General features: G+C 54.5%; 6 protein-coding genes and 1 long non-coding RNA gene across 9 annotated transcripts in view; 6 read left to right on the top strand and 1 right to left on the bottom strand.

Moving 5' to 3' along the window:
- The first annotated feature begins 2849 nt into the window (after positions 1-2849).
- LOC135407937 (keratin, type II cytoskeletal 4-like) lies at positions 2850-7540 on the top strand. The gene is made up of 9 exons (XM_064643361.1): positions 2850-3479; positions 4230-4444; positions 4558-4618; positions 4794-4889; positions 5057-5221; positions 5333-5458; positions 5883-6103; positions 6818-6852; positions 6954-7540. The coding sequence occupies exons 1-9, from the start codon at positions 2919-2921 to the stop codon at positions 7262-7264; spliced, it is 1791 nt and encodes a 596-aa protein (XP_064499431.1). The 5' UTR covers positions 2850-2918; the 3' UTR covers positions 7265-7540.
- Positions 7541-11437: 3897 nt separating this feature from the next.
- Positions 11438-15288, top strand: LOC135407934 (keratin, type II cytoskeletal cochleal-like). The gene is given in 11 exon segments (XM_064643356.1): positions 11438-11996; positions 12898-13112; positions 13256-13316; positions 13456-13551; positions 13706-13870; positions 13981-14106; positions 14208-14428; positions 14716-14750; positions 14874-14926; positions 14928-15009; positions 15012-15288. Coding segments are annotated over 11 exon segments (1692 nt in total). The 5' UTR covers positions 11438-11498; the 3' UTR covers positions 15152-15288.
- A 4889-nt stretch (positions 15289-20177) lies between these two features.
- On the bottom strand, positions 20178-24212 carry LOC135407938 (uncharacterized). The gene is made up of 3 exons (XR_010427082.1): positions 24130-24212; positions 21153-21355; positions 20178-20723 (listed from the first exon to the last, which is right to left on the bottom strand). It is a non-coding gene; the product is annotated as an uncharacterized LOC135407938 (long non-coding RNA).
- A 6460-nt stretch (positions 24213-30672) lies between these two features.
- On the top strand, positions 30673-42864 carry LOC135407925 (keratin, type II cytoskeletal 1-like; the record flags this gene model as incomplete). The annotated part of the gene is made up of 9 exons (XM_064643345.1): positions 30673-31399; positions 33418-33635; positions 35382-35442; positions 36128-36223; positions 37551-37715; positions 38555-38680; positions 39642-39862; positions 41432-41460; positions 42803-42864. Coding segments are annotated over exons 1-9 (1479 nt in total), but the record flags the coding sequence as incomplete, so codon positions are not given.
- A 69-nt stretch (positions 42865-42933) lies between these two features.
- On the top strand, positions 42934-44954 carry LOC135407935 (retinitis pigmentosa 1-like 1 protein). 3 transcript variants are annotated; one of them, XM_064643357.1, is made up of 3 exons: positions 42934-43444; positions 43961-44389; positions 44447-44954. In XM_064643357.1, the coding sequence occupies exons 1-3, from the start codon at positions 42974-42976 to the stop codon at positions 44876-44878; spliced, it is 1332 nt and encodes a 443-aa protein (XP_064499427.1). In that variant the 5' UTR covers positions 42934-42973; the 3' UTR covers positions 44879-44954. The 3 variants fall into 3 exon arrangements, with proteins under 3 accessions (XP_064499427.1, XP_064499429.1, XP_064499428.1); XM_064643359.1 differs by lacking the exon at positions 42934-43444 and adding an exon at positions 43455-43930; XM_064643358.1 differs by lacking the exon at positions 42934-43444 and having other exon boundaries at positions 43455-44389.
- LOC135407924 (uncharacterized) lies at positions 44945-48283 on the top strand. The gene is made up of 3 exons (XM_064643344.1): positions 44945-45665; positions 46249-46435; positions 46526-48283. The coding sequence occupies exons 1-3, from the start codon at positions 44945-44947 to the stop codon at positions 48267-48269; spliced, it is 2652 nt and encodes an 883-aa protein (XP_064499414.1). The 3' UTR covers positions 48270-48283.
- A 13317-nt stretch (positions 48284-61600) lies between these two features.
- Positions 61601-67226, top strand: part of LOC135407936 (keratin, type II cytoskeletal 4-like) — an 11563-nt gene continuing 5937 nt past the window's right edge. Inside the window, exons 1-2 of the mRNA XM_064643360.1 lie at positions 61601-62528; positions 65073-65287. Coding sequence (XP_064499430.1) covers positions 62070-62528; positions 65073-65287 — 674 coding nt within the window. The 5' untranslated portion in view covers positions 61601-62069. The remainder of the gene's footprint in view (positions 62529-65072; positions 65288-67226) is intronic.

Here is a 67226-nt window from a genome sequence, read left to right as displayed (position 1 = left end):
GAACTGAACTCTGTTCCGGGGATGAGAACTGAGACACGGGACCCTCTGGATTCAGGCTCCTTTGGGAAGGGAGGGTGTCCCTTCCGCACTGTGGGGAGGCTGCTCATTGTCCGGCTGCAGGGACACACATCTGGAGAACCCTTGGCCAACTCTTGAGTCCATCGGGGTGGGATGACCCTTGGCCAACCACTGAGTGTTCAGTGGTGGGATGACCCTTGGCCAACCATTGAGTCCATTGGGGTGGGATGACCCTTGGCCAACCATCGAGTGTTCAGTGGTGGGATGGCCCTTGGCCAACCATTGAGTCCATTGGGGTGGGATGACCCTTGGCCAACCATCGAGTGTTCAGTGGTGGGATGGCCCTTGGCCAACCACTGAGTCCATCGGGGTGGGATGACCCTTGGCCAACCACTGAGTGTTCAGTGGTGGGATGGCCCTTGGCCAACCCTCAGGAGAGAGATGACCCTTGGCCAACTGTTGAGTCCATGGGGGTGGGATAACCCTTGGCCAGCTATGGAATCCCCCTCAAGGGTGGGATAACCCTTGGCCAGCCATGGAATCCCCCTCAAGGGTGGGATAACCCTTGGCCAGCCGTGGAATCCCCCTCAAGGTGGGATGACCCTTGTCCAACCAGGACTTGAGTCGCTCAAGGTTGGGATGACCCTTGGCCAACCATTGAGTCCATCGGGGTGGGATGACCCTTGGCCAAGTGTTTTTTGAGTCCCTCAAGGTTGGGATGACCCTCGGCCAAGTGTTTTTTGAGTCCTCCAAGGGTTGGATAACCCTTGGCCAACCCTCTCAGAGGTGAGATGACCTTTGGCCAACCACTGGATCCCCCTCAAGGGTGGGAAAAGCCTTGGTCAAACATGACCTGAGTCCCTCAAGGGTGGAGTAACCTTTGTTAGGTAGAATAACCTTGGTTATTGTGGAATAACCAAGTGGTTTTTGAGTTCCTCGGGAGTGGGAGAACCCTTGGCCAACGGGGACTTGAGTCCCTCCAGAGTGGGAGGACCCTTGGCCAACCGCTGAGTCCCTCCAGGGCGGGATAACCGTTGGCCAAGTCAAACCTGAATCCTTCAGGGGCGGAACAACCTTTGGCCAAGGCATTTTTGAGTCACTCAGGGGTGGGATAACCCTCAGTCAGTCATTACCTGAGTCTCCCAAGGCTGGGACAACCCCTGGCCAACCCTTGGCTGAGTCCCTCAGGACTGGGATAACCCTTGGCCAAGTGGTTTTGACTCCCTCAAGGGTGGGATAACCCCTGGCCAGCAGCTGAATCCCCTCCAGGGTAACGTCCTCCCCTCCCCTCTGCCCTGTTCTGCCCAAAACCCCCATCCCAGTGACAGGCAGGGACTCTGATGCCTCACGACACTTCCAAACCACGTGGAGCTTCCAAAATCTCCTTGAATGCTCTGAAAATCCCTTCTGAAGGTCCCTGTTCATTCAAGATCTTTTGAGTGGCCCTGAATTTCTGTCTTAAACCCAATGTGTATGTTCCGTTATTTTTCCTGACTGTTTTCTAGGAAAATATGCAAATGCATTGTCTGTTTAATCCATTAAATTAACCACGTGTTCAATTGGTGATATTCAGACAGATAAAACCTTCAGAATGTCCCTTAAATCATATTTACAGGCTCCTTTTCCTTCGAATTAGCACACAGAACCCACTTTGGTTTGGAACGCTGCCCACCGGAATCATTGTGCATTTTCTAAATTAACCAATTAATTAATTAAAAATTCATTGACATGCGACTCAAAAAAAACAAAAAAGGTTTTCTTTATTTCAGAGACATCCCACAAAACACATTTCTCGAGCTCATTCCTTACCCCTCAAGATATTTGGAAGCGAGAGGTTCCTACTGTGCCTCGGGGGTTGTGGCGGCTCCGGCTCTCAGTGGGTTTTCCCGTGTCAGTCGTCTCACTTTTTGGGAAAAAAACTGGTAAATCAGAGGTTGTGGAGTTCCCCAGAGCAGCAGGAGCCCCTCAGCACCTCGAGCTGTCCGTCTGTCCTTCCTCTCCCGCTGTGTGTGTCCGTCTGTCCCCGATGCCGTCACCGAAGGGTCCCCGACGTGTCCCTCGGTCCTTCCCGGGGTTGGGATTCCCTGTGGCCCTCAGAGCACCGAGAGGGGTGGGATGATCCCAGTCACCCCCTTCCCTCCGCTCCAGCATCCTCCGGAGCCCCGGTGGGTTATCCCAGATTTGGGAAGATGCAGGTGGAGGGACTTTAATCCCGGGGTGGACACTCCCACCGCGGTGACACCACCCGCTCCGGGGAGAGGTTCTTCCCCCCCAGCAGGAGAATCTGCTGAGTCTCCTCAAATTTCGGTGCCGTGAGTTCCCGTTCTGGATTGGGAAACGTCTCTCCCGAAACGCCAAAGGCAATTTAACATATAAAAAGCGGATTTAGGGTGTGTTGGAGCGGTTGTGAAAGCCATAATATGGTTTGGATTTCATCAAAACTTCGCCTTTCCGTGGCACTTTGATGGGGAGATCTTTATCTGGAGTTATTGGGAGTCACTCGTGACAGCTGGAAATCCAATGAGGGGCTGCAAAAATAGGGATTATGGACAAAGTGGCTTTCCAAGATGTCATAAAGATACGGGAGCCCACTTAGTCATGGAGACCTGCCTGGATGCTCTGGGTTTATTCACCTCTCGATTACAGGGCGTGTTTCTGGGCAGCCCCAAATATGGCAAAAGCTCACGGAGAATCTGTCAACAACCCCGTGCTGATGAAAATCCCAAATTGCTTTCCACCATCACGCCCAAGCCGTCCCGGCCCACCCCCAGCAGCGGATAAAAGGGAATGCCCGGAGCCGCCGGAGCCAGAGGAGACTCCGAGCACTTCCCTCTGCCCACACCAGCTCTGCTGCTCTTTGTGCTCCTCTGGATTTGGATTCCCCTCGGGAAAAGCCGGCCATGTCTCGTCAGTCCGTGTGCTTTGGGGTCGGAGGCAGGAAAGGGTTCAGCTCCTGCTCTGCTGTCGGAGGAGGATTTGGGGGCGGCGGCGGCGGCCGGAGCAGGATCAGCTACAGCTCCTACTCCTCGTCGCGGGGAGGAGGAGGAGGAGGAGGAGGAGGGTGCGGGGGCTTCAGCAGCAGGAGCCTGCACAGCGTGGGGGGCAGCAGGAGGGTGGCCATGGGGGGCTGCTACGGGGGCGGCTACGGCGGCAGGATGGGCGGCTTCGGCGGCGGGATGAGCTGCGGAGGGATGGGAATGGGAATGGGAATGGGGGGCTTTGGTGGCGGCGTGGGCGGCGCCGGAGGGATGGGGGGCTTTGGTGGCGGGATGGGAGGAGGGGGAATGGGCGGCTTTGGCGGCCCCGGGTTCCCCGGCCCCGGGATCCAGCCCGTGCAAGTCGACCCCAGCCTGCTCCGGCCCGTCCACGTGGAGATCGACCCCCAGATCCAGCAGGTGAAAACCCAGGAGAAGGAGCAGATCAAGACCCTCAACAACCAGTTCGCCTCCTTCATCGACAAGGTGAGACTTTAGAGCAGGGATTTTTTTGGAGGAGGCATCTCGAGCAGCTTCCCCGGGGTGTGGAACGGGGCACTGGAGTTCTCAGAGCGGCGCCTCGGCAGCAAGGTGTAATTACCCGGGTTTTAATGAGCAGCACCGAACAATAGAAGAGGTTTTGTGCTAATGGAAGATTAAAGAGAACATCTGCAGGACCTCCTGGGGCTCCTCGTGCCAAGTCAGCTCCACGGCCTCGTTTTGGGTGATTCAGGGCAAAGTCATCGCCGTAAATTGAATTGTCCTGAGAGTTCTCCTTGCTGGGCTTTGCTTTGAGCGAGACTTTCTCCTCAAAACCTGATTCCGGGGACTTCAGAGCATTAAACACCTCTTGGACACTCTGGGATTGTTTCCATCTCAAATAGAAACCAAAGGAATAGCAAATCCCTCCTGAGAGAATTTATGGGCAGTTAGGGAATAAAAAACCTCTTGGCCTCACTACTGGAAAGTTGACGGCAAAGCCCGACCCTGCTGGAAAACCGGGATGATGTTTCCTCTGCCAACATCTCTGTGTCCCAAAGGGAGAAGTTCAGAATGACTCAAAATTTAATTATTTAATGACTAATAAATTTAATAATGCTCCTCATGCACTTGAGGAGCTCAGATGCCTGAATGAGCCACAGCTGGGGGTTCGGGGAATGACTCCCTCGGGCTCCCAAAGCGCCCAGCAGTGGGATGTTCCCTCGGGAATGTCTCACACCCCCCTGTTGGGTTCAGGTCCGGTTCCTGGAGCAGCAGAACAAGGTCCTCTCCACCAAGTGGGAGCTGCTGCAGCAACAGGGGCCGGTGGGGCCGAGGAAGAACCTGGATGTGATCTTTGAGAGCTACATCCAGAACCTGAGGAGGCGGCTGGACAACCTGCTGGGGCAGCGGGGGCAGCTGGAGTCGGAGCTGCAGAGCATGCGGCAGTACGTGGAGGAGTACAAGTGCAAGTGAGTGTCTGGGGGACGGGGAGGGACCACCTGGGGAGCTGGGACAGCCCAGAGACCCCCCCGGGGTGAGGGACGAGGGGCCCGAGGTGCCACCCTGCCCTGTGCCCCCCCAGGTACGAGGAGGAGATCAACCGGCGCACGGCGGCCGAGAACGAGTTCGTGGTGCTGAAGAAGGTGAGTGCAGAGGCACCGGGGGGGACAGGAGGCATTGGGTGCCACCAGCTCCCTGAGGTGCCACCAGCTCCCTGGGGTGCCACCAGCACCTTGGGGTGCCACCAGCTCCCTGGGGTGCCACCAGCTTCCGAGGATGGGAGCAAGGTGCTGGTCATCAGTAGGATCTCTCCTGTAGGACGTGGACTGTGCCTACATGACCAAGGTGGAGCTGGAGGCCAAGGTGGGAGCTCTGACGGATGAAATCAACTTCCTGAGGTGCATCTATGAGGAGGTAGGAGCTCTCTCTAGGAGCTCTCTCTAGGAGCTCTCTCTGGGAGCTCTCCCTTCCCCTGGGCGAAGCTTTAATGAGGGTGTGGTGGCCGAGGACACCGAGGCCGGGCCGGGTGTCCGGGTGGATTTAGGCTCGAGGCTGAGCTGTGCTGCCTCTCTTGGTCCCAGGAGCTGGCCCAGATGCAGACCATCAGCCGGGACCTGTCCGTGGTGGTGTCCATGGACAACAACCGGCACCTGGACCTGGACAGCATCATCGAGGAGGTGCGGCGCCAGTACGAGCAGATCGCCCAGAGCAGCCGCGCCGAGGCCGAGGCCTGGTACCAGAGCAGGGTGAGCTCCTGGCAGGGAGTCGAGGCCCCTGGGACAGTCCCTGCTGTCCCAACCACCTGAGCCCTGGGTCAGTTCAGTCCCTGATGGGTCCTTTTGTCCCCGTGCCACCAGTACGAGGAGCTCCAGAACACTGCTGGGAAACACGGGGACAACCTGCGGAACACCAAGATCGAGATCCAGGAGCTGACCAGGAACATGCAGAGGCTGCGGGCGGAGCTCGAGAACGTGAAGAAGCAGGTACAGGACCCTCAGCAGCTCCCAGGGTTGGTTGGTGCCTCAGGGGAGAGACTGAGAAGGGCAGAGGCGGGTAAAGGACCCTCAGCAGCTCCCAGGGTTGGTTGGTGCCTCAGGGATGAGATTGAGAAGGGCAGGAGCAGGTAAGAGGTTGGTTGGTGTCTCAGGGATGAGTCTGAGAAGGGCAGGAGCAGGTACAGGACCCTCAGCACCTCCCCAGTGACGGCCCCGCGCTGGGTCAGAGCTGAGCCAGGGGTGGGGGAAAGGCGGTCGTGGAAATTCAGGTGCTCCGGAGGAGATGGATGGAGATGGATGGAGATGAGATGGATGGATCCTGCCTGTTTGCCCTCGGGTTCGTGCCCTGAGGCTGCTCAGAACAGACCTCCCGGCCAGAAGGGACCTCACAAACCGATTTTCTCCCCCCCAGAACCAGCAGCTCCAGTCGGCCATCGCCGAGGCCGAGGAGAGGGGCGAGCTGGCCCTCAAGGACGCCCGCAGGAAGCTGGAGGAGCTGGAATGTGCCCTGAGCAAGGACAAGGAGGAGCTGGCCCGGCTGCTGAAGGAGTACCAGGAGATGCTGAACGTGAAGATCGCGCTGGACGTGGAGATCGCCATGTACAGGAAGCTGCTGGAGGGGGAGGAGAACAGGTACCTCGCCTCATTTGCATTTATTTGACTAAATTAGTGACGCCACGTGCGGGTAAAATCACTGAGTGCACGCTAAAGGTCGGCTCAGCGTCACGTGTGCTCTAATTACCAAGTATAAATTAAGCGTGTTAATGATAAATTAATTTCGTTAATTTTATGAAGTTTGTTTTCCATCTCGTAAAAATGTGAGGTTCGAGGTTGCTCTTTTTTTTTTAAAGAATAACTGGGAAACTCTGAAAAAAAAATAGGAAATCGGCTGCTCAGTTCTTTATAGAATAACCAGGAAACTCCTAAAAAAGTAGGGAGTAGGTGGTTCATTTTTTTAAAGAATAACTGGGAAACTCCGAAAAAAACAGGGAATAGGTTGGTCATTTCTTTAAAGGATAATTGGGAAACTCTGAAAAAATAGGGAATAAGTCGTTCATTTCTTTAAAGAACAATTGGGAAGCTCCGAAAAAAATAGGAAATCGGTTGCTTATTTCTTCATAGAATAATTAGAAAACTTTGAAAAAAATAGGGAATAAATATCTTTTAAAAAAAAATAACTGGGAAGTTCTGGAAAAGTAGGGAATCGGTTGCTCAGTTTTTTTAAAGAATAACTGGAAAATTCTGAAAGAAAAAGAAAGGGAATATAAACACGTAGGGAAAGGGCAATTCCCAGCTGAAGGAGCGGGCGCTTCCCGGGGGATTCACCGCTCCCGTTTTCCCTCGCAGGCTCTGCAACGACAGCTCGTCCAACGTCAACGTGTGTGAGTGTCTGAGCCGGGGGCCCTGGGGAGGCCCGGAACGGGTTCCTTTGGGAGCGCAGGTGGGTAAAGGTGAGTAACCCGCCCTTCTGCTCCTCTTGCAGCCGTGGTCGGCAGGAGCAGCATCTCCGGAGGCAGAGGCGGCGGGATGGGAGGAGGATTCGGCGGCGGCAGCTGCGGGATGGGGGGAGGATTCGGCGGCAGCGGGATGGGAGGAGGGATGGCAGGAGGGATGTGCGGCGGCGGAGGAGGAGGAAGCGGCTTCGGCGGTGGCAGCTGCGGGCTGGTAGGAGGGGGGTACGGCGGGGGCTTCTCCTCCGGCAGCGGGAGGATTTGCGGCTCCGGCGGGGGCTCGTCCTCGGTGCGGAGATGCGTCACCACCACCTCGGTGAAGACCTCGGGGGTGCGGTTCTGAGCCCCGCCGAGCAGCAGCTTCTCCGTCCCGCCGGCAGCAGCCCCAGCCCCCCGACCCCCAGCTCGGCCGCCCCGCCGCGGGACGAGCCGCGTCCCCCCCGCCCGGCTCGGCCCCGCTCCCGGTGCCGCGCGGGGTCCGGGGGCGATGCCGGCGGGGTCCCGGCACGGGGAGCTGCCCCCCCTCGCCGGGTTGGACATTTCTCGTGGCAAACCTGTATAAAACTCCTCCTCCCCGCTCTGTCCCGTGCCTGTGGCCCACCCTCCGCGCGTGTCCCGCCCTCCTCCCCCGGGATGTTGCCGTTCCCAATAAACTGCAGAGAACATTCACCGGCTCCTTGTGTCGCTGCTTCGGGAGCTGCCCCAGGGCGGGGAAGGAGCTGGGTGGGGATTTGGGGGTCGTTCTGCTGCCCGACGTGTTGTGATTGTGCTCTGAGGGAACTCCAGAGGTCGGGGATGGAGCGGGGCAGTGCCCAAGCTCGGGTGATGCCTCTGGGCTCTCCCTGGAGCCACAAACCCGAGCTGGGGGGGCTGAACGCTCAGCTCACACAACGGTGACAGCAGGAGCCCGAACTGGAGGAATCCAGGAGGCTGCTCGATTTTGGGGCGTCTCCTGATTTAGGGAACCACCCAGCTCGCCCTTGGAACGCTGTGGAGTCGTTTCCACTGCAACTGTTGGGCCTGGAAACCTCCAGCACAGGGGGGTCCAGCACCTTCCCAGCCCTTGTGGGGGTCCAGGCTGCCCCAGCCCAGGTTTTAGGGCTCTGCCTCGAGACCCACCGAGGGGCTTCAGTGCCCACGTCCCATCTCACCAGACGTGGCAACACTCCCGTCCCCGGAGCTCCGGGAAAGGGATTTTCCCGACCTCCCTCAGACTTGTGATTTTTGGGAGGCTCTGCTGAAACCCCCGACAGCAGGTCCCGGGATCTGGGCGGGGACACTCCCAGTGCCTCGTGGCCAAACCAGCGGAGACCCGACGAGCTGCCTGCTGGTGGGAATCGGCCGCGGGAGGTGGGAGCAGCCACGGGATCAGTCTGTTGTCGGCTCATCTGAGTTTCCTGCCCCGGAGTGGACTTTGGGCAGCACAGGAGCCCCGTGGGAGGGGAACAGGGATAAGGACGTCGGCCCAGCACACTCTGGAGCACACCTGGGCTGTGGCCGGGTGGGATGTGAGCACCAGGAATGCCGGAGAGCCACGAGCCAGCCCCGATTCCGGCCGTGGGAACGCGGCGGGCTGGGAAGGGGTGATTCATCCCAAAGCCCGGAGCCCAGGCCCCAGCAGCACCTGGAAAGCCCAGGAACTCCCCCAGTGGCTCTTCCTCCCTCCTGGAGCAGGAGGCAGAGATTTGGAGCAGCTCCACAGGGGCTTTGGGAGGGGAGTGTTGGTGTGTTTGATCTGAGCTGTGCTGTGGTTCCTCCGCCACAGGGAGAGATCAAAGAGGCAGAAAACGCTGTCGGGGTGGATCAGGAGTCCCACAACAGCCCCCGGGAGCTGCCGGTGTCCCCAGAGCGGGTCAGGAAGCTGCAGACCGAGGGAGAGGTCCGGGACAGGCAGTGGGCTCTTGGAAGAGGGAATCCCCCCCCTTTGAAGGGCTTTGGAGCTCAGGAACGTCACTGGGTTCAACCCAAGCAAAGATGCTGAGCAGGCAATGCCTGTGAGAAGCTGGAGCTGAGCCAGGAGCACTTTGGTGTTTGGCTTGGGGCAGGAGTCACCTGTTTCGGTGCTTAATCACCTGTTTTGGTGCTTAATCACCTGTTTTGGTGCCTAATTTTAAAGAGCGCATTTCTTCCAAGCTTTACAGCCAACTTTACGCGGCGTTGGGGCTGCTCTGGGGAGCCCTTGCAACACCTCCCTGGCGGAGCCGGGGCCCGGCTCGTCCTCCATCCACGTTTTTCTGCCGAGTTCACACTTTCCCGGGTGCCTGGGATTCTGCTGCCGCAGCTCCTTGCGCAAGAGCTCCGAGGGCTCGGCCGGAGCCGGAGCCGGGGCTGCCGGTCGGGTTCTACCCGGAGGAGGCTGAGCCCGACTCCAGGTTGGGGATAATCTGCACATCTCGTCTGGAGACGTCAGAGTGACTCAATCTGGGGCGTCTGATCTGCGGGCGCTGAGCGTGGTCAGCACCCAGGCATGCGGCTGACGCGGCACATCGGCCCCCTCTCTTCATGGAGCCGCCACGTGGGACGTCCCAGGCGGCTCCCGGTGCCTCCCGAGGAAGGCAGGTGCCCTTTGGAAATCGGGAGCCCGGGAGAAGGGATGACCTGTTTCCTCCAACTAAACCAGAGCCATCCTGCACCTCCCCGGGGCTGCTCTGGGCTGCAGGATGATCCGGGGAACTTAAATCTCCACCTGGGATGTGACAGGAGAAAGGAGACCCTCTGAACTCAGACTGATGAATTCAGGCTCCTTTGGGAAGGGAGGAGGTTCCCTCCCCGCTGTGGGGGTGCTGCCCCTTCTCCAGCTGCAGGGACACACATCTGGAGAACCCTGGGCCAACCCCTGAGGCCATCGGGGTGGGATGACCCTTGGCCACGTGTTGAGTCCCCCTCAATGGTGGGATGACCCTTGGCCAACCATGACCTGAGTCCCTCAAGGGTGGGATGACCCTCGACCAAGTGGTTCTGAGCCCCTCAAGGGTGGGATAACCTTGGTCAAATGTCTTTGAGTCCCTCAGGGGTGGGATGACCCTTGACCAAGTGGTTTTAGGGTCCCTTAAGGGTGGGATAACCCTCAGCCAATGGTTCTGAGTCCCTCAGGGGTGGGATAACCCTTGGCCAACCATTACCTGAGTCCTTCAGGGGTGGGATGACTCTCTGCCAAGTGTTTTTAGGGTCCCTCAGGGGTGGGATAACCCTCGGCTAGCAGTCGAATCCCCCTCCAGGGTAACCTTCCCCCTCCCCCCGTTCTGCCCAGCCCGAGGGTCCAGCAGCCCCATCCCACTTCCAGCTGACAACATCCACGTTTCTCATTCCCCCAGTGGCTTTTGGAAGCGGTTCCCTGGGCTGGTTTTCCGAAGGGTTTGCAGAGTCTGTGGCCGCCGGCGGATTCCTGGGGATACCTTCAAACCACATTTACCTGCCCAAATCTCAGGTGTGAGTGTCAAAACTCCGGCACAGGCACATGTTCCCCTCAGGAAGGTGAAATCCGGGATATCCCTGGACTGCTGAAATGCCTGAAAATGTATGATTGACTTTTATTGATGATTTTCAGGAAACAAGAATGGTGGAAATATTGTGGGTTTTTTCCCCCCTAAATTCCATAAATTTAACTAAAATATTTAGTTGATTAACAACCCCCCAGGAGGCACCTGCAGGATGTCCTTCGGGTGAGCTCCCAACCCCGTCACCAGGCAGCCGGTGCACGAAATTAAACGTTCCTGTCAGTCCTCATTAGCACAGCGACTGCCCCGAGCGTCCTTTCCGTCCTCCCCGGGCTCCACAGTCCCTGTGGCCACTGGAAAAGCACTGGGAAGGAGCTGGACATCCTTGTTCTCTTGCTCATCCCCCTCCGGTGCTCGGAACCCCGGGCCCTGCTCGTCCCAAACCCCAGGGGACACATTCTGGAGGGAAGGCACCCCCCCGAGGCTCTGGGGAAGGGACCAAAGGGCTCCTTCCCGGGCGGGACAGAAACGCTGACGGCCGACAAATGTTCCTTACGCGGCGCTTTTCCCCCTTGGGAAGCCAGCGGGAATTTTCCGCTTGGGAAGGAGATTCGGGGTGTGCTTGAGGGGTGTGGAGGGGGGGATTGTGAAATGAGAACCTCATCCCAGCCGGGTTTCACCAAAATCCTGCCCGGCGTGGGGCGTCAGGAGAAAAAACCCCGAGTCAGGCGACGCGCGGAGTCGTTTGGAGCAGGGAGGGAGGTGGGAGGAGGAGGAGGGAAGAACATGACACCATCGCTGTAAAACATATTTTTTTAGATGCCGGAGAGATACGGGAGTCCACTTATCCAGGGAGAACCTGCTCCTGCCTCCCCATCCCCTTCTGCACGGCCAGGAGGATTTCTGGGTGGAGTCGCCGGTTTGGCAAAAGCCTGGAAACCGCACGGAGCTGATGGAGACAGTAAATGTGTTTCCTCTTCACGCCCAAGCCGCCCCGGCCCACCCCCAGCAGCGGATAAAAGGGAAGGCCCCGGGCCGGGGAGCCAGAGAAGACTCCGAGCACTTCTCTCTGCCCTCGGCACCAGCCCAGCTCCGCCGATCTCCTCGTCCTCCGCGCCTCTGGCTCTGTGGAGCGCTGGGATGTCCCGTCAGTCCGTGTGCAGGAGCTTCGGGATGGGCAGCAGGAAGGGATTCAGCTCCTGCTCCGCCGTGGGCGGCGGGTTCGGGGGCAGCGGCGGCCGGAGCCGGATCAGCTACAGCTCCTTCTCCACGTCCAGAGGGGTCGGAGGAGGGGGACGCTGCGGGGGCTTCAGCAGCCGGAGCCTCCACAACCTGGGGGGCAGCGCCAGGATGTCCGTGGGAGGCTCCTACGGATGTAGGATCCCGGGATTCAGCGGAGGATTCGTGGGAGGATTCGGCGGAATCCCAGGAGGGGTCATTGGAGGAGGGATCGGCGGCTTTGTGGGGCCCGTCCGGGGCGGCCCCGGGTTCCCCGGGGGGATCCAGCCCGTGCAGGTGGATCCCACCCTGCTCCGGCCCGTCCACGTGGACATCGACCCCCAGATCCAGCAGGTGAAGTGCCAGGAGAAGGAGCAGATCAAGACCCTCAACAACCAGTTCGCCTCCTTCATCGACAAGGTGAGCGGGTCTGCTTTGGGATGGGGGAATTCCGGGGGAATTCTGTGGAGACGGGAAGGTTGTCCTCCTCGGATAGGTGTTGGTCAGGGAGAGTTTCCCTCGGGTCCTCCCGAGGAAATGCCAGAATTTTGTGTCTGTGAAGAAACCAAGGGATATTTGTGGATCCCAAACCCTGATCCAGGTTCTCCCTTGGTTTTGCCTCCGGTGCCCTCTGGGCAGCCAGGCCAAAGGGATCGGGATACACTCCCTTATCCAAGTGTTCCCTTAAGTCTGTGCTTTCTCAGGGATAAGTTTATTTCAAGGAACTTAAAATCCAGGAATGAGCTTCCAAGTAAATCCCGGCCATTCCTCGTTTCAGCTCAAGTGCAGACGAGCTCTCTCTAAATTGTCTGAATGGGAGAATGTTGGGTATGAATGTGCCTTTTTTTAAAAAGTATGACTTATTTAGGGAATAATTTCCATAAATTGGAATTTGGAACTGGAATTAGGAAATTGGAATTGACTGATGAGAGGAATGTTGTCGGAAATGGAGACCAATGGGATTTCGTTCACTGGGAGGTCGAAAATGATCTGAGGCTCCTGAAAAATAATGTGGGTCAACGTTCCCAATTGGAAATGAAAATAGCTTGTAAAATTGGAATGGAATTGTTCCAATAGGTAAAAAAAATTAATAATATTAATTATAAAAAAAAGAGAGTGGAAATGTAGGAGGAGAAAAATGGAAGAATTTAAGGATAATGGAGGGGGGAAAAAAGGAGATAGAAGGGAGGAATTTTGCTCTTGGAAGCAATGTCCTGTTGGGGATTCAGGGAGTGATTCCCTGGGCCCCCCAGAGCTCCCAGGAGGTTTGGGCAGCGGGATGTTCCCTCGGGAATGTCTCACACCCCCCTGTTGGGTTCAGGTCCGGTTCCTGGAGCAGCAGAACAAGGTCCTCTCCACCAAGTGGGAGCTGCTGCAGCAGCAGGGGCCGGTGGGGCCGAGGAAGAACCTGGATGTGATCTTTGAGAACTACATCCAGAACCTGAGGAGGCAGCTGGAGAACCTGCTGGGGCAGCGGGGGCAGCTGGAGTCGGAGCTGCAGAGCATGCGGCAGTACGTGGAGGAGTACAAGTGCAAGTGAGTGCTCGGGGGGACGGGGAGGGACCACCCAGGACACCCCACAGGCAGGGACAGGGCTGAGGGTGCCCTGGAGAGAAGGGGGGTCCCACTGGGTGAGGGATGAGGGGCCCGAGGTGCCACCCTGCCCTGTGCCCCCCCAGGTACGAGGAGGAGATCAACCGGCGCACGGCGGCCGAGAACGAGTTCGTGGTGCTGAAGAAGGTGAGTGCAGAGGCACCGGGAGGGACGGGGGGGACGGGACAGGGTGCACAGACACTGCGAGGACTCGGCACTGGGAAGAGCCGGCAGCTCCTGCGGGATTAGAGGAAGGGGTTGGCCATCGGTGGGATCTCTCCTGTAGGACGTGGACTGTGCCTACATGACCAAGGTGGAGCTGGAGGCCAAGGTGGGAGCTCTGACGGATGAAATCAACTTCCTGAGGTGCATCTACGAGGAGGTAGGAGCTCTCTCTAGGAGCTCTCTCTAGGAGCTCTCCCTTCCCCTGGGCGAAGCTTTAATGAGGGTGTGGTGGCCGAGGACACCGAGGCCGGGCCGGGTGTCCGGGTGGATTTAGGCTCGAGGCTGAGCTGTGCTGCCTCTCTTGGTCCCAGGAGCTGGCCCAGATGCAGACCATCAGCCGGGACCTGTCCGTGGTGGTGTCCATGGACAACAACCGGCACCTGGACCTGGACAGCATCATCGAGGAGGTGCGGCGCCAGTACGAGCAGATCGCCCAGAGCAGCCGCGCCGAGGCCGAGGCCTGGTACCAGAGCAGGGTGAGCTCCTGGAGGGAGTCGGGGCCCCTGGGACAGTCCCTGCTGTCCCAACTACCCGAGCCCTGGGTCGGTTGTGTCACTGACGGGTCCTTTTGTCCCCGTGCCACCAGTACGAGGAGCTGCAGAGCACGGCCGGGCGCCACGGGGACAACCTGCGGAACACCAAGATCGAGATCCAGGAGCTGACCAGGAACGTGCAAAGGCTGCGGACGGAGATTGAGAACGTGAAGAAGCAGGTAAAGGGCTGGTTGGTGCCTCCTGGGGCGGTTCCTGCCTGTTCTCCCTCCAGTGAATCCCCGAGGATTCTCCAGGAACGAGAAACGTTTCCTTCCCATAGAACCACCACCTGCAGTCGGCCATCGCCGAGGCCGAGGAGAGGGGCGAGCTGGCCCTCAAGGACGCCCGCAGGAAGCTGGAGGAGCTGGAATGTGCCCTGAGCAAGGACAAGGAGGAGCTGGCCCGGCTGCTGAAGGAGTACCAGGAGCTGCTGAACATCAAGATCGCGCTGGACGTGGAGATCGCCATGTACAGGAAGCTGCTGGAGGGGGAGGAGAACAGGTGAGACCTCCCAGCCTCGCCCTGACCGAGCTCCTGCCCCTCCTTGGGTCGAATTAACCTCTCATCACCCTCTCACAGCGTGTTCGATGCTGAAATCTGATTTCCCTCCCTTTTTCTAACTCCGAATTCTGAAGCCCCAAATGGAAGCGTGGTCCCCAGGTGGAATGTTCCTCCGTGCTTTGACTGACCTTAAATGAAATGGGATATACAGGGAATATCGGGGGGATTTCGTGGAGTTTGGGGCTCACTTGTCTCAGTCTCACCCAGTGCTCCTCTCCCTTCGCAAGGCTCTGTGGAGACAACCCGTCAAACGTGAATGTCTGTGAGTATTTTTCCATCCTTTTCTCACGGGAATTACCTTTATCCTGGGGGGGGGGTGGTGTTTTTTTTGAGGATTCCCGGGATGTTCGAGGATGTTCAACCGGTCTCCCCCTCTCTCTTGCAGCCGTGGTGGGCAGGACCACCGTGTGCGGGGGCCGGGCCGGCGGCTTCGGGGCCGGACAACGGGCTGGCGGGAGGAGGAGTGTGCGTGGTCGGAGGAGGAGGAAGCATCGTCGGGGGCGGCTGCGGGGTGGGAGGGGGATCCTCAGCGGGGGCTTCTCCTCCGGCAGCGGGAGGGTGTGCAGCTCCTCGGCCGGGAACTTCGTGGCCGGGGGCGGCTCGTCCTCGGTGCGCAGATGTGTCACCACCACCACGGTCAAGTCCTCGGGGGTCAAGTACTGAACCCCCCCCCGGGGCCCCCCTAAAGAAAGCAGCTCCTTCCCCTTCCTCCCCCCCAGCAGCGCAGCCCCTCCCGCCCCGATCCAGCAGGGAAACGACCCGTTCCTAGGGAAAGTCATCCCTAAATGAGGTTGGAGTGAGACCCCCCGCCCTGCTGGCCCGGCCCGACCCCTCGCTGAGCCCCCCCAGGGGTGAAACATCTCCCTGGGACGCAGAGCTCCCTGTCCCGCCCCAGTCCAGCAGGAAACGACCCGTTCCCAGGGGAAATCATCCCTAAATGAGGTTGGAGTGAGACCCCGCCCTGCCGGCCCCTCGCTGAGCCCCCCGAGGGGTGAAACATCTCCCTGCGGGTACCCGGAACTCAGAGCTCCCTGAACTGCCCAAATCCAGCAGGAAACGACCCGTTCCCAGGGAAAATCACCCCTAAATGAGGTTTGCAGTGAGACTCCGCTCTACCGGCCCGGTCTGAGCCCTCGCTGAGCCCCCCCAGGGGTGAAACATCTCCCTGCGAGTACCCGGAACTCAGAGCTTCCCCTCCTGCCCAAATCCTGCAGGAAACAACCTGTTCCCAGGGAAAATCATCCCTAAATGAGGTTGGAGTGAGACCCCACCCTGCTGGCCCCTCGCTGAGCCCCCCCACGGGTGAAACATCTCCCTGGGCACTCAGAGCTCCCCCCTCGCTGCCCCCCGGGGCTGCCGCTCTGGCTGAGGAGGAATCCGTGTCCAACTGCTCTTTCCTGTCCCTTTGGAAGGTCCGTGTCCCCCCCCCGTGTCCCACCACCCATTTCAGCCCTGCCAGGACCCCACCCGAGCAGGAGGGAGGGGCCGAAGCCCCACGGTCAGTTCGAGGAGTGAGAAACGGGTCTCTGGAGTTGTCCACCTTCCCCCGGTGGAGTCATTTGGCAGCTTTAATGTTTGACGGATCCTTTTCCCTCCTCTCCTTCCCACCTGGCACGTGAGGGGCTCCGTCGCCCACCTTCTGTCCCGTGGACCTGCTGCTTCCCGACCCCGCCCCTGAGTTCTTTCATTCCCAATAAACTGCAGAGAGATGAAGATGTTCCTGTGTTTTGTCACCCCAAAGGTCCCCAGGGGAGGGGACACGGGGTTTGTCCCGGGTCGGGGTGATCCCAAACACACCCCGGGGCTGGGGGGGGAAGGAACAGGGAGAGACTTGAGAAGGACTCGGGGGTGTTGGAGGGTGGGAGGTTGGTGGGACGCGGCCACGAAATCCAGAGGTGCCTCCAGGGGGGATTCCAGGCACAGGGAGGAGGTGGAGCCGTTGGAATGAGCCCAGAGGAGACCACGGAGCTGCTCCAAGGGCTGGAGAACCTTTGGCATGGAGAGAGACTGGGAGAGCTGGGGGGGTTCCCCCGGAGAAGGGAAGGATCCAGGGAGACCTTGGAGCCCCTTCCAGGGCCTGAAGGGGGTCCGGGAGAGCTGGAGAGGGACTGGGGACAAGGGCTGGAGGGACAGACACAGGGAATGGCTTCCCAGTGCCGGAGGGCAGGGAGAGATGGGATATTGGGAAGGAATTCCTGGCTGGGAGGGCAGAGAGGCCCTGAAATGGATTTCCCAGAGAAGCTGTGGCTGCCCCGGATCCCTGGGAGTGTCCAAGGCCAGGCTGGATCCACCTGGGATGGTGGCAGGTGTCATTCCAGTGAAGATTCCAAAGTCATCTCCCTCTTCCTCATCCCAGTGAAGAATCTGAAATCATCTCCCTCTTCCTCATCCCAGTGAAGAATCTGAAATCATCTTCATATTCCTCATCCCAGCGAAGAATCCCAGGACAGGAACAGCCCTGGAACATCCCTGGGACACCCTCTGGAGGGAGGCAGAGGAGGAGGAGGATCCTGCAGGGTGTTGAAACCCGGGAAGTCCAAGCCCAAACCCACAGGCCTTTGATGAGCTGCCGGAGTTTTTCCTGGAGAGGGGCCAGGAGGGTTTTTATCTTTCCCATCTGCTGCGCTCAGGAAAAAAGGGAATTCACAGGAATTGCTCAAGGGCCTCACGCTCGGATGGGAGGGTTGGGCTCCCCTCGGCCGCTGGATCCCATCCAGGGGCACTTGTGGGGTCCCTGAGGAAGACGTGGAGCGGTCAGAGAGAGTCCAGAGCTGGGAAAGGGGCTGGAGAACTCCCGAGGGAGCTGGGGGGGCTCATCCCGGAGAAAAGGGGGATCGGGGGGACCTTTTCCATCCCTACAACCCCTGACAGGAGTGAGGAGCCTGGGGGGGGTCGGAGATCCGGGAGATTCCTCCCAAAGTCGGGATCAGGGCACGGGGGGGGGGCGCGGGTTCCTCACGCTGGGACACGGGAAGGGAGAACTCCGGAGGGAGCTGGGGGGGCTCATCCCGGAGAAAAGGGGGCTCAGGGGGGACCTTTTCCATCCCTACAACCCCTGGCAGGAGCAGGGAGCCCAGGGGGGTCAGAGATCCCGGAGATTCCTCCCAAACCTGGTATCAGGGCACGGGGGGCGCGGGTTCCTTGCACTGAGACACGGGAAGGGATGGGAGAATTCCCGAGGGAGCTGGGGGGGCTCATCCCGGAGAAAAGGAGGCTCGGGGGGGACCTTTTCCATCCCTACAACCCCTGACAGGAGCGGGGAGCCCAGAGGGGTTGGAGATCTGGGATATTCCTCCCAAAGCCGGGATCAGGGTGCGGGGGTCGCGGGTTCCTCGTGCTGGGACACGGGAAGGGACAGGAGAACTCCGGAGGGAGCTGAGGGGGCTCATCCCGGAGAAAAGGGGGGTTGGGGGGAGCTTTTCCATCCCTACAACCCCTGGCAGGAGCGGGGAGCCTGGGGGGGTCGGAGATCCCGGAGATTCCTCCCAAAGCCGGGATCAGGGAGCAGGTGGAGCCGGTTCTTGGCGCTGGGACACGGGAAGGGACGGGATCGGGGCGGGGTTTACGAGATTCCCGGGAATCCCAATTTATTGGCTCTAATTAGGGTTTTAATTGTCACTAATGACGCTGGTGACGGGAGGAGCCACCGGGATTTTGGGTTCCTTGTGTTGGACACGGGAAATACGGAGGAGATTCTCCCAGTTTGGGATGGGGGCAGCAGGAAATATCCACTTTTATGGAGCACGGCTTTGGTCAGGGCTGGGAATGTTCACCTGGCATGGAAAAAGGGCATCTCTTATATTTATATTTATATTTATATTTATATTTATATTTATATTTATATTTATATTTATATTTATATTTATATTTATATTTATATTTATATTTATATTTATATTTATATTTATATTTATATTTATACTTATATTTATATTTATATTTATTTATGTATTTTTATATGTTTATATATTTTAATATGTTTTTATTTTTATTTTTATTTACATTACTATTATTTATATTTATATTTATTTTATATATAAGACACACATATGAATTTCATATAATATAAATATAAATACAAATATATTTATTTTATAAAATGTTTATATTTATATTTCCATCTATATTTATATATTATTTATATATTTGTATTTATATATTTGTATTTATATTTATATATTTTTAGATTTATATTTTTACATATTTATATTTATATTTATTTACATTTATATAATTTAAATTTATATTTATTTAATATATAAGACACACGATATGAATTTTATATAATATAAATATAAATATATTCATATTATAAAATATTTATGTTCATTATGGGGATATAATGAGCAAATGAATGCCCATGAATGATTTATCCAACTGTTCAGTGCTTTTATGGAGCACGGCTTTGTTCCGGGCTGGGAATGTTCACCTGGGATGGAATAAGGGCATATTTATATTTATATTTATATTTATATTTATATTTATATTTATATTTATATTTATATTTATATTTATATTTATATTTTAAAATTTTATATTTTATAATTTTATATTTATTTACATTAATATTATTTATATTTATTCTACATATAAGACAAACAATATGAATTTTATGTAATATAAATATAAACACAAATATATCTATGTTATAAAATATTTATATTCATATTTATATACATATATATTTATATACTTATATTTACATTGCATACAATGTATTATATAAAAATTGTATTTCCTATAAATATACTTATAATCATATTATATAAATTATATTATATTATATGAATTTAGATATAATTACATATAATAAATATAAATATATATTTTACATAATAAATTATATTTCCTATAAATATGCTTCTATTCATATTATATAAATTACATTATATTAAATTATATTAATTTATATATAATTACATATAATAAATATATATTTCATAATAAATTATATTTCCTATAAATATACTTCTATTCATATTGTATAAATTATATTATATTAAATTATATTGATTTATATATAATTACATATAATAAATATATATATTACATATTAAATTATATTTCTTATAAATATACCTCTATTCATATTATATAAATTATATTTATTAAATTATATTAATTTATATATAATTACATCTAATAAATATATATATTACATATTAAATATATATAATAAATATAAATATATATTACGTATTAAATATAAATATATAATAATTATATATAATTATAGACCATTTATTTTACATTTATATTATATTATTATACTGTATTTATTCACATTTATTACTGGGATGCAATGAGCAAATGAATGCCCAGGAATGGTTTATCCAACCTCTCATCCACGTGGCAGAATAACCTTCAAACCACACGATATAAACTATTTTTATTTCCATATATAAACTATTTTTATCTCCATCGGGGCTCGGGGAGGCTCAGCCCAATCCCGTCTGCCCCGAGCGCATCCCACGAGTGTGGCGCCGAGAACAAACTGTGTCTGGGACGGGAAACATCCCCTGGAAATGGGAACAGAGCCCGCGGCTCCCCCAGTCAATGTGGAATGTGAATTCCATGACTTCTGCGGGATTTGTCCCTCAAACCTCAAAACAGCCCCGTGGGTTTTAAAGGGGAACTTGGGAATCCCCGATGGGGACACGCAGGGAGTGGAGAATTTTATCCACGGAGAATAAATATTGACACGACGAGGAAAGCGTCTGACTCGAGCGGTTCAGACAATTTATTTGTCGGTTTACAACTGATCCATTGATCAATTTATGAATTGACAATTATTTACCCATTACAATTCAACATCCTCCTCTTCCTCCTCCTCCTCCTCCTGCTCCTCCTCTTCCTCCTCCTCCTCCTCCTGCTCCTCCTCTTCCTCCTCCTCCTACTGCTCCTCCTGCTCCTCCTCCTCCTACTGCTCCTCCTGCTCCTCCTATTCCTCCTCGTCCTGCTCCTCTAACTCCTATTGCACATCCTCCTCGTCCTCCATCACCTCCTCTTCCTCCTCTTCCGCTGTTTCCTGTGTTGCCTCCTCCTCCTCCTCCTTCTCCTTGTCCTCCTCCTGATCCTCCTGATCCTCCTTCTCCTCCTCCTCCTACTGCTCCTCCTGCTCCTCCTCCTCCTACTGCTCCTCCTGCTCCTCCTATTCCTCCTTCTCCTGTTCCTCCAATTCCTATTGCCCATCCTCCTCGTCCTCCATCGCCTCCTCTTCCTCCTCCACTGCTTCCTGTGAAATAGAAAATGAAATAAAATTTAGCTATTTAGCTATGTAAGTGTGACTTTGCAAAATATAAAACTGCTTAAAAGTTTCTGCCCAAACTGTGGGCAATTAAGACAAAATAGCTTAGAGAATAGGGAAGGCCTTTTAGCACGTAGAGAGGGGTGGGGAACCTGAGACTGTTCGAAATGATAAAACTTCATGTAACTACTCTATAATGGTAAGAATAAGAGGTAAAACTAAGTGTCTATTTAGATAAGGCAGACTGCAAAAAGAGTGTGTGTGTAGATAATTTTAAACTTGCTGCTTTCAAACTGTATAAAAAGCTCTGGTATTCCTTTGCTCAGTGGAGTGCACTGGGGAGAACACCTGCCCCTTTGCATTCCCTGGCCGTAATAAAAGTGCTTTTCAGATTGTTCAAAGGTTTCTTTGAATCACCTGTGTTGCCTCTTCCTGCTCCTTCTTGCGCCCACTCCCCGCAGATGGGTGCCGGTATTTCTCTGATCTTCATCTCCTCTCTCACAGGTTCTTCCCTGGGCGTGGGATGAGGTTGGTGTTCCTCAGGGTTTGCACTCACGGCCCCAAAATCGGTATTTTCTGACCAATTCTGTTGCTGGTACCCGTCAGGGTTGGGTGGAAGTCTGCGTGGTGTGGCACGGCAGGAATGACACGGCAGGAATGACATGACATGGCACAACATGACACAGCATGACATGACATGAATGACATGAGTGACACAACATGACAGGACAATACCCACTCTTAACTAGAACCATGGGTGGAATCAGGTCTCCATCTTCCACGGCCTGGGGACTCACCTGGTGCAGGTGTGGTGGGAGTGGCCAAAAAATGCCACTGGAGGGTCTGGGGCCTGTGCCAGGGACAGGGTCCTGCTCTCTCACATACCTGAACCTTCTGGTGTCCCCCAAACCTCACCCAAACACACCTGAACCTATCAGTGTCCTCCAGGCCCTGCTCTCACACACCTGAACCTTGTTGGTGTCATCCAGACCCCACCCAAACACACCTGAACCTTGTTGGTGTCCCCCAGACACCCCCAAACACACCTGAACCTTCAGGATCCCCCAGACCCCACCCAAACACACCTGAACCTTCAGTGTCCTCCAGGCCCTGCTCTCACACACCTGAACCATGTTGGTGTCCTCCAGACCCCACCCAACACACCTGAACCTGCCAGTGTCCTCCAGGTGCTGCTCTCACACACCTGAACCTTGTTGGTGTCCTCCAGGCCCTTCTCACACACCTGAACCTTCAGTGTCCTCCAGACCCCTCCCAACACACCTGAACCTGTCCATGTCCCCCAGACCCCACTCAAACACATCTGAACCTTCTCATGTCCTCATGTCGTGCTCTCACACACCTGAACCTGTCCATGTCCCCCAGACCCCACCCAAACACACCTGAACCTGCCCGTGTCCTCCAGGTGCTGCTCTCACACACCTGAACCTTGTTGGTGTCCCCCAGACCCCACCCAAACACACCTGAACCTTCAGTGCCCACCAGGTGCTGCTCTCACACACCTGAACCTTCAGGATCCTCCAGACCCCACCCAAACACACCTGAACCTTCAGTGTCCTCCAGGTGCTGCTCTCACACACCTGAACCTGCCCATGTCCTTCAGACCCCACCCAAACACACCTGAACCATGTTGGTGTCCCCCAGACACCCCCAAACACACCTGAACCTTCAGGATCCTCCAGACCCCACCCAAATACACCTGAACCCTCAGTGTCCTCCAGGTGCTGCTCTCACACACCTGAACCTTGTTGGTGTCCTCCAAACCTCACCCAAACACACCCGAATCTACCAGTGACTTCCTGTCATGGTTTGAAATTGGCCCCCCCTGAGAGGCTGGGGGGCTCAGGGGTGATTGGGTGCCAGGGCAGTGTTCCCTGGAGAGCTGATCACCATCCATGTTGTTCTCTTCTGCTCAAAATCAGATATCACAGCACCGGAACCTGTTGGCAGTTCTGCTGTTGGTGTCTGGCTGGAGGTGTCTGCTACGTGTAGGTGTTGAAGGCCAGGGGGTGGCTGGGCCCCCTCTCTCCCCTCTGGGGGGAAAAGGGGAGCCCTGCAGCCCCCTTAACTCTGCCTAGGCCAGAGTTGGAGACAGCATTGAATGAGTGCATGTTTGTGAGAGATGGACTCACAAACAACTGGTAAGTGGGAGAGAGAGAGGCAGGCCCTGTGGCCAGGCCCTCTCCTTCTTCCCCCCCCCCACCTTTGCAGCCAGGCTGCAGAGCAGGGCTGGTTTTCCCTCTCCCTGTTTAGTGAGAGTGGATTGAGGCTCAGCACTGGAGCAGAGCCAAGTGGACGGGCCGGAGGAGGCTCGATTGCTGGGGAGGAAATCCCAGGCAAGAATTGGAGACAGACCCCCAGAGAGAGAGAGGGGGGCCTGGAGGATGTCCCTGCCATGAACTAAACGCAGGACAGCCGAAAACCCAAAGGAGGAATCAACCTTCCAGGACACAACAACACTTGATGAGCTGAACTACACTGCAGCAGCCTACGAACAGAGGTAAGAGACCGAGAGGGAGAAACACACAGCAGCAGAAGAGCAAGGACTCACAGCTATCTTCTTGGACTTCGTGAGGAGGAGAGACTGCAACAAACAACTGGAGCTTGGTGAGGGGGGAGCGTTCAGGCCAAGAACATTCCCACAAGAGGGACTGGTTACTTTCCAGCCTTGAAAGGCTCCTTCCTGGACTAAAGTTAAAGGGAGGGCTTGAAAGGACTGACTGACAGAAATTTAATTTATATCTATATAGCTGCTTTTAGTTTGTACAGTATATTTATTTGTGTAAATAAATGTATATACTTCCCCCCTTCCCCTACAGAAGCCTCTGGCCTGAAAGTTTCTCTCCGGTGATGGGATAAATTGTGGGAAGGGGTGGGGGGAAGCCTGGAAATTGGATTTTGGATTTCTAATGTGGCTCAAACTGCCACACTTCCAGACCCCACCCAAACACATCTGACCCTGCCCATGTCCTCCAGACCCCTCTCACACACCTGAACCTACCCATGTCCTACAGACCCCCCAAACACACCTGACCCTGTTGGTGTCCTCCAGACACCTCTCACACCCCCGACCCTGAATTCCATGTCAGTGCCTCCCCGCCAGGAATTCCTTCCCACTATCCCATCTCTCCCTGCCCTCTGGCAGTGGGAAGCCATTCCCTGTGTCTGTCCCTCCAGCCCTTGTCCCCAGTCCCTCTCCAGCTCTCCTGGAGCCCCTTTAAGCTCTGGAAGGGGCTCCCAGGTCTCCCTGGATCCTTCCCTTCTCCCTTGCCCTCCCTTTTCCCTCCCTGGAGGGAAAAGATTCAGACTGGAGATTCAGTCTGGAATAATCAGAGTTTTGCAGCTTTTTGTGTGGCTTCCCCCGTTCTCCACCCACCTCCTCGTCCCGTAGCCGCTCCCGCTGCAGAACCGGTGACAGGCATTGAGTTTCTCGTTGCCCCCAGAGAGGGATTTATACCACTACATTGCAAAATCTGATCTTATTAAAATAATTATCAGGTCGCAGCTCACCCCAGGTGGGTGACACACGCCAAGGATGGGGTGACCCTGTCAGGTGTGGTGACACCGCCCCGTGGAGGCGGGACCAGGACACAAAATCACCTTGTTTACCACTTTCCAAACCTCTTCCAGGATCAGCTCCAGCTGTTCCAGCTTCCTGTGAAATGGGATGGAATAGGATTAAGATCCTTATCAGGGGCCTTTGACGAAGGGAACCTTCTCAGTTCCTTCTCAACCCCCTTGGGGGAACCAAGAGAGGAGGTCCCCAAGTCCCAACCCCGCGGAGAGGCCGTTCCATGGCCAGAGGCCTCTGCAGATCCCCATCAAACCCTGCCCTGACAGGACAAGAAAAAATAACAATTAATAAATTAATAAATCGAATAAATTTATATCATGGCTGCTGCTTCCACTGACCATCTTCCCCTCAAAAAACTCCTGCAGACATTAAAAAAAAATTTAAAAATCACATTTTCTCGTGTCCCTTGGTGCTTTTAACCTGAAGTTCAACCCAGTTTCCTCCTCAGCCTCTTTTTTTCTTGTTTTCTGTTTATTTTTTTTTCTATGTCATCCTTTCCGTCATCGTCGTCCTCCTCCTCCTCCTCCTCCTCCTCCTCCTCCTTCTCTTGGAACCCTTTGGAGTTTCCATCTCCCTCCCCACCCCGAGGGCATCACTTGAGTGTAGGACGTGCTCAGACCTCGGGCTGATCATTAATAACCAATCAAGTAAAAATAAATTAACGAGCTCCCCCTTCATCCCCCTCGTTAAAAACAGCAGGGGCAGAAAAACCACTTCTCTGTTTTACACCTGACATTCCACTTAATTAACGAACTTTCACGTCCCTGTGGCGGAAGGAGGAGCTGAACCCACCTCCTAATTGAGCTGTTATTTTGTGAGGAGATAATTTAACATCAGAGACATCCTTGGCTTGTTTGTCTTCCTGTTAACCCCAAACTGGAAACCTTTAATTAAAGTGGATTAAAAGAGCCATTAATTTGGTAACGGGATTGCAAAATTGGACTTGTGTTTTGGGGGGGGGGGGGGTTGTCAGGGAAAAAAAAAAAAAAGAGGTGACGTTGGTGTTCGACCAAAAGTTTGGATTCTTTTAATCCTGGAATATTTTGTCCTGGTATTCCCAGGTGGATCCCACATCTGGGATTTAGGGGACAGGGGGATCACACCCAGATTAGATTTGGGTGAGACTTGGAACTGCTGTGGAACCCCGGGAAAAATCCTTCTCTCCGGGAATCCTCAGAATTCCAAGAGCTACCAGCACTTGGGAGTAAAAAGCGAATTTTCCTGGTGAGGAAAACACGATTTGAGGGATCTGGGAAGGCTCCAGCTGGGAGGGATTTGGGATTCGTCCCGTGCAGCCTGATGGGATTGGGAGCTCGGGTGGTTGGGAATGATTTTGGGGAGGAAAATCTTCTTCTGCCTTTATGGAACAGCAGCTTTTTATGGAAATGCCTCCCTGGAATTCCTGGGATCCCCTCAAGTTACACTTTCCTCGTAGGAAACTTCCCTTTCTATCACCAGGTGTGGGCAGCTCTTGGAATTCTGAGGATTCCCAGAGAGAGGGATTTTTCCCGGGGCTTTAACCGCAGTTCCCAGTGTCACCCAGCTCTAATCCAGGTGAGAGAAACTCCGTCTGATCCCCCTGTCCCCTAAATCCTGGATGTGGGATCCACCTGGGAATATCTGTGTAACCGGGACGAAACATTCTGGGATTGAAACAGCCCAAACTTCTGGTGGAACGTCAACATTTCACCTCTTTTTCCTGAAAAAAACACCATTTTTTGGACATTTCTCTTCCTTTATTTGTCTCCTCAGTCCTCATGGCCTAAAAAATTCCCTGATGTAGGAATTGCTTCCCGGGGTTCCACAGCAGTTCCCAGTGTCACCCAGCTCTGATCCGGGTCAGGGAATCTCCATTTGACCCCCTCATCCCCTAAATCCCGGATGTGGGATCCCCCTGGGAATATCTGTGTAACTGGGACAAAACATCCCAGGATTAAAAGAGCCCAACTTTTGATGGAACACCAACATTTCGCCTCCTTTTTTTTCCTACAAAACCACCATTTTTTGACATTCCTTTATTTTTCTCCTCAGAGTCCTCACAAAATTCCCTCATACAGGGGTTGTTTCCTGGGGTTCCACAGCGGTTCCCGGTCTCACCCAGCTCTGATCCGGGTCAGGGAATCTCCCTGTCCCCTAAATCCCAGATGTGGGATCCCCCTGGGAATATCTGTGTAACCGGGACAGAACATTCCAGGGTTGAAACACTCCAAACTTTTGGTGTTACGCCAACATTTCACCTTTTATTTCCTGCAAAACCTCCAGGTTTTTGGACATTTCCCTTCCGTTCTTTCCCTCCTCTCCCGGCCTTTGCTGACCCCGGGAGGGGCCGGGGCCGATCCTGGGTGGGGGAAAAGGAAAGTCTGTGGGTTCTAAAGGCGTTTTTACGGGTGGCTGTGTCATCCCAGCCCCACTTCCAGGCGGCTCAGGCCCTAATTATGCAGGAATTCGGGCAGCTGCAGATCCACATCTCCCTCCGGGTGTCTTTATCAGCTCCATCGGGGCAGCGATTACATTTAAATGCCGTATTTATGAAGCTGCCACTGCGCTGCCCCGGCCCTGGGCTGCCCCGCAACGCCCATTCCGTGCTCATAAACCCGGTAACATCCTCGTTAACCCGCTCTCTGCTCTGCCAGCGGGGCTTGGAAAGTTCCTGCCTTTGTATTTTGTGGTAATGAGGTTTATTTTTCCCAGATATCCACAGGATTTAAGTCGTTTTAGGCTTTGTGGTTTCTGTAGTTCTTTTTTTTTTTTATTTTCCTCCATTTTTTCAGTTGTTTTTATTTCTGTTTTCTGGAGTTTTTCCGTAGTTGTGGCTGCCCCTGGATCCCTGGGAGTGTCCAAGGCCGGGTTGGAGCCCCCTGGGATGGTGGGAGGTGTCTCTGCCCATGGAAAGGTGGGATGGGATTTAATGCCCCTTCCGAACCCATTCCAGGATTCCTTGATTCTGGAGCCAGGCTGGGAGAGCTGGGAATGTTCCCCTGGAGAAGGGAAGGATCCAGGGAGAGCTTGGAGCCACTTCCAGGGCCTGAAGGGCTCCAGGAGAGCTGGAGAGGGACTGGGGACAAGGGCTGGAGGGACAGACACAGGGAATGGCTTCCCACTGGGAAAGGGGGGATTTAGGGGGGATTTGGGGAAGGAATTCCTGGCTGGGAGGGTGGGGAGGCCCTGGGATGGAATTCCCAGAGGATGACCCTGGATCCCTGGAAGTGTCCAAGGCCCGGTTGGATCCCCCTGGGATGGTGGGAGGGGGTGGAACCGGATGATCTTCGGGGTCCCATCCAACCCAACCCATTCCATGATCCCATCTGGAGCTGATCCAGGCAATCCTGGTTTGGAGCTGATCCAGGCAATCCTGGGGGAATGTCGAGGGGTTTCCTGGAGCATTGGCCTGAGCCCTGGAGTTCAGGATTCCCCCCCGTGGGTTGGGTTGGCCGGAGGTGGCCAGAGGGGGGGGTGGGCCCCGGAGCTCGGCCGGTTCCTGCATCCCTCGTGCTCCAGGAGTTTGGGAATTTCTGGGTGGTTCCAAGACGTGAATCCCAGTGGCCTGAGGGAGGATGGATCAGCTCTGGAAGGAGCTGAGGAGCTCTCCAGGTTCCCTCGTGGTCCAGAGAACACCCAGAGAGCCACACTCCTGTCCCAGAGGCTTCTCCGAGGGGGATGAACTTCCAGGGGGATGAACTTCCAGGGGGATGAACTTCCCAACGTGTCCCACGGGCTGGAACAACACGTGGAGCTTCTGCCCCTGCTCCAAGGGGGACAATCCTTGGGATTGGAATTCATCCTTAAAACCCCCAAGGACAAACCCCCTGCGGCCTCAGGGCCCCGATCCCAGGAAAACCCGGGAAGGGGGAGGGATGACCCCGTGATCCCAAAGGGCAGGAAGAGGAAGCTCCCCCTCCATCCTGGGGATGCGGGGATGCCTCCCGGGATCCATCCCTGTTCCCGGGGCCAGTTCAGCAGGTCCGGGTGTGGTTTTTGGGATGCTGTGCCAGGGCTGGGCCGGCGCCAGCTCCCATCACAACAATTCCCACCCTGCGCTCCCGATCCCGCCGCACGCGGGGCCGCGGCCGCTCCCTCCGGTTTGGGGTTGGGAATCTCCCAGGCTGCCCCGGGAATCTCCGAATTCCCACCTCTTGTGCTTCAGCTGGTGCCCAGGGCAGGGGTTTGGGGGTGGACCCCTCTCCCGCCGCTGTCCCACCCGGATCGGGCTGGGTTGGGGTGGGGGTGTTCCCTGCCCCGGGTCAGAACCTTCCCAAGGATCCCTGAGGAGGATCTGGAGCAATTCCCAGTTCATCAGGCCTTGGAATGAGCCACTCACAAAGTGGGAAGGGGAGGGAGGGAGGGGAATTGCGCCCGGAGCCACCAAAGCCAACCCTTTGGAATCACGGGATCCTTTAGGTTGGAGAATCCCTTGGGATCATCGGGTCCAACCTTCCCCCAAGGCCACCACTGACCACGATCCCAAGGGCCACATCCCCGGGATTTCTGGACACTTCCAGGGATGGGGACCCCCCCCCCCGTGCCGGGGCTGGACAACCCTTTCCCTGAGGAATTTTCCCCAGGATCCAACCAAACCTCCCCTGGTGCAGCAGGATGTGGTTTCCTCTCATCCCGTCACTTGTTCCCTGGGAGGAAATCCCAAATCCCACCTGGCTCCGACCTCTTTCCAGCCTCTTTCCAGATTCTTCCCCCCTCCACCCTTCAAATCCTGGTCATTCCACCTTTCTGTTCGTTCCCCATCATTATTAATCCCTGCAGGACACGGAATTCCCAATCCAAGCCAGATTTTTTTATAAAAAGCAGGAATTCCGTGGGAAATCCGGTTGAATTTCTTGGCTAAACATAGACAATCAGTAAAGTTTAATTCCCAGCTCAGCACAAATGGAAGGTCTGAAAGGCCACTCCCGGTGGGAGGTGGGAAGAGACCGATTTTGGCAGGAAAAGTGGATTTCTCCGCTGTTTCTGCTGGAAAACACTCGGTGTCCTGGTGGGAAAAGCCCTTTATCTGCTCTGGGAGCATCCAAAGCCTTGTCCACCTCGGGATATTCTGGCTGTTTAATTCCCTGTCCCTCCAAGCCCCTAATTTCGGGGATTTGGGAGCCCCTTTCCAAACGGGGCCACCCCCCACACAGGGAGTTTTAATCCATGGGTTTATTCCCGCATGGAAAAGCAGGAGCGACAGCAGCAGGAGGTTTATTTAAAAGGATTCATTTAATTTTTTGAAAAAAATTTAAAATGAATTAAAGAGATCAGTTGAATATTTTCTTAAATTAAATCAATTAAAAAATATTGGGTTAATTGATTAAAATTTCTCTCCGAGTTTTTTATCTTCCATTTGAAACTCTGCAGCCACCAAGTGGATTTATTCAAATCCATTTTTAAAGCTAAAACTTGTAGGGAATTCCATCTTTTTTTTGCCTTTTCTAGGCCCTGTTTCAGCTTTATAAAGTATTTTTTGTTGTGCCACGAGGAGGGAAACCAGAGCAGACTTTCCCTGTCCCTGCAGAAGGAACAGGAACCAGTGGGATGGTGTGGGAATGAGGGAAAAGAGGGAATGGGAAGCCAAGGGAGGATATTCTGGAAATGGGAGAAAAGAGGGACTGGGAAGCCAAGGGAGGATATTGTGGGAATGAGAGGAAAGAGGGAATTGGGAATGGAAGAAAAGAGGGAGTGGGAAGAAACCAAGGGAGACTATTCTGGAAATGGGAGAAAAGAGGAAGTGGGAAGCCAAAGGGGGATATTCTGGGAATGGGAGGAAAGAGGGAGTTGGGAATGGAAGAAAAGAGGGATTGGGAAGCCAAAGGGAGGATATCCCAGAAATGGGAGAAAAGAGGGAATGAGAAGCCAAAAGGGGGTATTCTGGGAATGAGAAAAGAGGGAGTGGGAAGCCAAGGGAGGATATTGTGGGAATGAGAGGAAAGAGAGAATTGGGAATGGAAGAAAAGAGGGACTGAGAAGAAACCAAGGGAGGTTATTCTGGGAATGAGAGGAAAGAGGGACTGGGAAGCCAAAGGGGGATATTCTGGGAATGGGAGAAAAGATGGAATGGGAAGCCAAGGGAGGATATTGTGGGAATGGGAGGAAGCCAAGGGAGGTGGGGCGGGTGCTCCCGGGACGGGGGGAAGGGAGGTCAGGACCACCCCCCGGACCCTGCCGAGGCCTCGTGCCCCGTGAAATGAGATCCCCGAAGAGGTGGGGAAATCTGGGAGCGAGCAATGCTCGGGATGAGCGGGATAACTGTAATTAGGGATGCGGGAGGCCGGGAGATAAGGAGCGCTGTCAGCAGGGCGGTGAGTCAGGCGGGATTTGGGATTTGCGGGGTTTCACAACCCGCCGCCGGTGCCGGGTGTTTATCCGGCCTCTCTCCGGGCACCACTAATTGCCGCCTAATGAACCAAACCCATCAACAACTCCAACGACCTGCTAATTAACCGGGAATGGAGACGAGCTCCCCGCGAACCTATAAAGGGGAACTTCCCCGGAGAACTTCCCGCACCCCTCCCGGAGCTGAGGATCCTCCGGCTCTCCTTCCCTGCGCCCGGTTCATCTCCCGCTGTCCCGCCCGGACACCATGAGAAGATATTTCAGATACGGCGACGGGAATTTCAGCTCCTCCTCCGCCCACTGCGGGACGCCGGGCGGCGGGGACGGGAGATTCCCGGGCTTTGGGCCGGGATACGGCAGCAGGAGCCTCCACAACCTCGGGGGCTTCAGGAACGTCTGTGCCGCCGGAGGATACGGAGGAGAAGGAGCGGGATACGGGAGGTTTGGTGGCTGGAGACAACCCGAGAGGGCGTTTTATGGCCGGGGGTATCTCACGGGAGCTTTTCCCAGGGGTGACGCGGGGCTGGGAAGCGCCGCCAGGGCCAGCCCGGGCAGGGAAGCGCCCGGGGCAGAGGGACAGGGGCTGGGACGGGCCGGGATGCTCCGAGGCATCGAGGAGGTCCACGTGAACCCCGCCCTGCTGAGGCCCCTGGAGCTGCAGGTGGACCCCGAGTTCCAGAGGGTGCGCTCGGACGAGAAGGAGCAGATCAAGGCCCTCAACAACAAATTCGCCTCCTTCATCGACAAGGTGGGTCCCGAGGCAGGTGTGAGTCACGGCAACACCCCCGTGTTGCACCTTCTCCCCCCAGAATCCCAGGATTTGGCTGAATCCCTGTGAATTCCTGCTGGGATGCTCCCAGCTGGAGCTGTGTGAATCACTGGTAGCCCTGGGATGAGTGTCTCCGAGTGGCAGGACAATAAAACCACCAGGACAATAAACCACTCGTTAACTCGCTCCTCTTTCCAGGGAAAGGGTTTCTGGGAACGTCCATCCCTCTATCCCGGTGCCTGGGGATTGTTGGTGGCAGCTGGAAAAATCGGTGGTGGGTTTGGACATCCCTGTTTTTCCTTTTGATCCGTCTTTTTTTTTCCTCAAGCAAAGCAAAACTTCCCCGAATCCTTTGTTTTGGGGTCCTGCCTCTCCCAGGCCATCGGGGGCCTCCTCACCTTCCCTCTCCACCTCGTGCTCGGCTCTCCCTCTCTCTGCAGCTTTGGCTCCTCTCCTGCTCCTCCTCGGGGTCAGGAGGAGCGGGACAGCCCCAAAATTCCCCCGTGGAGTCACCTCTGGGGTGACCCCGGGCCCTGCTGGGGTGGGAGCTGTGGGGACACCTCAGGGCTCCCTGGACAGCCCCACACAGGAGGGGTTGGTTACACCCACGAGGTCAAAACATCCCCAGCCCCCAAAAACTGGAGGGTTTGTGATTCCCTTTTTCCCCCCAGAATTTCGGGTCTCAGTTTCCAGGTTTGGTGCCAAGGAATCGTGGAATGGTTTGGGTTGGAAGGGACCCTGAAGTCCTCCCATCCCACCCCCTGCCATGGCAGGGACACCTCTCACTGTCCCAGGGGGATCCAACCTGGGACACTTCCAGGGATGGGGCATCCTCTGGGAAATCCATTCCAGGGCCTCCCCACCCTGCCAGGCAGGAATTCCTTCCCAATATCCCACCTAACCTTCCCCTCTTCCAGTTGGGAACCCCTCATCCCTTGGCCTGGCTTTGTCCAGGTCTCTCTCCAGCTCTTGGAGCCCCCAGGGAAGGAAAATGACCTTTAAAGGGTCACTTCCAACCCAAAATGTTCAGTGATTTCATGAAAATAAGCAGGCAGGAATACAGGAAAAGCTGCTCAACCTTGGAATAATTGAGGGGGAAATGATGAAACTGTGGAATGGTTTGGGTTGGGAGAGACATTAAAGCTCATCCCGCTCTGTGCCCTGGGCAGGGACACCTCCCACCATCCCAGGGGGATCCAACCCGGCCTAGGACACTCCCAGGGATCCAGGGGCAGCCACAGCTTCTCTGGGAAATCCATCCCAGGGCCTCTCCACCCTCCCAGACAGGAATTCCTTCCCAAAATTTCCCCCAAATCCCCCCTTTCCCAGTGGGAAGCCATTCCCTGTGTCTGTCCCTCCAGCCCTTGTCCCCAGTCCCTCTCCAGCTCTCCTGGAGCCCCTTTGGGAATGGAGCTCTCCCTGGAGCCTCCAGGGGAACATTCCCAGCTCTCCTGGAGCCCCTTTGGGAATGGAGCTCTCCCTGGAGCCTCCAGGGGAACATTCCCAGCTCTCCTGGAGCCCCTTCAGGAATGGAGCTCTCCCTGGAGCCTCCAGGGGAACATTCCCAGCTCTCCTGGAGCCCCTTTAGGAATGGAGCTCTCCCTGGAGCCTCCAGGGGAACATTCCCAGCTCTCCTGGAGCCCCTTTGGGAATGGAGCTCTCCCTGGAGCCTCCAGGGGAACATTCCCAGCTCTCCTGGAGCCCCTTTGGGAATGGAGCTCTCCCTGGAGCCTCCAGGGGAACATTCCCAGCTCTCCTGGAGCCCCTTCGGGAATGGAGCTCTCCCTGGAGCCTCCAGGGGAACATTCCCAGCTCTCCTGGAGCCCCTTTGGGAATGGAGCTCTCCCTGGAGCCTCCAGGGGAACATTCCCAGCTCTCCTGGAGCCCCTTTGGGAATGGAGCTCTCCCTGGAGCCTCCAGGGGAACATTCTCAGCTCTCCCAGCCTGTTTCCCTGTCAGGGATTCCAATCCCTTCCCCCTGGATCTGTTCCCCCCAGGTGCAGAGTCTGGAGCGGCAGAACCAGGCCCTGCTGGCCAAGTGGCAGCTCCTGCAGCAGCAGAGCTCGGGCCCCGAGGAGAGCAGGAACATCTCCTCCTTCTTCCAGTCCTACATCTCCAGCCTGCAGAGGCAGCTCCAGACGCTCCAGAGCCAGAAGGAGCAGCTGGACCCCGAGGCCTACAACCTGCTGCAGCTGGTGGAGGAGTACAAAAACAGGTGAGGGACCCCAAATTCGGGGGGGAAAGGGGTGCTGGGGGGTTTCCAGCTCGGCTTCGCACCCTGAGCCTGCAGTGGGTGCTCTGGGGGGGCCTCGGGGCTGGAGGAGTTTGGGGAGGGTTGAACCCCCGAAATGAGAGGGAAATTGAAGTTTTTGTTGATTTATCCCACCCTCCTCCTCTTCCTCCCCCGAGCAACCCAGGACTCGCTGTGGGGACCTGCTGGGAGGGACGGGGGGAGTGGGCAGAGGGTCACCTCGGGCTCAGCTGCACCCAGAGGGAGTTTGTGTCCATCCAGGCTCTGAAAAACGGGAAGCTTAGTCCAGAATTTCTAAATTCAGGGCCAATCTCTGTCTATCAATTCCTAAATTCAAGGCCAATCTGTGTCTATCAATTCCTAAATTCAGGACCAATCTGTGTCTATCAATTCCTAAATTCAGGGCCAATCTGTGTCTATCAATTCCTAAATTCAGGACCAACCAATCTGTGTCTATCAGTTCCTAAATTCAGGGCCAATCCGTGTCTATCAATTCCCAAATTTGGGGCCAATCTGTGTCCATCAATTCCTAAATTCGGGACCAATCTGTGTCTATCAATTCCTAAATTCAGGGCCAATCTGTGTCTATCAATTCCTAAATTCAGGACCAATCTCTCTCTATCAATTCCTAAATTCAGGACCAATCTGTGTCTATCAATTCCTAAATTTAAAACCAATCTCTCCCTACCAATTCCTAAATTCAAGGCCAATCTGTGTCTATCAATTCCCAAATTCAGGACCAATCTGTGTCCATCAATTCCTAAATTCAGGACCAATCTGTGTCCATCAATTCCTAAATTCAGGACCAATCTGTGTCCATCAATTCCTAAATTCAGGACCAATCTCTGTCTATCAATTCCTAAATTTAGGACCAGTCTGTGTCCATCCCATTTTTTGGGGAGGGGCTGTTTCAGTGCTTCGTTCTGCACTTGCCAGAAATTGGAATTCAACTGAAACCTCGATTTAAATTCACTTTTTTTTGGGTGATTCCCTTTTGGTTTCTGATCCACCCCACTGAAAAATTAAAATAGGTAACAGCGAGTTAAATAGATTAATGGATAATAGATGAATGAAATAGGTTAATTGATAATATATAATAGATTAATTGTGCAGATTAATTGATAATAGGTGAATGAAATAGGTCAATTTTTAATAGATAATACATTAATTGTGTAAATTAATGGATAATAGACGAATGAAATAGGTCAACTGATAATATATAATATATTAATTGTGTAGATTAATTGATAATAGATGATTGAAATAGGTTAATTGATAATAGATAATGGATTAATTGTGTAGATTAATTGATAATGAATGAAATAGGTTAATTGATAACAGGTAATAGATTAATTGTGCAGATTAATTGATAATAGATGAATGAAATAGGTTAATTGATAATATATAATAGATTAATTGTGTAGATTAATGGATAATGAATGAAATAGGTTAATTGATAATAGATAATAGATTAGTTGTGTAATGGATAATAGATGAATGAAATAGGTTAATTGATAACAGATAATAGATCAATTGTGTAGATTAATGGATAATAGATGAATGAAATGGGTTAATTGATAATAGATAATAGATTAATTGTGCAGATTAATGGATAATAGATGAATGAAATAGGTTAATTTTTAATATATAATAGATTAATTGTGTAAATTAATTACTAATAGATAATGATCCACCTCCTTCCTGCCCCAGGTTCGAGGACGAGATCAACAACCGCACGGCCCGGGAGGAGGAGTTTGTGGAGCTGAAAAAGGTGGAGGAACTGGAGCCCCTGGAAATGGGATTGGAGTCAATTCCCCTGCTCCAAGGGATTTCTGGAGCTCTGGATCGGGGAAAGTCTTTAATTGGATAGTCCCCAGGAGTCAAAGCCTGGGGAATAAAACAACCCCAGGGTCCTCAAAGCTGAGGGTTTTCTGGGATTTAATTCCAGCTGGAGGGGCTGAGAGCAGGGGCCAGGGAGGGAGAATTCCCTCTGGAATGGGTCCCTTGGAAGGAAATATTCCTGCTCGGGATATCGTGGAATTCTCTGAAATAACCCCAAAATGCTGATTTTCCCCCTCTTCTCTCCCCCCAGCTCAAGCAGAAGGTCATTTTTAGGTTAAATCCCACCTAGAGGTGGCTCAGGAGAACAAAATCCGGGGGGGAAAATAGGGAATTTCGGCAGCTTTTTATCCAGAGAAAGAACAAACCCGTGTTTTCACCTTTTCCCAGTTCCCCAGGAGGGGATTTTCTGCCCCAGGTTTTGGGGCTCCTTTCCCAGCCCGTTTTTCCCCCCCTTTCCCTCTGTTCCCGTTGCTTTTCCGACGGAATCCGAGCCGGGGGGGCCGATATTTGATCCCAGGGCTGAGGGTTTTTTGGGAATACGCCGGGAATTGAACTCCAGGGGAGGATCTGGGGCGAAGGAATGTGAATGATGATGGATTTGGGTTTTTCCCCAGGAATTGGACAGTGCCTACCTGGGGAAGATGGAGCTGGATGTGAGGGTGGAAATCCTGAAGCAGGAGCTGGAATTCCTGCGCTGTCTGCACGAAGCTGTGAGTGACTCAAACCTCACCCTCAGCTCCTAAAAACACGGGGGTTTTGGGGAGATTCCCAGGAATTCTGCCCGAGTGGGACCTTGTGGTGTGGAGAATTAATTTATTAATTAATATGATTAATTGCTACAGAATAGAAAGCTTAATTTATATTTTATATTACATTATAAGTAATATATTGCACTTATATTTATAATATATTTATATTTATAATATATATTTATAATGATATTTATATATTTATAATATATATTTATAATTTATATATTTATGATATATATTTATAATATATTTATATATTAAAATACATTATAAATATGTTATAAATATTATAAATGTAGTATATATTTTAATATATAAATATTATATAGTGAATATAATTACTTATTAAGGCCTTTGGTCTTAATATTTCTGTTCATTATATTAATTTATAAGGTCTTTAGAATACATAAATAAATAATAAATATTCGTTATATTTATATATCATTATATATAATTATATATAATATAACTATGTATGTAGTTATATATAACTATAATGATTACAGTTATTTATAAACACACAATATATAAATACCTATATTTATAGATGGTACCTTCACATATTTTAAATATTTATCTATAAATATAGATATTGTATGCATATAAATGTTTATTATATTTATATATCATTACAAGTTAAACCAATATTGATTATATATTTATATAGACATGTAAATTAATATTTAATTAATTTATAAGGCCTTTGCTCTCATAAATCTGTGGGTGAAAAGGGATCTGGTGTGTCCCAAGGGCTGGGAGTCCCTGGAAATCAGAAGCGGGGGTGGGACGGTGGGACCTGGGGCTGCAGGTGGAGAAATTCCAGTGGGAATTTTGTCCAGGGGTCCCAATTCTTTCCTCCTGATGACCTGGACTGATCCCATGGACTGTTCAAATCCCAGCCCTGGCTTTCCTTGTTGGAAACTGAAACCAATGATGGGACAGTGAGAAAATTCCAAACCTGGTTTTCCATATGGAAAAAAACTGAAACCGGTGGTGGGACAGTGGGAAAATCCCAAAGCTGGTTTTCCATCTGGAAAACTGAAAACGATGGGTGGGTCAGGGGTGAAATCCTGACCCCACTGTTCCCCGCAGGAGCTGTAACCCCAATCCCACTGTTCCCTGCAGGAGCTGTAACCCCAATCCCACTGTTCCCTGCAGGAGCTGTAACCCCAATCCCACTGTAACCCCAATCCCTGTTCCCTGCAGGAGCTGTAACCCCAATCCCACTGTAACCCCAATCCCTGTTCCCCACAGGAGTTGTAACCCCAATCCCTGTTCCCCACAGGAGCTGTCCCAGCTGCAGACCCTGGCCGGGGACACGGACATCGAGCTGTCCCTGGACACGAGGCGGGAGCTGGACCTGGACGGGATCCTGGCCGAGGTGCGCCAGGAGTACGAGGGCATCGCCCGCCGGAGCTCGGCCGACGCGGACTCCGTGTACCGGGGCAGGGTGAGTGGGACCCCAAACCTGGGAGTACCGGGGCAGGGTGAGTGGGACCCCAACCTGGGAGTACCGGGGCAGGGTGAGTGGGACCCCAAACCTGGGAGTACCGGGGCAGGGTGAGTGGGACCCAAACCTGGGACTCTGTGTACCGGGGCAGGGTGAGTGGGACCCCAAACCTGGGACTCCGTGTAGGGCAGGGTGAGTGGGACCCCAACCTGGGACTCCGTGTAGGGCAGGGTGAGTGGGACCCAAACCTGGGGACTCCGTGTAGGGCAGGGTGAGTGGGACCCAAACCTGGGAGTACCGGGGCAGGGTGAGTGGGACCCCAAACCTGGGAGTACCGGGGCAGGGTGAGTGGGACCCCAAACCTGGGAGTACCGGGGCAGGGTGAGTGGGACCCAAACCTGGGGACTCTGTGTAGGGCAGGGTGAGTGGGACCCAAACCTGGGGGCTCCGTGTAGGGCAGGATGAGTGGGACCCAAACCTGGGGGCTCCGTGTAGGGCAGGGTGAGTGGGACCCCAGCCTGGGGACTCTGTGTAGGGCAGGGTGAGTGGGACCCAAACCTGGGAGTACCGGGGCAGGGTGAGTGGGACCCAAACCTGGGGACTCCCTGTACCAGGGTAGGGTGAGTGGGACCCAAACCTGGGACTCCGTGTACCGGGGCAGGGTGAGTGGGACCCCAACCTGGGACTCTGTGTAGGGCAGGGTGAGTGGGACCCAAACCTGGGGACTCCGTGTACCGGGGTCGGGTGAGTGGGCACCGAAATCCGGGACACCACGGGTCCTCCGGCCGGGAAAGAACCCAAACCCATCCCAAACGTCCCTTTTCCCCTCCTGCCCTCAGTTCCAGGACCTGCAGAACACGTGGGAGACTCAACGGGAGCAGCTGAGGAACAGCCACCGGGAGATCCAGGAACTCGCCCGGCACATCCAGAGGCTCCAGCCGGAGATCGAGGTCGCCAGGAAAAGGGTGAGCTGACGAATTCCAAACTGTCCAAGTGCCTTCTCCGGGGATCTCGGTGCAGCTGGAGGCAGCTGACCCTCTGGGGACGAACTCAGGGATGATTTCTCTCCAAAATGAAGCAGATTTGGAGTCTTGGGATCCACAGTGGGATTAATTGGGGTTAATTTACCCATTTTTGGAGTTTGGTCATTAAGAAAAGTCCTTTAATTTCCAAGGAATGCCAGGAGAGTTTGAAAATGGGATTTACATTAGGATTTAGTTTGGGGTAATTTACCCATTCTTGGAGTTCTGTCATTAAGGAAAGCCTTTAACTTCCAAGGAATGCCAGAAAGGTTGGAAAATGGGATTTCATTTGGGTTAATTCACCCAGTTAAGTGAATTTCTGGAATTCTGTATTGAGGGAAGTCTTTAATTTCCAAGGAATGCCAGGAGGGTTTGAAAATGGGATTTACATTGGGATTTAGTTTGGGTAATTTACCCATTTTTGGAGTTCTGTCATTAAGGAAAGTCCTTTAATTTCCAAGGAATGCCGGGAGGGTTTGAAAAGTGGGATTTTTGGGTTTCCCTGCACAGGGCTGGACTGGAGGATCCCCACGGAGCCCTTCCAGCCGTGGGTATCCCACGATCCCGTGACCATGGAAGGGAATCCTCAGTGGTGAAATCCCAGCCCTGGTTTTCCATATGGAAAATTAAAACCAACGATGACTCAGCAGTGAAATCCCAGCCCTGGTTTTCCATATGGAAAATTAAAACCAGTGATGGCTCAGTGGTGAAATCCCAACCCTGTTTTCCATATGGAAACTGAAACCAATAGTGGGACAGTGGTGAAATCCCGACCCTGGTTTTCCATCTGGAAAACCGAAACCCCTGGTGACACAGCGGTGAAATCCCGACCCCGCCGTTCCCTGCAGGAACAAAAACCCTCCCCAGGGAAGGGGAATGAACACCCCCCTCTGTTCCCATGCAGAATTCCAGCCTGCAGGACTCCATCCGGGACGCGGAGCTCCGGGGTGGTTCAGCAGTGCGGGAGGGTCGGGAGCAGCTCCGGGAGCTGGAGGAGGCCCTGCAGGAGGCCCGGGCGGAGCTGGCGCGGCTCGTCCGGGACCACCAGGAGCTGCTGGAGGCCAAGGTGGCCCTGGACGTGGAGATCGCCGTGTACAGGGCGCTGCTCGAGGAGGAGGAGCACAGGTGGGTCCGGCTGGGATGGGAACACTGGGAATGGGAACCCCTGGGAATGGGAACATGACAATGGGAACCTGGGATCGGAACCCGGGATCTCTGGGATGGACGTGGAGATCGCCGTGTACAGGGCGCTGCTCGAGGAGGAGGAGCACAGGTGGGTGCTGGGATCCCACGGGATGGGAATCTGGGATTGGAGCCCGGGATCTCTGGGATGGACGTGGAGATCGCCGTGTACAGGGCGCTCCTCGAGGAGGAGGAGCACAGGTGGGTGCTGGGATCCCACGGGATGGGAACACTGGGAATGGGAACCCCCAGGAATGGGAACACTGGGAATGGGAACCTGGGATCTGAGCCAAGGAACCCCCAGGAATGGGAACACGGCAATGGGAACCTGGGATCTGAGCCCGGGATCTCTGGGATGGACGTGGAGATCGCCGTGTACAGGGCTCTGCTTGAGGAGGAGGAGCACAGGTGGGTGCTGGGAATGGGAACCTGGGATCTGAGCCCAGGATCTCTGGGATGGACGTGGAGATCGCCGTGTACAGGGCTCTGCTTGAGGAGGAGGAGCACAGGTGGGTCCGGCTGGGAATGGGAACCCCTGGGAATGGGAACCCCCGGGAATGGGAACACGGCAATGGGAACCTGGGATCGGAGCCCGGGATCTCCGGGGTGGAGCTGCCGGGGAGGAGGCGCCTTCCCTGGGGTTGCTGGGAAAGACTAACCTGAATTGTAATTTCAGTTTTAATTTCAATTTTAACTTCAATTTCGATTTTAGTTTTAATTAAAATTGAAATTTTTATTTTAACGTAAATTTAAATTTAAATTTTATTTTAAATTTCAATTTTAATTTTAATTCTATTTTTAATTTTAATTCTAATTTTGATTTTAATTTCAATTTTAATATCAATTTCAACTTCAGTTTCAATTTTAGTTTTAATTTAAATTTAAATTTTTATTTCAATGTCAATTTCAATTTTAATTTAAATTTTGATTTTAATTTCAATTTTAATTTCAACTTCAGTTTTAATTCTAGTTTTAATTTAGATTTAAATTTTGATTTCAATGTCGATTTCAATTTCAACTTTAATTTTAATTTCAATTTTAATTTCAGTTTTTATTTAAATTTAAATTTTAATTTCAACTTCAGATTCAATTTTAGTTTTAATTTAAATTTAAATGTCAATTTCAATTTTAATTTCAATTTCAACTTCAATTTCAATTTTAGTTTTAATTTAAAATTAAAATTGAAATTAAAATTGAAATAAAAATTGAAATTGAAATTAAAATTGAAATTAAAATAGAAATTTAAATTTAATTTCAATTTTAATTTCAATATCAATTTTAGTTTCAATATTGATTCAAATTTCAATTTCAATTCTGTTTTTAATTCTAATTTCAATTTTAATTTAAATTTAATTTTTAACTTTGTTTTCGATTTTGATCTCAATTTTTATTTCAATTTGAATTTGAGTCCCAGCTTCAATTTTGATTGCAATTTCAATTCCAACTTCAAATTCACTTCTAGTTCCCAATTAAATTTCAGTTTTAATTTGACTGGTCCCTTTTCCTCCGCAGGATCCAGGAGGGATCCCCGGCCACGATCTGTGAGTATCCCCAGGACTCCCTTTGCTTCTTTTTTAAGAGAATTGGTCCCATTTCGTGGTTTCAGCTCCCACAACCAGAACCAAAAATCCCAGTTCCCATCCTGAGTCATTTGGGAAATGACACAAGGGGGAGGTTTTGTGTGACCGAGTGTCAATAGATAACTGACAATAAATCAGAATTACTGGCTAATTCCAACCAAATCTGGAGGAACTGGGAATCACCTCCCTCACTCTGCAGGTCCGGGCAGGGCAGAAGGGGAGGAAATTAGAACCAGTCCTAAAATTCGTGGAAATAGAAACTAGTCCTAAAATCTGTGGAAATAAAAACCAGCCCTAAAATTTGTGGAAATAAAAACCAGTCCTAAAATCTGTGGAAATAAACAAGTCCTAAAATTGGAGGTAATAAAAGCCAGTCCTAATATATGTGGAAATAAAAACGAGTTCTAATATCTGAGGAAATAAAAGCTGGTCCTAAAATTCGTGGAAATAGAAACCAGTCCTAAAATTTGTGGAAATAAAAACCAGTCCTAAAATTTGTGGAAATAGAAACCAGTCCTAATATATGAGGAAATAAAAACCAGTCCTAAAACTTGTGGAAATAAAAACCAGTCCTAAAACTTGTGGAAATAAAAACCAGTCCTAACATTTGTGGAAACAAAGACCAGTCCTAAAATTTGTGGAAATAAAAACTAGTCCTAACATTTGTGGAAATAAACAAGTCCTAAAATTGGAGGTAATAAAAGCCAGTCCTAATATATGTGGAAATAAAAACCAGTTCTAATATCTGAGGAAGTAAAAACTAGTCCTAAAATTCGTGGAAACAGAAACTAGTCCTAAAATTTGTGGAAATAAAAACTAGTCCTAAAATTCGTGGGAATAGAAATTAGTCCTAAAATTTATGGAAATAAAATGCAGTCCTAATATTTGAGGAAATAAAAGCCAGTCCTAAAATTTGTGGAAACAAAGACGAGTCCTAAAATTTGAGGAAATAAAAACCAGTCCTAAAATTTGAGGAAATAAAAACCAGTCCTAACATTTGAGGAAATAAAAGCCAGTCCTAACACTTGAGCAAATGGGAGGCAGGTAAAGGGGAGTGAAACTCAGTCCCAGCCTCCCCTAAAGGCAGGGCCACACTGAGGGTTCAAGGGAGGAAAAAGACAGAAATCAGGTTAAAATAAGCCAAAAACCCTGGAAAAAGGAGGAAAACATTCCGTGGGTTGGTCTCTGCTCACGGAAATCCCTCAGGGATAAGCCCGGGACCAGCAGGGCGGGAAGGACGATGCTCCAATCCCGGGTTTGGGGGTGAAAAGCCCAAGGTGGACACAATTCCCGTTTCTTGCAGGTGTCATCGACCACCAGGCGGGAGTGACCGGAGTCTTCGGAGCGGGACCGGGAGGGATAAAGGGGGGAACGGGCTCCGGAGGGGGCGGGATAAGGGGGCCCATCTCCGGAGGGGGAAAAGGGGGAAGTTCTGGAGGGGGGGGATCCATATCTGGGGGCGGTGGGTCAAGTTATGGAGGAGGAAAAGGCTCGGGATACGGAGGAGGAGGAAGCTCAGGTGGCTCCATCTGTGGAGGAGGAAGCTCAGGTGGTGGATCCATATCTGGAGGAGGAAAAGGCTCGGGATATGGAGGAGGAGGAAGCTCTGGTGGTGGTGGCTCCATATCTGGGGGAGGAAAAGGCTCTGGATATGGAGGAGGAAGCTCTGGTGGCTCCATCTGTGGAGGAGGAAGCTCAGGTGGTGGATCCATATCTGGAGGAGGAAAAGGCTCAGGGTATGGGGGAGGAAGCTCAGGTGGCTCCATCTGTGGAGGAGGGAAAGGCTCAGGGTATGGAGGAGGAGGAAGCTCAGGCGGTGGATCCATATCTGGGGGAGGAAAAGGCTCGGGATATGGAGAAGGAGGAAGCTCAGGTGGCTCCATCTGTGGAGGAGGAAGCTCAAGTGGTGGAGGCTCCATTTCCAAGGGTGGCAGCAGCTCAGGGGGTTATGGGGGGGGTGGGTCAAGTTACGGAGGAGGGAAAGGCTCAGGGTATGGAGGAGGAGGAAGCTCAGGCAGTGGATCCATATCTGGAGGAGGAAAAGGCTCAGGATATGGGGGAGGAAGCTCTGGTGGCTCCATCTGTGGAGGAGGAAGCTCTGGCAGTGGATCCATATCTGGGGGTGGAAAAGGCTCAGGATACGGAGGAGGAGGAAGCTCAGGCGGTGGATCGATATCTGGGGGTGGAAAAGGCTCAGGATATGGAGGAGGAGGAAGCTCAGGTGGAGGCTCCATATCCGGAGGAGGAAAAGGCTCTGGATACGGAGGAGGAGGAAGCTCAGGTGGTGGAGGCTCCATATCTGGGGGTGGAAAAGGCTCGGGATATGGAGGAGGAAGCTCTGGTGGCTCCATCTGTGGAGGAGGAAGCTCTGGTGGAGGCTCCATATCTGGGGGTGGAAAAGGCTCAGGATACGGAGGAGGAGGAAGCTCTGGTGGCTCCATCTGTGGAGGAGGAAGCTCAGGTGGTGGATCCATATCTGGGGGTGGAAAAGGCTCAGGGTATGGAGGAGGAGGAAGCTCAGGTGGTGGATCCATATCTGGGGGAGGAAAAGGCTCAGGGTATGGAGGAGGAGGAAGCTCTGGTGGTGGCTCCATCTGTGGAGGAGGAAGCTCAGGTGGTGGATCCATATCTGGAGGAGGAAAAGGCTCAGGGTATGGAGGAGGAGGAAGCTCAGGCGGTGGGTCAAGTTATGGAGGAGGAAAAGGCTCAGGATATGGAGGAGGAGGAAGTTCTGGTGGAGGCTCCATATCTGGGGGTGGAAAAGGCTCAGGGTATGGGGGAGGAGGAAGCTCAGGTGGCTCCATCTGTGGAGGAGGAAGCTCAGGTGGAGGAGGCTCCATATCTGGGGGAGGAAAAGGCTCAGGGTATGGAGGAGGAGGAAGTTCTGGTGGTGGGGGCTCCATATCTGGGGGAGGAAAAGGCTCGGGATATGGGGGAGGAAGCTCAGGTGGCTCCATCTGTGGAGGAGGAAGCTCAGGTGGTGGATCCATATCTGGGGGTGGAAAAGGGTCTGGATATGGAGGAGGAGGAAGCTCAGGTGGTGGATCCATATCTGGAGGAGGAAAAGGCTCAGGATATGGGGGAGGAAGCTCAGGTGGTGGATCCATATCTGGGGGTGGAAAAGGCTCAGGGTATGGGGGAGGAGGAAGTTCTGGTGGCTCCATCTGTGGAGGAGGAAGCTCAAGCAGTGGAGGCTCCATATCTGGGGGTGGGCAGAGCTCTGGTGGAGGATCCATATCTAGTGGTGGTGGATCCATCTCTGGGGGTGGAAGAGGTTCAGGGTATGGAAGACAGGGAAGTTCTAGTGGAGGAGGCTCCATCTCGGGGGGGGGGCAGAGCTCTGGCAGTGGCCAGTGCAGCCCCCAGAGTGGTGGGATAAGCTCTGGAGGTGGGAGCAGCTCAGGAAGGAGAGGCTCCATCTCTGGGAGTGGCCAGAGCTCAGGGTATGGAAGACAGGGAAGCTCCAGTGGTGGAGGCTCCATCTCTGGAGGTGGGCAGAGCTCAGGAGGTCATGGATCCATCTCTGGAGGTGGGCAGAGCTCTGGTGGTCATGGATCAGGTTCTGGAGGTGGCAGCAGCTGTGGCAGGAGAGGCTCCATCTCTGGAGGTGGGCAGAGCTCAGGAGGTCATGGATCAGGTTCTGGAGGTGGCAGCAGCTGTGGCAGGAGAGGCTCCATCTCTGGAGGTGGGCAGAGCTCAGGAGGTCATGGATCCAGTTCTGGAGGTGGGAGCAGCTGTGGCAGAAGGGGCTCCATCTCTGGAGGTGGGCAGAGCTCAGGAGGTCATGGATCAGGCTCTGGAGGTGGGAGCAGCTGTGGCAGGAGAGGCTCCATCTCTGGAGGTGGAGGACAGGGAAGCTCCAGTGGTGGAGGCTCCATCTCTGGAGGTGGGCAGAGCTCAGGTGGTCATGGATCCAGCTCTGGAGGTGGGCAGAGCTCTGGTGGTCATGGATCCATCTCTGGAGGTGGGCAGAGCTCAGGAGGTCATGGATCCATCTCTGGAGGTGGGAGCAGCTGTGGCAGGAGAGGTTCCATCTCTGGAGGTGGGCAGAGCTCAGGAGGTCATGGATCCATCTCTGGAGGTGGGAGCAGCTGTGGCAGGAGAGGCTCCATCTCTGGAGGTGGGCAGAGCTCAGGTGGTCACGGATCCAGCTCTGGCAGTGGCAGGTGCAGCCCCCAGAGTGGTGGGATAAGTTCTGGAGGTGGCAGCAGCTGTGGCAGGAGGGGCTCCAGCTCTGGAGGTGGAGGACAGGGAAGCTCCAGTGGTGGAGGCTCCATCTCTGGAGGTGGGCAGAGCTCGGGTGGTCACGGATCCAGCTCTGGAGGTGGGAGCAGCTGTGGCAGGAGAGGCTCCATCTCTGGAGGTGGGCAGAGCTCAGGAGGTCATGGATCCGGCTCGGGAGGTGGGAGCAGCTGTGGTAGGAGAGGCTCCATCTCTGGAGGTGGAGGCTCCATCTCTGGAGGTGGGCAGAGCTCAGGAGGTCATGGATCCAGCTCTGGAGGTGGGCAGAGCTCAGGAGGTCATGGATCCAGCTCTGGAGGTGGGCAGAGCTCTGGTGGTCACGGATCCAGCTCTGGAGGTGGGAGCAGCTGTGGCAGGAGAGGCTCCATCTCTGAAGGTGGAGGAGGAGGAATAAGCTCTGGTGGGAGCATTGGTGGTGGAGAAGGAGGTCCAGGGTATGGAGGGAGCTCTGGGTATGGCGGAGGTTCAGGGTATGGAGGAGGCTCTGGATACGGAGGGAGCTCTGAGTATGGAGGCAGCTCAGGCAGGAGAGGGTCCATCTCTGGAGGAGGAGGAAGCTCAGGTCATGGAGGATCCAGTTATGGCAGTGGTGGATCCATCTGTGGAGGAGAAGGTGGTTCAGGGTATGGAGGAGGCTCTGGATATGGAGGCAGCTCAGGCAGGAGAGGCTCCATCTCTGGAGGAGGAAGCTCAGGTCACATAGGATCGAGTTCTAGTGGGTGCATTGGAGGTGGAGAAGGAGGTTCAGGCTATGGAGGGAGCTCAGGCTACGGAGGCAGCTCAGGCAGGAGAGGCTCCATCTCTGGAGGAGGAGGAAGCTCAGGACATGGTGGATCCAGTTATGGCAGTGGTGGATCCATCTGTGGGGGAGAAGGAGGCTCAGGGTATGGAGGGAGCTCTGGATATGGAGGAGGTTCTGGATATGGAGGGAGCTCAGGCAGGAGAGGGTCCATCTCTGGAGGAGGAGGAGGAGGAAGCTCAGGACATGGTGGATCCAGTTATGGCAGTGGTGGGTGCACTGGTGGTGGAGAAGGAGGTTCAGGGTATGGAGGAAGTTCTGGATATGGAGGGAGCTCTGGATATGGAGGGAGCTCAGGCAGGAGAGGCTCCATCTCTGGAGGAGGAGGAGGAGGAAGCTCAGGTCACGGAGGATCCAGTTATGGCAGTGGTGGATCCATCTGTGGAGGAGAAGGAGGTTCAGGGTATGGAGGGAGCTCTGGGTATGGAGGGAGCTCAGGCAGGAGAGGCTCCATCTCTGGAGGAGGAAGCTCAGGTCACATAGGATCGAGTTCTGGTGGGTGCATTGGAGGGGGAGAAGGAGGCTCAGGGTATGGAGGAGGCTCTGGGTATGGAGGCAGCTCAGGCAGGAGAGGCTCCATCTCTGGAGGAGGAAGCTCAGGGTATGGAGGATCAAGTTCTGGTGGGTGCATTGGAGGGGGAGAAGGAGGTTCAGGATATGGAGGAAGTTCTGGATATGGAGGGAGCTCAGGCAGGAGAGGCTCCATCTCTGGAGGAGGAGGAGGAGGAGGAGGAAGCTCAGGTCATGGTGGATCCAGTTATGGCAGTGGTGGGTGCACTGGTGGTGGAGAAGGAGGTTCAGGGTATGGAGGAAGTTCTGGATATGGAGGGAGCTCTGGATATGGAGGGAGCTCAGGCAGGAGAGGCTCCATCTCTGGAGGAGGAGGAGGAGGAAGCTCAGGTCACGGAGGATCCAGTTATGGCAGTGGTGGATCCATCTGTGGAGGAGAAGGAGGTTCAGGGTATGGAGGGAGCTCTGGGTATGGAGGGAGCTCAGGCAGGAGAGGCTCCATCTCTGGAGGAGGAAGCTCAGGTCACATAGGATCGAGTTCTGGTGGGTGCATTGGAGGGGGAGAAGGAGGCTCAGGGTATGGAGGAGGCTCTGGGTATGGAGGCAGCTCAGGCAGGAGAGGCTCCATCTCTGGAGGAGGAAGCTCAGGGTATGGAGGATCAAGTTCTGGTGGGTGCATTGGAGGGGGAGAAGGAGGTTCAGGATATGGAGGAAGTTCTGGATATGGAGGGAGCTCAGGCAGGAGAGGCTCCATCTCTGGAGGAGGAGGAGGAGGAGGAGGAAGCTCAGGTCATGGAGGATCCAGTTATGGCAGTGGTGGATCCATCTGTGGAGGAGAAGGTGGTTCAGGGTATGGAGGAGGCTCTGGATATGGAGGGAGCTCTGGATATGGAGGGAGCTCAGGCAGGAGAGGATCCATCTCTGGAGGAGGAAGCTCAGGTCGTGGTGGATCCAGTTCTGGTGGGTGCATTGGTGTGGGAGAAGGAGGTTCAGGATACGGAGGGAGCTCTGGGTATGGAGGGAGCTCTGGATATGGAGGGAGTTCAGGCAGGAGAGGTTCCATCTCTGGAGGAGGAGGAAGCTCAGGTCATGGTGGATCCATCTGTGGGGGAGAAGGAGGTTCAGGGTATGGAGGAGGTTCTGGATATGGAGGCAGCTCAGGCAGGAGAGGCTCCATCTCTGGAGGAGGAAGCTCAGGTCACATAGGATCAAGTTCTAGTGGGTGCATTGGAGGTGGAGGAGGTTCAGGATATGGAGGGAGCTCTGGGTATGGAGGCAGCTCAGGCAGGAGAGGATCCATCTCTGGAGGAGGAAGCTCAGGTCATGGAGGATCCAGTTCTGGTGGGTGCGTTGGTGGGGGAGAAGGAGGTTCAGGATACGGAGGGAGCTCTGGGTATGGAGGCAGCTCAGGCAGGAGAGGTTCCATCTCTGGAGGAGGAGGAAGCTCAGGACATGGTGGATCCAGTTATGGCAGTGGTGGGGGAATTGGAGGGGGAGAAGGTGGTTCAGGGTATGGAGGGAGCTCTGGGTATGGAGGAGGTTCTGGATATGGAGGAAGTTCAGGATATGGAGGCAGCTCAGGCAGGAGAGGCTCCATCTCTGGAGGAGGAGGAGGAGGAAGCTCAGGTCATGGAGGTTCCAGTTATGGCAGTGGTGGGTGCATTGGAGGGGGAGAAGGAGGCTCAGGGTATGGAGGAGGTTCTGGGTATGGAGGAAGCTCAGGCAGGAGAGGCTCCATCTCTGGAGGAGGAGGAAGCTCAGGTCATGGAGGATCCAGTTATGGCAGTGGTGGGGGAATTGGAGGGGGAGAAGGTGGTTCAGGGTATGGAGGGAGCTCTGGGTATGGAGGAGGTTCTGGATATGGAGGGAGCTCCGGGTATGCAGGAGGCTCAGGATATGAAGGAGGCTCAGGATATGGAGGAAGCTCAGGATATGAAGGAGGCTCAGGATATGGAGGAAGTTCAGGATATGAAGGAGGTTCTGGATATGAAGGAGGCTCAGGGTATGGAGGAAGCTCTGGATATGGAGGTTCTGGATATGGAGGCAGCTCAGGATATGGAGGAGGTTCTGGATATGAAGGAGGTTCTGGATATGGAGGCAGCTCAGGATATGAAGGTGGTTCAGGGTATGGAGGCAGCTCAGGCCGGAGAGGCTCCATCTCTGGAGGAGGAGGAGGAGGAGGAAGCTCCATCTCTGGGGGTTGTGGGTCGAGCCCTGGGGGTTCCTGCCCTGCTGGCAGTGGGGGGGTCGGGGGGTACAGCCCTGGAGGGGGGGATTGCTCCGGGGGGGACGGGTGTTACGGAGGGGGGACCTGTGGGGAGGGGACGTTCAGCTGTGGGGACGGGACCGAGGGACGCACCTTGGAACGGGGGTGGACTTCTCTGACCCGGGGTCACTGCTCTGCCTACGGCCCGGGTTACTCTGGAGATGCCGCCCATAAGTAACCTTTGGATGCAAAATCCCGCCATTGGAACGGGATGGAGCCGCTCCCTGGCTGGGGGGGCTTTCCTGCTGCTCTCACCATGTCCCACGTCACCCCCAGCTCTTCTCCTGCACAACCATCCCCCGGACTCTCCACCCGCCCTCTGCGGGGTGACCGTGTCCTGACGGGGTCTGTCCCTTCCTTGGGCTTTCTGGGAGCTTTTCTGGGGCTGTTTGGAACCTTTGGCAACTAAAAGCTTGGAACTGGGTTTGGTTGTGCGTGTCTTGGTCTGGGGGGGTGCGACCGGTGTCCCCGGGGAGAGGTTTGGTGGAGTCCCAGAATCTGCTGAGCTGGAAGGGACCCACAGGGACCACCCAGTCCAACCCTGTGCCCTGCCCAGGACACCCCAAAACCCCACCCTGTGCCCCAGAGGAGCATCCAAACCCTCCTGGAGCTCAGGCAGCCTTGGGGCCGTGCTCACTGCCCTGGGGAGCCTGGGCAGTGCCCAACCACCCTCGGGGGGAAGAACCTTTCCCTGGGATCCACCCTGACCCTGCCCTGGCACAGCTCCAGGCTATCCCAGAATCCCAGACCCTGCCCAGTTGGAAGGGACCCACCAGAACCGTCCAGTCCAACCCTGTGCCCTGCCCAGGACACCCCAAAATCCCACCCTGTGCCCCAGAGGAGCATCCAAACCCTCCTGGAGCTCTGGTAGCCTTGGTCAACCACCAACCCACCCACCCTCGGGGGGAAGAACCTTTCCCTGGATCCACCCTGCCCCTGCCCTGGCACAGCTCCAGAACATTCCCTGGGTGCTGTCCCTGCTCCGCCCAGGGCAGAGCTCAGTCCCTGCCCCTCCTCTGCCCCTCCTGACGCTGGTGAAGCCCCCAGTGAGGTCTCCCCTCATCCTCCTCTGCCCCAGCTGGACACACCGAGTGCCCTCAGCGTCCTCACATGGCCCCTCAAGGCCCTTCCCCATCTTCCTTGCCCTCCTTTGGGTCCCAAAAATCATCACCACGGCCAAATATCAGGTCTTTGGACCCCCAAAATTACGGCCAAGTCCCAATTTCAGGTCTTTGGACCCTTCAGGTTTGGGCTGGGATGATCCAGCAGACCGTTTTCTTTCCACCACCGTCCTCGTATCCCTCCTTTGGATGCTCCAGGACCCTCCAGGAGAGCGTCCTGCCCGCCCCGGGAGCCCAACCGAGGATCCGGGAATGTTCAAGAGGCATCGGACACCCCCATCTAGCGGGAGGAAAAGGTGGTGCCGTGGTGGCTTCGCCCCAGTTCTCCCAGTCCCTGACTGGGGAGAGGCCTCTGGGCTGCTCAGCCGGGGCCAGGACAAGACGTTCCCTCCCAGTTTTCTTTGGCAAAAAGCCCTGGGATGAGTCAGGGCTCTGTTGTAGCACCACGAAGAATGGTGGGGCTCGTCGCCGGGCCCGCTTCCAAAATTCCTGGCGATTAGCAGGGGATTAGTGGGCCGGGATCAGCCCGGGGGGCACATCCAGCCCTCCCTCTGCCGGGAGGGACCCGCGGCGAACGCGGGCGGTCCCCCCAGCAGGGTGGGAGGAGAGGAGAGGACCCGGAGTGTCCGAAATTTGGGGACTTCCCGCTGTCCAGTGATGCCCAGAAACCTCGTCCCCTGCGGCAGATCGGGTGGGATCGGGCTGGGATCGGGCTGGGATCGGGGTGGGACGAGGGGACACCGGGACGGGGGGGCAGAGCCCACCCCGCGGTCCCCCGAGGGGCAGCCCGAGGGTGGCCGGGGGTGGCCTCACTCCCCTTCTGGGGACTCGGGGTCACCAGGGGACACCCGGGCGGGGAGCCCGAGGGGAGGCTGATCCCATGGATGGACCTTTCGGGGTGGGAACCCCCAAAGCCAGAAGTTCTATCGGGAAAACGGAAGAAAAGTCGATGAAACCACCCCTGAGCCTTCGAAACCTCATTTTGGGAGGACGACTCGGACCCAGCCGCGGCCCTGCCCACGGCCAGGAGGGACAAAACCTGCGTGAACTCTTTTTTTAGGGGGCTCGAGAGGCCCCAAATCCCCCGGGGAGGGGCTGTGAGGACCCTCCCCAGGAGCCCCGTGGGGGCGGGAGGGGGGCAGAGCCCAAGGAGAGACAAACTGGAGGCACCAAACGCAGCCCAGGTGGGAGCAGCTCCAGGCCCGGCGGCTCCTCCCGGGCTCCGATCCTGCTCTTCCAGCCGGGAATGCCGCGGACGCCGCCCGTGTTTAGGGGAGACACCCAGCACTTCAATGGCTCCTGCCCCGGGTGGGTGTCATTAATTGCCGGGGCTGTCAAGAAGCCCTAATTAAGCTGCTCGTCTTTCCAGCTGCTCCATCCCATAATTACCCCCCTGCCGGGCCCAGGGCGAAGCGATCCCGAGCGGAACATCCGCACGGAACGAGGCACGAGGGGACCTTCGGCACCGGCTGCTCTTGGAGACAGAATTCCAGCCGCGTTCCCGGCTCGTTTTCCAGCGGCCTCCCCGTGGAAAGGGGGGGGGAAAACCCCTCGGACGAGCCCGGGAAGGGGGAAAAAAGTCCCTAAAAAATGAATAAATCCCCGCAAAAGCGAGGAGAGGAGAGAGCGGGGGGTGTGACCCCGTTTCCTGGGGGTTGGAAATGTTGAGATGTTGAATTGTCACAAAACACCAACACCGAGGGGGGACTGGGGGCACTTAGAGGGCTTGGGGTCACCTGGGGGGATTGGGGACACCTGAGGGGTGTTGGGGACACCTGGGGGGTTGGGGACACCTGGGGGGGGGTTGGGGGACACTTGGGAGAGTTTGGGGACACCTGGGGGTGTTGGGGACACTTGGGGGTGTTGGGGACACTTGGGGGGGGTTGGGGACACCTGAGGGGTGTTGGGGACACCTGGGGGGGGTGTTGGGGACACTTGGGGGGCTTGAGGACACTTGGGGGGGTTGGGGACACTTGGGGACACCTGGGAGAGGTTGGGGACACCTGGGGGGTGTTGGGGACACTTGGGGGGGGGGGGGTTGGGGATGCTTGAGAGGGGTTGGGGACACTTGGGAGGGTTTGGGGACACCTGGGAGGGCTTGGGGACACCCGGGGGGCTTGGAGACACCTGGGTGGGTTAGGGACACCTGGGAGGGGGTTGGGGACAACTGAGGGGGTGTTGAGGACACTTGGGGGGCTTGGGGACACCTGGGGGGGGGTGGGGACACCTGGAGGGTGTTGAGGACACTTGGGGGGGTTGAGGACACTTGGGGGGGTTGGGGACACCTGGGGGGGTGTTGGGGACACCTGAGGAGGTGTTGAGGACACTTGGGGGGCTTGGGGACACCTGGGGGGTGTTGGGGACACTTAGGGGGGTTGAGGACAGTTGTGGGGGAGTTGGGGACACCTGGAGAGGCTTGGGGACACTTGGGGGGGCTTGTGGGCACTTGGGGGGGTTGGGGACACTTGGGGGGGGTGGGGGACACCTGGGGGGTGTTGGGGACACCTGAGGAGGTGTTGAGGACACTTGGGGGGCTTGGGGACACCTGGGGGCGTTGGGAACATTTGGTAGGGTTTGAGGACACCTGGGGGGGCTTGGGGACACCTGGACTCGAGGGACACTGGGGATGTCTGGGAGGGTTTGGGGAAATCAGGACACTGGGGACATCAGGGAGGGTTTGGGGACACAGGAGATGTGGGGGCACCTCAGGTTTGGGAACATCTGGGGAGTTTGGGGGCACCTGGACTCTGGGGACATTGGGGACATCAGGACACTGGGGACATCAGGGAGGGTCTGGGGACACTGGAGACATGAGGACACCTCAGGTTTGGAAACACCAGGGGGGTTTGGGGCCACCTGGGGGGTTTGGGGACACCTGGGGGGTTTGGGGACACCTGGGGGGTTTGGGGACACCTGGACCCTGTACATGAGGGACACCAGGGAGGGTTTGGGGACGTGGGAGACGTGGGGACACCTCAGGTTTAGGGACACCTGGGGGGTTTGGGGACATCAGGACACTGGAGACATTGGGGACAGGGTGGTTTGGGGACGGAGCTCTGAGCCTTTTGAAAATTAAGGATTAACGTGGAATAGCAGGGAAAACAAATCATTCCCCCCCATTCATCCGGAGCGAAACCTGTCTCCGTGTTTTGTTGGGAAGGAGCCTCTGGAAAGAAGCCACGAGGGCAGAGGAGGAGTTTGGGCTCCCCCTCGGGGTGTTGGAGCTCTCAGCACTTCCATGGAACTTCCCAGCCTTTCCTTCCCCCTCTGTCAAGACGCTCCAATAAATCCCATTTTATTTGGCTTTGATCCCCAGCTCCGACACGAAGGGTGGTGGGAACAGCAGGAGCAGCAGGAGAGTCCCTCGGGAATTCTGCAGGATCTGGGAGCTGCTTCATCCCTGCCCTGCCCACCGAGGGCACCTTCCCGCTGTTCCCAAGGAAGGGACCAGCCCTGGGGCTGAGCCTCCTGCTCTCCTCCTTGTCTCCTCCACGTGGGTTTGGGGTTTGTTGTGTTCCACACGGGAACTCCGGGAGAACAAGGAATCCTGGAATTGGGTGAGAAGGGGAGTTAAAAATCGTCCCATCCCACCTTTCCATGGGCAGGGACACCTCCCACCATCCCAGGGGGATCCAACCTGGCCTTGGACACTCCCAGGGATCCAGGGGCATCCTCTGGGAATTCCATCCCAGGGCCTCCCCACCCTGCCAGGCAGGAATTCCTTCCCAATATCCCCCCTAAATCCCCCCTTTCCCAGTGGGAAGCCATTCCCTGTGTCTGTCCCTCCAACCCTTGTCCCCAGTCCCTCTCCAGCTCTCCTGGAGCCCCTTCAGGCCCTGGAAGTGGCTCTGAGCTCTCCCTGGATCCTTCCCTTCTCCAGGGGAACATTCCCAGCTCTCCCAGCCTGGCTGCAGAACCAAGGAATGCTGGAATGGGTTGGGTGGGGAGGGACCTTAAATCCCATCCCACCTTTCCATGGGCAGGGACACCTCCCACCATCCCAGGGGGATCCAACCCGGCCTTGGACACTTCCAGGGATGGGAAAATCCACAGCTCCTCTGGGAATTCCATTCCAGGAAATGGCCTGGAGAGCTTCTCCTCCTGCCCAGGAGAGTCTGCTCTGCCACAAAGCCAGGATGGCTCATTTTCCGTTGGATCCTTTTGATTCTCGGGAAGAACTAATTGCCCCCAATTAGAGGGTCGGATTAGCGGCGGAAAATGCTGGAATTGCTCCGGCGGGAATTCCGGCGGGAGACAGAGATCCTGACACGGGTTCAAAGCACCCCACGGAGTGGTGGAGTGGTGACTCAGCAGCAGGAACTGGTGCAATTTCCAGACCATCCAATTCATTAGGGAGTTTCTAATGGGAAACCCTAATTATTGGTCCCAATTAGGGCAGAGTTTTGGTGTCCTCGAAACGAGACCCAGGGACGGGCTGGGACAGCAGGGACACCCCCAGACCCTCTGGAGTGTTCTGTAACTGATTATGGGTTTGGGAGACATTTGGCTTTCCTTAAAATAAATAAATAAACAAACAAATAAATAAAAAAGCCTCAATACTTCCTGATTTGGGACTTTTAAAACAAGCGGGAATTTCTCTTCCAAAGGTGAGGACGGTGAGGGAGGGGACAGGGAAAGCCGGGAGGTCTCGTGTCCCCCCGTGGTCACCTCGTGGTTGTGCCATCAGAGAGGCCCAGGGGGAGCTGCAGAGGCTCCAGAAGGCCAGGGATGAGCTGTGGGATTCCCAGGAGCTGTGGGATTCCTGGAAGCTGTGGGATTCCTGGGAGCTGTGGGATTCCTGGGAGCTGTGGGATTCCTGGGAGCTGTGGGATTCCCAGGAGCTGTGGGATTCCTGGGAGCTGTGGGATTCCTGGAAGCTGTGGGATTCCAGGAGCTGTGGGATTCCCGGGAGCTGTGGGATTCCAGGAGCTGTGGGATTCCTGGAAGCTGTGGGATTCCCGGGAGCTGTGGGATTCCCAGGAGCTGTGGGATTCCTGGAAGCTGTGGGATTCCAGGAGCTGTGGGATTCCAGGAGCTGTGGGATTCCTGGAAGCTGTGGGATTCCAGGAGCTGTGGGATTCCAGGAGCTGTGGGATTCCAGGAGCTGTGGAATTCCCAGGAGTTGTGGGATTCCAGGAGCTGTGGGATTCCAGGCTGGCCCTGGATGCTGAGATCCCAGCCCCAGTCTCTGCTGGTGACTCCACACACACACACAGAGTGTTTGGTCCTCGGGGCTCCTCCACGAGGACAAAGAGGGTGGAAAAGGTCAGAAAGGCTCCTTAAATCCTGGACTGACCTGGTGACCTTCTTCTCCTCCCTCGGGATTGGCCTCGGGAGCCCTGAGAGAGCGTGTGAGGGAGCTCTGGGTTTGCTGGGTCCTTGTAAACCACCTCGCTCTGGAGAGGGGGAGGAGAAGGAGGAGAAGGAGAAGGACAAAGATGAGGAGAAGGAAGAGGAGGAGGAGGAGGAAGAGGAGGAAAAAGAGAAGGAGGAGGAAGAGAAGGAGAAAGAGAAGGAGGAGGAAGAGAAGGAGAAAGAGAAGGAGGAGGAGGAGAAGGAGATGGAGAAGGAGAAGGAGGAGGACAAGGACAAGGACAAAGATGAGAAGGAAGAGGAGGAGGAAGAGGAGGAAAAGGAGAAGGAGGAGGAAGAGGAGGAGGAAGAGAAGGAGAAGGAGAAGGAGGAGAAGGGGAAGAAGAAGGAGAAGGGGGGAGAAGGAGGAAGGGGAGGAGAAAGAGAAAGAGGGAGGAGGAGGAGGGGGAGGAAGGCTGCATCCTCCCCATGAGTGACTCCCATTTTTTTTTCCCAGAGCAGTGATTCCCATCCCCTCTGGAGCTGCCCAGAAGATGCAGGTCCTGCTGCAGTGCTGCATCCCAACCCCACGGAGGATTCCCCTCCCCGGGCAGGAATTCCATCCCCGCTGCTCTGCCGGCGTCCCCAGGATGGGATTTGGGGATAGAGGGGGGCTCAGCCCCTTCTGGCACTGGGGGGCTCAGAGGGGATTGGGAAGAGCTTTGGAGCTGCAAAGAGCACCAGGAACTCAGCCAGGGGGGAGGATTCCAGCTGGATCTCCAGGTCCCAGGAACACCTGGAGCTGAACTTCACCCGCGGGACAACCAGGAATCGAGGGCTGAAGCGGGAAAATGAAAGTCCTGCCACGCTTTTGGTGCTAAAAATACCCTCAGCTCCACCTCACGCAGGAGGAAGGGGCGGATCAGCATCGGGAAACCACATCAGAGCAACCCCACCCCCGGAATCACATCAAAAGGGCACTCTGGGAACATGAAAAAAACCCCGAATCCTTTTGATTTCCGCTCTTCCTTTGAAGGGCCGGGGCCTGTGTGGGGGCACCGCTGTGGTCCCACTTCCCACCCGCCCTTTCCAGTTCTCCCGGTGGAACCTTCGCCATCCCCGGGCCGGGAGATGGGATCCAGGACCTTCTCCCTGGGAGGTGTTTCTGGAAAGGAGTCCCGTGGGACCCATCAAAGCCCCTCGGAGGGTCAGGGAGGAGGGTGGAGGGTCAGGGTGGAGCCGCGGTGGAGACACGGGGAGGAGGGAAGGGCTCGGTTTGATCCTCCCCGTGCGGGGCAGGGGAGTCACAAAGGAGATCTTCATCCCCAATTTCCCCTCCTGGAGTCAGCCAAGAGTAATTACTCCACTCCTGCTCCTCTCAGCTCCTGCTCGGTGTCTGGACACACAGGAATTACACCAAACCCTCACTGTTTTCCCGGGATGTCTCCAAATCTTTAAACTCTTTGCCCCTTTTCCGATAGAAGTGAGGGATGTTAAAAACATGTCACCTGTTAATTGTTGGTCTTTATCAAAAATGCAGAAATCGCCCCTTAATTGGAAAGAATTAGAAATCATAATAATTTTAAGCAGAGCTGCCTGGAGAGTGCCACGGAACCGTGGGAGGTGTTGGGATGGGAGGAACCTCGAGGACCATCCAGTCCCACCTTCCACTGTCCCAGGCGGCTCCAACCTGGCCCGGGGCACTTCCAGGGGTGGGAGGACGCAGATCCCAGTCTTTGCTTGGTGTAAATTACGGAATTTACCTCTTAAAGCAACTCATTCGGGCTGATTTGCACCCAGTTTGGCTCCTGCCCAAAATTCCACGGGCGTTTGAAGAGCCAGAGCAGAATCGTCTCAGTCCCTTTGCATTTCCATGGTGTGTCTGCCACGGACTTGTGACAGCAAAACGTGTCCTACTTCTCTTCCAAATCTGCTGGAAAAGGGTCATTATGGGGAAAAAAACCTCGGGAATGGGCTTGGTTGGTTTTTCAGCATCGTGGTTGAGGTCCTACAGCTCCAGTTCAGGCTCTCAAAAGAGATCAAAGGGGTTTTATTTTTATTGTGCGTTCGAGCAGATTTAAAAAAAAAAAGAGAGAGAGAAGCCCGAAATCAGGACCATAAATCAACACAAAATCAATTTGAAAAAGCACTGAGGTGTTTTGTGATCAAACTGATGAAAGGGCAGAACAAAGGAAGGAGCCTCAAGCTGGGCAGATCCGGGTTTTACCAGAGGGGGAATCCAGGGGGAAGGTCTTTCCTCCCTGAAATTATCAGGACTCGGAGCGGGAAGAGTTTCCTCTCCCCCCACGTCCTCCTGCGATAAGAACTCGTTTCCCAACCAAAGGGGAGAGGCACAAAATCCATCAGGCTCCATCTCTGAGGAAGGAAACCACAAGAAAGGTCTGCCAAGAAAAGAGCAATCAAAGAGGCATAAATATCCATCAGGAGGGGGTTTATCTCCCGAGCTGACAGTGCTCCCATCGATCCTCTCACCTTTCATGCCAGAGGAGAACAAACCAGGGCAGTGACACGGACTTAAAGTGGTTTTCTCGCCTCCAAACTGCCCCAGTCACCCTTTCCAGGTGGGATGAGTTGATTTAACAAACCTCTGAACACCCTCGGAGGTTCAGCAGCACCAACCAAAGCAAACACTGCGTTGGGCACCACGGAAGGAAGGGATTTTCCTCCCTCTGGCTCATTGCCCTTCCCAGGAGGACCTGACCCCCCTTCCGTGGGCAATTCCTGCCTTGGGATGGCTCGGGGAATCTCATGGGGACGGTCCTGTGCAGGGCCAGGGTTATCCCTGTGTCCCTTCCAGCTCGACATATCCTGGGATTCTCCAGCTGGAAAACAGCTTTGCCTGGAAGGGATCAGTGATCCCGTGGATTTCCAGGGGCGTTGCCTTGACCTCGTAAAAGACAGAATATTTTCCCCCCTTTTTGCCCTTTTTTGCTGTTCTGGGCAGTGGGATAACACCCTGCCCTGTGCCCGGGATTCTCACCCATCCCACACCATTCCCGAGGATCTGGGGCGGATCAAACCAGGGCTGTGCCGTGCCGGGAGCCTCGGCCGTGCCGGGGCCGGGCCGAGGTGGCACCGAGCGGGTCCGGGAGCGCTCCCTGCCCTCCTTAGGACTTCAAAGGGGCCGCGGAAATTCGGTGCCCAGAGGGGGGGACTAATTCCAGCTCCCTTGGAGCAGCCCAGGCGGGGCGCCGGGCCGGTGTCTGGGTGTCTAGACGGGCTCTGGTCCCCGGGGATCACACGGGGAAGGACCTGCAGAGGTGGATTCCTCCCGCTCGGCTGCTCCGGCGGGGATGAGTCACCGTCTGGAGATGCCGATCTCGGTCCACGGGCCACCGAGGGAGGGAGGCTCGGAGGGAATGAGGGTCCGTGGCCGGTTTGGGGGCTGCAGGAGGGAGGAAGGGGCGCCCAGACCCAGGGTTTGATGGGTTTCATGAGGAGCATCCTTTGAGAATCCTGATCCTGACCTGGAGCAGGGGCGGGTCAATGAGAGTTAAAAGCACGGGAGCTGATGGAATTCCCTCGGATGACTTTGGCCTGGGGACAGAAGGGGTTTCACTCCTCAAATTAATCCTTTAATACCTCATGAATGACTTGGACAAGAGTCTGCAGAGCCCAAGAAGCTGCACAAACCCCCCTGTTCCGCCCCAACCTCCCCGGGATCAAACGGGGTTGGCACAGGGAGGCTCCTGCCATCGCCCGACCTGAATGGGGCGAGTTTTTGGGAGGCTCTGGGTAATTACAGAGCCCGACAGGGCCCTTTGAGGCTATCACATAAAACACCTTCTGGGAGCCCGGCCGGATCCACCTCCAGAGGCAACAAGCAAATGAGTGAAGTTCAACGTTCCCCTGATGAGTTCCCTGCTGGGCAGAGCTCAGGGAGCAAAACGCTGACAAAGGCAGCGATTGCAAGTCGTCAAAATGACTCACCCACCCCCCTCATCGAAGTGTTTTCCTTTTTGGCTTCCTCTGTCCTTCCTCTCCTCCTTTTTTTTTTTTTTTTTGAGTCGAAAAGATGCAGTTTTTGCTCCAGAGTTCTCTCCCCCTTCCCACGTTTTGCGCTGGCAACGATAAATTCTTGATTCTTGAGATCTCATGGAGAGACCTAAAAGCCCTTAAAGGCAGCTGCCTTCCCGCTGGGATCCAGGGGAGACAACAGGGATTTGGCCAACACACAAGTGTTACCCAGCACTGAGCAACCCGCCCCCCAAATCTGGGCTCAATGGTCCTCGTGGGTCCCTCCCAGCCCGGAATATTCTGCAATTCCGACCCCAAATCTCTGCCCCCTCAGGAAACCAGTGGCTCAGGCGAGCTTGGGAACTGGGGCTGGTGCAGCACAGCTGGTTCACAGACGTTTAATTGCAGCCTGTGCTGCATTCCAGGTGTCTCCCACACATCCGACAGGGATAATGGGGCGCAGGGAGGGGGCAGGGGCACCTCTCCAGTCTGGGCACAGTTTTCCTCTGCAGGGCTCCCAACAAGCCTTTTGTGCCCTTCTTCGCAGCCAAATCTGCATTTTGCTCCTGATAAGCCTCTGTTTGGAAACCTCGAGGGCCGGGGAAGTTCCAAAGTGCAACTTGGAGCCTCCAACGTTTGTTTAAACTGACACTGCAACGAGAGCAAAACACCGCGAACAAAGGTGTAATCTGGACGTCACGGCGTAAATATCTGGAATTACCCCATCTGCAGAGGGCAGGAGCAGCACTTTACACCCCTAATTTCTACCACCGGCCCCTCAAACTCCCGGGGCTTGCAATTACAGGGCCAATTAATGGCTTTGGGGATCCCGGGGCCGCCGTCACGTCCCAGGGTTTCACCGCTCGTGTCGTCTTTTTAGGAACTTGGTCTTAGAAAGCTGCGTGTTTTGGGGAGGTTTGGGACGGATTTATGGTCCCAACCCTTGGGAAATGCTCTGGGAGGGGGTTAAAGAGGACGAGGGAGCACAGCTCTGGGTCTCTCCAGCTGCCATCCCGTTGTGTGACACGGGGACTCCTCCGGGCAAGGAAGGACTCGAGGGCGTTCAGTTGTTTGCACCATAATGTCTCTTTTTCTCCCAAACACTCGGTCCCCAAAGAGCTGAAAGAGCCCTTTTGTTTTGACTTCCCAGTTTGGAGAAGGCCCGGAGACGTTGCCTCCTTCACCTCCTTGGGCTGGTGATTAGGAGAGAGGGATTCATCTGCCTGGCGTGAGTCAAAGCCAGGCCTGGTGTCCAGCCCAACCCACCCATTAAGGCCTCCCCTGTTCCCCTGTGGAGGGTGAATCACCCCAGTCCCCCCAGGCAGGGCCTGGGGGCTCTTTCCCTCCGAGGTGTCTCTGGTTGGAGTGTCAAGGACGTGTCTGGCAAAGTCACTCCGGGAGTGAGGTGGATTGGCTGGAACGGGCCATTGTTCCCTTTTTGTTCCCTGTGGAGGCAACCGGGAGGTGAATCCCAAAGGGCTCTGACACCCAGCCCTGGCAGGGGCTCCAAAGGAGCGGGGGCCGAAGGTTTAATGGGACAGGTAAGAATTCTCAGTGTTATCCAAGGAAAAGCTGCCACTGACGGCACAGGACACAAATCTGTGAGCAAACTGAAACACGTCACAGATTCGGGGTGGAACCTGCTCTGCTTCACTGGGATTTCGTGGTGGGAAGAGGCCAGTGTGAAATCCTGCACGGGAATGTCCAGGACTCTGCACGTCTCCAGAATTCTGTGACTGCTTTTGGGGGACATTTTGAGTCCTCGCACAATAATCCAGACCTTAAACCCTGTGAATTTACTGGTGTTTCAGGCGCAGAAATGATCCATCCTGGCACGACTTCCACTGTGTTTTTCCAAGGTTGACTTTCTTCTTTTATTTCTCCTTTGAGTCCCTTTTTTCTGCACCCAAAGATTGTGAAATTACCCCCACAAAGTGCAAGTCTGCAAAACACCCCATCACACCCCAGACACACACACACACGGGCCCATGAGACACAAAACCCCAAACGACACGGCGCAAACAAATCACAAAGAGTCCCTTCAAAAACCTGCCCTAAACTATAATTAGCGTTAACTTCGGGGAGCGCTTCCAACCCTAATGTATTCGAGGGCGACTTGCAAACAGAGCACTTTTAGATCCCTTTTTATTTCCTCAGTAGTTACTATTTGCCGGGCTGGTTTGCATTTTGAGGAGCATTCGTTGCCGCCGGGCAAACCAAACCCTTGAGCGCCTCAATTACCGCCCTGATCCTATCAAGGCCGGGCTTCCCGAAGGATATAAAAGGGGCAGCGTCACTCCAGCGGGATCTCTGCTCCTCCTGCCGCACCCGGAGCCGCCCCGAACACCCCGAAGGAGCCACGATGAGCCGGCAGGCGCCCACGGTGAGGTCCGTGCTGGGCCGACGAGGCTTCAGCTCGGCCTCGGAGATCTGCGGCCGCAGCTTCGCCGCCTCGTCCTGCGCGCCCGCCCGCTGCGGGGCCGGGGCCTACAGCAGCAGGAGCGTCTGCAACCTGGGGGGCAGCCGGAGGATCTCCTACGTCAACGGCTGCGGCACCGGCTGCTTCGGGGAGCTGGCGTTCGGGGCCGCGGGGTACGGCAGCGCCGGCGCGGGGCGAGCGGGGCTGTGCGGCCCCCGCGGGTACAGCCTGGTGCGGGGGTACCCCGAGCGCAAGGCCGACGGCATCCAGGGCATCTGCATCGACGAGAGGCTGCTGAAGCCCCTGTGCGTGGGCGTGGACCCGCTGGAGCACGAGATCCGCTGCCAGGAGAAGGAGCAGATCAAGAGCCTCAACACCCAGTTCGCCTGTTTCATCGACAAGGTGAGAGGTCGGGATGGTCTGTGGGGCTCTCGTGCCTAAGGGGGTTGGGTTTGCTGGCTTAGGGAGCTCTCTGGTGGGTTTGGAAATAGTCCAGACCTGCTCCAGGACTGCTTTTCTAGGAGAAAAACCAACCCCAACCAACCCCCTCCAAAACCCGGCTCGTGCTACGAGTCAGTGAACTCCCTCCAAAACCCAGCTAATGACACGAGTCAGTGAACTCCCTCCAAAACCCAGCTTATGACACGAGTCAGTCAAAATCCTCCAAAACCCAGCTCGTGCCACAAGCCAAAGAACTCCCTCCAAAACCCAGCTCGTGACGTGAGTTAATCCCAGTTTGTCCCGTGAGCCAAAGAACCCCCTCCAAAACCCAGCTTATGCTACGAGTCAGTGAACTCCCTCCAAAACCCAGCTTATGACACGAGTCAGTGAACTCCCTCCAAAACCCAGCTTATGACACGAGTCAGTCAAAATCCTCCAAAACCCAGCTCATGTCATGAGTTAATCCCAGCTTGTGCCATGAGCCAAAGAACTCCCTCCAAAACCTGTCTTATGATACGAGCCAGTCAAACTTCTCCAAAACCCAGCTCGTGACGTGAGTTAATCCCAGCTTGTGCCACGAGCCAAAGAACTCCCTCCAAAACCCAGCTCGTGCTAGGAGTCAATCAATCCACTCCAAAACCCAGCTCAGGTCATAAGTCAATCAAATTCCTCTAAAGCCCAGCTCATGACATGAGTTAATCCTGTCTTGTGCTACGAGCCAAAGAAACCCCTCCAAAACCCAGCTCATGGCATGAGCCGAAGAACCCCCTCCAAAACCCAGCTCATGCTACAAATCAGTGAATCTCCTCCAAAGCCCAGCTCACATCATAAGTCAGTTAAACTCCTCCAAAGCCCAGCTCATGTCATGAGCCGACCCCAGCTCGTGACACGAGTCAACCGATCTCCAAACCCTGGTCCAGTTCTGCCCTGAATCACCGAGCTGGGTCTTTTAAGATAATTTTGACCATTTTTGCGAGTCAGTGATAATTTTGGGAGCGTGTTGGTCCCGACTGGGATCTTCAGACCCAGGGAAGGGCTCGTTTCAGGTGCTGGTTCCAGAGTTGGGTGGTGTTTGGGACATGGACATTCCTGCGGGTGTTTCCTCTTGGACGCCCCCGGTTCCAGGTTGGATTTCTCTCTGTGGCTCGAGTGGAACTCACAGCCCCCACAGGCTCATCTTTCCACCCTGCAATTCAAACTTTTGTCCCAAAATTCCAATAATTCCCTCCCCTCTTTGCCTCTAAACCTTCCAAAACCACCCCTGAAGGCAAAGGAGGTTGATCTTGACCTGGACACGTAAATGTCAGACAATGAATCTGAGCTGTAGAAACAACAGAGACAAAGAGGTTTCACCCTCTGGGGGCTCAGTCTCATCCTAAAACACATCAGAGGCACCTCCAGAGGAGATTTTTTTCCCTAAAAATTGGTGAGAAAAGCAGATTTAGGCATGGGGCTTTTAGATCTCTAAATAACATAGACACGGGACTTTTTGATTTCTAAATAATTCAGATATGACATTAATTTCTAAATAATTTGGACATGACATTCCTGAGTAATTTATACGTGTGAATTCCAGATTTCGAAATAACTTAGGCATGTGAATTCTGGATTTCCACATAATTTAGATGTGTGAATTCTAGATTTCCAAATAATTTAGACATGACAGTGAGATTTCCAAGTAATGTAGAAGTCTGAACTTCAGATTTCAAAATATTTTAGATGTCTGAACTCTAGATTTGAAAATAATTTAGGTGTGTGAATTCTGGATTTCTGAATAATTTAGGTGTGTGAATTCTGAATTTCCAAATATTTTAGATGTGTGGATTCTGGATTTCTGAATAATTCAGATGTGTGAATTCTGGATTTCCAAATAATTTTAATGTGCAGATTCTGGATTTCTGAATAATTCAGATGTGTGAATTCTGGATTTCCAAATAATTTTAATGTGCAGATTTTGGATTTCTGGATAATTCAGGTGTGTCTATTCTGGATTGCAAAAATAATTTAGATGTCTGCATTCAGGATTTCTGAATAATTTAGGCGTGTGAATTATGGATTTCCAAATAATTTAAATGTGTGGATTCTGGATTTCTGAATAATTTAGGCATGTGAGCTCTGGATTTCCAAATAATTCAAATGTGTGGATTCTGGATTTCTGAATAATTCAGGTGTGTGAATTCTGGATTTCTGAATAATTTAGGTGTGTGAATTCTGGATTTCTGAATAATTTAGGAGTGTGAATTCTGGATTTCTGAATAATTTAGGTCTGTGGATTCTGGATTTTCAAATAATTTAAATGTGCGAATTCTGGATTTCCAAATAATTTAGGAGTGTGATTTCTAGATGGACACGTGACACTTTGATTCCTAAATCAGGGCAGATAATTCAAAGATCATGGTGCCCTGTCCCCTCTCAGTCCCCCAAAATCCCACCCTACCCCCGATTAAACCCGGTGTTGAGCGCTCCCTTCCCTCCCTCACGCCACGAGCTGCTGTTCCCCGGCAGGTTCGGTTCCTGGAGCAGCAGAACAAGGTGCTGGAGACCAAGTGGGGGCTCCTGCAGCAGTACGTGCTGCCCAAGAAGGGCAAGAACCTGGAGCTGTACTTCGAGAACTACATCTGCGACCTGCGCAAGCGCCTGGACTGCCTGCTCTGCGAGAAGCAGAAGCTGGGCAGCGAGGAGTGCGCCACGAGCCAGCTCGTCGAGGAGTTCAAGTGCAAGTAAGGGCTCCCCTGGTTCTGCCTGTTCTCGGGGGTCTGGGGGCTGGAGCAGGGACAGAGAAGGGCAGTGAGGCTGGGGAAGGGGTTGGGGAAGGGGCTGGGGAAGAGGCTGGGGAAGGGGCTGGAGCCAGCTGGTGGAGGAGTTCAAGTGCAAGTAAGGGCTGCCCCGGCTCCTCTGCCTGTTCTAGGGGGGTCTGGGGGCTGGGGCAGGGACAGAGAAGGGCAGCGAGGCTGGGGAAGGGACTGAGGAAGGGACTGGAGCCAGCTGGTGGAGGAGTTCCAGTGCAAGTAAGGGTTCCTCCGGCTCCTCTGCCATTTCTTGGGGGTCGAGGGGCTGGGGCAGGGACAGAGAAGGGCAGTGAGGCTGGGGAAGGGGCTGGGGAAGGGGCTGGGGAAGGGGCTGGAGTCAGCTGGTGGAGGAGCTCAAGTGCAGGTAAGGGCTCCCCTGGCTCCTCTGCCCGTCCTTGGGTGTTAAGGAGCAGCTGGTGGAGGAGTTCAAGTGCAAGTAAAACCTTCCGGGGCTTCTCTGCCTATTCTTGGGGATCCAGGGGCTGGAGCAGGGACAGAGAAGAGCAGCGAGGCTGGGGAAGGGGCTGGAGCACAATTCCCGTGAGGAGAGGCTGAGGGAGCTGGGGGGGCTCAGCCTGGAGAGGAGGAGGCTCAGGCTCTATAACTCCCTGACAGGAGGGGGGAGCCGGGGGGTCGGGCTCTGCTCCCGGGAACCAGCGGCAGCACAAGAGGGTCTCAAGCTGTGCCAGGGGAGGTTTAGGTTGGATATTAGGAAGGAATTCCTTCCAGAGAGAGGGATCAGCCATTGGAATGGGCTGCCCAGGGAGGGGGTGGAGTCACCCCCGCCATTCCCTGGAGGTGTTTAAGGACAGACTAGATGTGGCATCAGTGCCACGGGCTGGGAACCGCGGCGGGGCTGGAGCCAGGGTTGGACTCGATGGTCTCGGAGGGTTTTTCCTACCTGGCTGATTCCAAGATCCTGTGATTGCGTGGTTTGGGTTTGTCCCCTCCCAGATGGGTGGCACGGCCCCTCGGGGGTGGCACAGCCCCTCGAGGGTGGCACAGCCCCTCCGGGAGTGGCACAGTCCCTCGGAGGTGGCACAGCCCCTCCGGGAGTGGCACAGTCCCTCGGGGGTGGCACAGCCCCTCCGGGAGTGGCACAGCCCCTCCAGGGGTGACACAGTCCCTCGAGGGTGGCACAGCCCCTCCGGGAGTGGCACAGCCCCTCGAGGGTAGCACAGCCCCTCTGGGGGTGGCACGGCCCCTCTGGGGGTGGCACAGACCCTCCGGGAGTAGCACAGTCCCTCCAGGAGTGGCACAGTCCCTCTGGGAGTGGCACGGCCCCTCAGGGGTGACACAGTCCCTCCAGGAGTGGGACAGTCCCTCGGGGGTGGCACAGCCCCTCCGGGAGTGGCACAGCCCCTCGGGGGGTGGCACAGCCCCTCGGGGGTGGCACAGTCCCTCTGGGAGTAGCACAGCCCCTCGGGAGTGACACAGCCCCTCCAGGGGTGGCACAGTCCCTCTGGGAGTAGCACAGCCCCTCTGGGAGTAGCACAGCCCCTCAGGGGTGGCACAGCCCCTCCAGGGGTGACACAGTCCCTCGAGGGTGGCACAGTCCCTCTGGGAGTGGCACAGCCCCTCGGGGGTGGCACAGTCCCTCGGGGGTGGCACAGCCCCTCCAGGGGTGGCACAGACCCTCGGGGGTGGCACAGTCCCTCGGGGGTGGCACAGCCCCTCCAGGGGTGGCACAGACCCTCGGGGGTGGCACAGCCCCTCTGGGAGTGGCACAGCCCTTCGGGGGTAGCACAGCCCCTCCAGGGGTGGCACAGTCCCTCGGGGGTGGCACAGCCCCTCCAGGGGTGGCACAGTCCCTCTGGGAGTAGCACAGCCCCTCCAGGGGTGGCACGGCCCCTCGGGGGTGGCACATTCC

The sequence above is a fragment of the Pseudopipra pipra genome, assembly GCF_036250125.1.
Source record: "Pseudopipra pipra isolate bDixPip1 chromosome 30 unlocalized genomic scaffold, bDixPip1.hap1 SUPER_30_unloc_1, whole genome shotgun sequence".
In the NCBI taxonomy this organism is placed as follows: domain Eukaryota; kingdom Metazoa; phylum Chordata; class Aves; order Passeriformes; family Pipridae; genus Pseudopipra; species Pseudopipra pipra.
Note: the sequence above shows the minus strand (reverse complement) of the source record. Positions and strands in the feature narration are given on the sequence as shown.

What these genes read in the sequence shown, in the direction of transcription:
- LOC135407937 (XM_064643361.1), top strand. Translation starts at nt 2,919, where the DNA reads ATGTCTCGTCAGTCCGTGTGCTTTGGGGTCGGAGGCAGGAAAGGGTTC. An exon ending in AGTTCGTGGTGCTGAAGAAG is followed by an intron (nt 4,619 to 4,793) that starts GTGAGTGCAGAG and finishes TCTCTCCTGTAG; the next exon opens with GACGTGGACTGTGCCTACAT. An exon ending in AGGCCTGGTACCAGAGCAGG is followed by an intron (nt 5,222 to 5,332) that starts GTGAGCTCCTGG and finishes CCGTGCCACCAG; the next exon opens with TACGAGGAGCTCCAGAACAC.
- LOC135407935 (XM_064643357.1), top strand. Translation starts at nt 42,974, where the DNA reads ATGGAGGAGGAAAAGGCTCGGGATACGGAGGAGGAGGAAGCTCAGGTG. An exon ending in GGGTGGCAGCAGCTCAGGGG is followed by an intron (nt 43,445 to 43,960) that starts GTTATGGGGGGG and finishes GAGGAAGCTCAG; the next exon opens with GTGGTGGATCCATATCTGGG. An exon ending in AGGAGGAGGAAGTTCTGGTG is followed by an intron (nt 44,390 to 44,446) that starts GTGGGGGCTCCA and finishes GAGGAAGCTCAG; the next exon opens with GTGGCTCCATCTGTGGAGGA.
- LOC135407924 (XM_064643344.1), top strand. Translation starts at nt 44,945, where the DNA reads ATGGAAGACAGGGAAGCTCCAGTGGTGGAGGCTCCATCTCTGGAGGTG. An exon ending in TCCAGCTCTGGCAGTGGCAG is followed by an intron (nt 45,666 to 46,248) that starts GTGCAGCCCCCA and finishes GGGAGCTCTGAG; the next exon opens with TATGGAGGCAGCTCAGGCAG. An exon ending in CTCTGGAGGAGGAAGCTCAG is followed by an intron (nt 46,436 to 46,525) that starts GTCACATAGGAT and finishes GAGGCAGCTCAG; the next exon opens with GCAGGAGAGGCTCCATCTCT.